Source organism: Phaethon aethereus (genome assembly GCF_964289735.1).
Source record: "Phaethon aethereus genome assembly, chromosome: 1".
Lineage (NCBI taxonomy): Eukaryota > Metazoa > Chordata > Aves > Phaethontiformes > Phaethontidae > Phaethon > Phaethon aethereus.
In genome coordinates this window covers 211,309,039-211,381,127 of record NC_138575.1, presented here as the reverse complement: position 1 = coordinate 211,381,127, position 72,089 = coordinate 211,309,039, and the positions used below count along the sequence as shown (strand labels likewise).

The following is a 72,089-nucleotide window of genomic DNA, read 5'->3' as shown; positions in this document are numbered from 1 at the left end:
GCACATAACAAAAATGCACAGTGAAAAAATTACACATAGTTTGTCTGTATTCTTCTTTACTTCCTTCATTTATCTTGGGTTCAGAAAGACAGTAGAAAAATCATGAAATACACAGCAAGCCTATTATCACTGCAATCTCTTTTTTTCCCTCCTTTGTCTGGTCTTCATCTTCCTCTTCATCTAGTTGAAGATGTCCCTGCTTATGCAGGGGGGTTGGACTAGATGACCTTAAAACGTCCCTTCGAACCCAAACTATTCTATGATCCTACGATCCTATGACCCTATGATTCTACGATTCCATGATTCTATGATTCGTCTTCTTAAATTATATGGGAGAATTCTATGATTCGTCTTCTTGAACTTTCTATGGGAGGAATCTCCTACCAGAAGCTTCCTTAAATGAGGGCTAAACCAGCTTAAATTACTTCCCATTTTTGCATATGAAGAACAGAAAAATGTTAAGTTACTATGAAACAGCTGCTATGCTATGAACCAGCTGCTAGACAGTAACTTGTTAAAATGTCTAGAACACAACTTGGCACTCAGAACCTACTGCTATATAAAAGATATTTAATGAAATAAAAATAATGCAACTGAACCTGACTTGACTGAAATAAAAAATGCTCACACAGTTGGCTCCAAAGACCTACAAAATATTTTTAAAATATATGCTTGGCCTTCTGTAACTGAAACACCTACAAAATTATTTTTTATGTATCTCATTGCAAGGTATTATTGAGGTACAAAGGATGATAAGGCCTGGGAAATATCCTTAGCAGCAACAGGCAGTCTGTCTTTACTGAAGCTAATAGTACAGGGGTTATATGTGCAAAATGTAAGATAACAAAAGGGAGTTGTAACAGGGAACCACTGTAATGTAAGGAAATAATGTATTATCAATTGACCAGTGATTCCTTTAGGCATTTTTTCAAATACTGTTGAGTAAAATCCTCTCCTTGATTCAAAGATTTCACCTCAGGCCACTTCACTCTGCATTACTCCACCTATGCACACTATACCTCACACAAACCATGCGCGTGCCAAACATATACCAACGATAACTGGCTTTCCAGGCAGTGAGAAGGATGCAGAACTATAAGTCTAAGTACACATGAAAACTGATAGAAGGTATCTCCAATACCACTTGTACATCAATACATGTCAAGTTTTATAACTATGAAAAATAACCTACTAGACCCTGAAAAGATGCAGGAGGCAGAAACAGAAATGTTCGCAGATTTGGCTCCATGTGGCAGTAACAGATGAGTAGCCATGTGGCTTGGGAGTGCTCTTTAAAAAAAGGGTAACATTCACTTCCCAAAGCTTAAGGAGAGCAATGTTGTGAATCTTTTCAGAAAACACACTGTAAATTTGCAAATATGGTTGCTCTCTATGCACTGATAAAGAATCCAACACCTCAAAAGAAGGCAAACTTTTTTTCCCAAGGTTTGAAAAAATGCAAGGAGAACATAAAAAAATCTTTATCAGCGTGTCAGTTGATGCTTTGACCTGTGGGATTTTTCCAGCAGAAAACTCTGTGGGAAAAACCCTTTCCACTCTATAAAAAAAAATAAAAATCAAAGCAGCTTAACCTTAAATGGTCGAAACTGGCTGCTTTTTAACACAAAGATGCAAAACTGCAACAAAGACCTAAATACAATGTTTCTACACAAATAAACTATTACTTAAATAAAGAAATTAAAAGGCGTATTAAAAACCTAATTTCCATATGTGGTAATGCCTAAAGGCCATATAAAAATTTCCAATATCCCACTGATTCTGATAATCTGAATGCAATCCCTCTGATTTCAATACACCTCTAACAGTCATTTTGTAAAATGATCAATGAAATATGTTGAACCACACTGGAAAACAGGATGAGAATGCAGAATGCCTTTTCATTACAGCGTATTAACAGAAACATTAGTTTGGCTTAGATTTATCTTTCTCTACCAGGCAAGATGAAATTTCATTAAACTACTTTTGCTGAAGTGAGTAAGAAGAACAACCTGTGAATGAAGAATGTATATGAATAATTAATGTCATGGCCACCGAGTTATTGAATCCCAGACAAGAGAATTCTTGGATGCAATGGGAAAATGAACCTGCTAACCAAGCCAGCACTCTGTTTCCTAAATATTGCATGTACAATAAATAGAAAATGGTCATTGCTGCAACAGCCAAAGATAAAGGATAGATAAAAAAATGAGAATATAATTAACATTATATCAATTTTACATATCTGGAAATTAATCCAAATGGTTTGGTGAAAAGCATATGAAGCCTATGACAAAGTTCAGAGTTGAGTCCAGAACTCATGAGTTCACAGAACCACTCTCCTCTATTTGTGAAAGGTTATCATTGTATAAATTTGACCTTCATAGTTTCTTTTCTTGTAGTAACCATATATAAGAAGTCCTAAAATCCACACAGACTGACTGCTTTCAAGCATCCTCTGATACTTCAGGTGTTCAGTTATCTTACTGAATAGTTCCATTGACATAAGTGCCCGGTTTTGGCATGAAGCATGAAATGCTTCAGGAAAATTTCTGAAATGTAGGTGTGGCTGACCCCATCTCACTAGTCTATACATCAGGTAGGAAGAGGATTTTTTTGGGTGGGAGAAGTAAAACTAAGTAAAAGAAAAGAAAATCTTGGACAAAGACTCAAAAAATGCACCAGCGAGCTCTATCTGCCTGTTGAAGAAAATCTCCAGAACAGTGCCACTGTTTCAGTCAATAAAATCTAGCCTGGATATAAAGATCATTAGAATTGGCCTTTAAAGATCATTATGGCCTTGAGAGAAGTAGGTAATGCAGGGGGTTCTTTATAATACTATGAATCGAGGGGGAAAAGCTATTTTTAGTCAGCAATTTCATATCTGGTTTTTCATTTTAAACTACTGGGAATGTGGAGAGCTGAAAATATTGCTTTAATATCTCCCCAGCTGTGGACTTTTTCTAATAAGATGGAATATACTAATATCACCTTATATGTATGCAGCTGCCTTTGTCCCAGAGGATCCTAGGACATCGACAAGCTATTCATAAAGAAAAGTATATTCACTCAATCATAGATTGCAGCAATCGGATATTAGCCAGGAATACAAAATCAGTTAGCACAAGAGACTAACCAAGGACATTTTGGGCACTGATCTCATATGCAAACCCCTGTGCTTACAGCATATGATTAGACAACTCTTAAAGGCAGTAACTTAATTATTCTACAGTTGGATTTGAAAAGTAAGTGGCCCTAGAAAGGAAACAAAAGTAGTAGAGGATGCAGAACAACAGCATATCTAGTCAAAGGTAATTTTTTATCTGAACATTCCTAATTAAGAATGTGCAAGATAGCTGTGAAGGATTGATATGGAAGATTTTAAAGAGATGGAACTGGAATTGTTTTAAGGCAGAGGAAGAATATTCAAGATTGTGGAAGGATCACTGTAGAACAATTCCATGGTGGCTCTCATGTAACTAAATAACCATGTTATTTAGTTATTTAGAAAATGATTATATTCTTACTGAACCAAGATCTCTGCCAGACCTATGTCCACAGTACATCTGGTTTTAGTGGAACATTATGAGAGTAGCTAATGAAGTTGCAGAAATAAAACTATATTCACCATTCAAACTTTCTCCTTCATACCTGTTGCAAAAGTTTGAAAGGAGAATTGATTTTCCATTTTGTATTTGTTAAGTAAGTCTCATATTTCAGCTGACCTGTAATCCTTTCCTGCTCCAGCAGCAATGGAGCTATGAAAGGCAGTGTGCTTGCACACACGCATGCACTATGGACTTGACAATTACCTAACACAGGTCCATCATAAAATTGGACCAAAAAGCATAAATGTTGTATTATGGATACAATTTGTCTTTTGAATGCTCCTTTGCCCAGCATCAGTGTGTATATAGCTAGCAACTAGCATTCCAAACAGCCCAAAATACACAAATGTAATTTTGGTCTGTATTGGAAGAATCTCATTCCCCTTACTTTACAGCAAACTACTGTTCCTCCAACTCCCTTCGCACATGTGCTCTGTATCTACCCTGTCTGCACCAGCGCTGCTCCCATTCCCCTTATTCTTTCATCTTCCTAGTCCCTCCTCAGCCTTTCTCAGCTCTTCCCTTAATCCTGGTGTTTTCACATACCACACTGATGTCTGTAAGGGCTGCTACAGGACCTTTCTTTCTTAAGTCTTGTGTTTCAGATAGGAAGAAGGAAGCAGAAAATAAATCCCTTTGCTCAAAGGCCAGAGACAGAAATAAAACCAAAGCCGATTTCTTTCCTACTTTATTGTCACCACTTTACAATAACAGTATCAGCTTCTAAAGTGTGCGTGCAAGAGAAAAACAGATCTAATTGCTGATTCCTAGGAAGGAGAATGGAAAAGGCATCTGAGGTTGAAGTTCTTGAAATTCAACAGTGATGCTTCTTCTCATGCTGATGATAAACTGGCTGAAACCCTAGCCAGTTATTCATGAGGAAAACCTAAAATTTTATAATGTCCAGGTAAAATCAGCCTTTGATACCAGTAGCATCAGAAATTCATTCCCTGGATATATACTGTCATTGCTCTTGGTATCTTCATTGTTTTGCCTTGAGACCTGGTCAAGCCCAGGTTGGAATCAGCAAGAGGCAGAAGGCAGCAGGTCTGAATGTACCAGTGAGGAAAAACACAGCCCTCAGGCCGAGAGAGCTCAGCCAAGTTCAGCCAGAGGGGTCAGCAAGAGCAGATGCTTTGAGAAGAACTCTTAACGCTCCAGAAACATCCAGCAGCAACTTGGCCAAGCAACCCCAAAGCTATGAAAGGGCAGAGGCCAGAGTCAGCTGTAGTATTTGTCTTGCCATACCTACTGAGTTGGGAGATCAGATGCTTCAAGTGCCATACCTCTTCAAGAATCTTTTGCCCTTGCCAGTCAATCACAGTACCAGTGTAAGATTCAGACTGTGCATTTGTGTTTGTGTGTTTGCATACGTTTGTGTGTGTTTCCCCATGGGTTCTGCACATTTTTCCCCTCTAATTTGATCAACTACTCTCAATAAAAACTAAATTGACTGTGGCTTATATCTGACCAGTTACTCTTTTAGATAACAACATAAAGCTTATAATATACTAATTAGTGATGTCTGAGCTTACAATATACTCGTTAGTGATGCCTGAGATAAAGCTGTAATGTGGTCTTATGAGGTGGTGGTGTCCAGGTTGGGAGGGAAGGTCAAGGATTAAGGATCCACCCTTAGAAGACATCTCATTCCTCTGCTGAAGAGTGGGAGAGAACTCCAACCCTCATTTTCAGCTTTTAGAAAATGTGGAGTATTTCTGCTAGCTCAAATTCTGTAGGAAAGCCTTGTTTGCTTTTGCTTTTTCCAGCAAGCTGGAAGCTTCCACTGGTGCTGTTCATGTTATAGATCTGAATGCAGTTGGCCCTGTAAGGAGCACTCATACTAACCAAAGTGTCATCACTGTGAACTGCCAACTGTTAAACACAACTTGGTATTCAAGTAGGTGCAGTATTTGCTCAGCTCAAACTGAGCCTTGAGCATGTAAACTATCAAAAGCCTGCAGAAGGTAAAAGAAGTAAGCAAATGTTGTGTTACTGTTATTTGCACTCTACATAGAATGATGACTCTCAAGGTCAGAAAGTTAAGTTTAGATGTTAGATTGTTAAAAAGCAGTTTTCTGCTTCTAGAGAAAAGGAAGACAGTGACATAGTCAGGATCGTATCTGCCTGCCTCTGAGTCCCTAACCTGACTGACCAAATACCTCTTTACAGTCAAGTCAAATGGGGGCTTAACTTTGCCAGACAAGACAAATAGCTCAGGCCTCATAATGAACTTCTGTAGAAGGCAACATAGCGATATCTTTTAATTGCTCTACCTCTGTAGCCTAATACTAATTCTAAAAGTAATGACATTCAGATAATTAGAAAACTAAACAGTTCAAACAAAGATAAAATAAATAAAATTAGTTAGGGCAGAGTATATGATCATCCAAGCATAACTTGAAAATACCATCATAATATAATCAATGTAGCGTTGCACTCTATACAAATACATTCTTATGCAAGTGCGTAATGTGAACTCCCATGTCATCTCAATTGTTAACTCTGAAACCCTGAATGACAACTTAAATGTCAGCATCATTAATTATTTCTCTACAAGTTATTTCAACAGACTATTCACTTAACATGCTTGAGTCAAAATAGTAGACTTGCTCTTAAATCTATGCAGGGTTACAAAAGTTCCAATTATCCACCCTTCAGTTGTCAAACTTAAACGTGACCAGAAGCAGCTTCTACAATCCTTACCACATTTCATGCCATTGAAAACTATAATTGTAGAGATATCATAAAATAATACAAATTTAAGATGAAACAAAATGTACAATTTGTTTCCTGTAATCCCTTCAGACAGCACAAATTCAAATTTATGCTTTGGAGAGCTTATATTTTTCTATAACTTGCCTATATTAACTAGAATATTTTTTAATAAATCCTTATGTCAGTGTGGCACAATATAGCAACTGAAGCAACTGTGGCACAATATATAGCAACAGATGGACAGTTGGACATGATATGAAGTTTAACAGACTCTTTTAATTGCAGACAAGATCACAGACAAGACTATTCCATTTTATATTTGTAAGTAAAAACAAGTTAACCAAGAAATATTCTTGTCCATAGAGCACTAGAAACCATCCCCATGCTGCTAAACCATAAAGTATTATTTTTATGCTGCAGTAGCAATAGCTACAAAGGAAAGACTATGCCATACTAAAAGATGCCGCAGTAACGCTAAACATTATGAATTTCCACAAAAACATAAGCAGAAAGCTTTAAAAAAGATATTTTTCTTTTGTGCATTCATTATCTAGCATTAGATAGGTAAGATTCAACAAGGCCAAGTGCCGGGTCCTGCACTTGGGTCACAACAACCCCAGGCAACACTCCAGGCTTGGGGAGGAGTGGCTGGAGAGCTGCCCGGCAGAAAGGGACCTGGGGGTGCTGGTCGACAGCCGACTGAACACGAGCCAGCAGTGTGCCCAGGTGGCCAAGAAGGCCAACAGCATCCTGGCCTGTATCAGCAATAGTGTGGCCAGCAGGAGTAGGGAAGTGATTGTGCCCCTGTACTCGGCACTGGTGAGGCCGCACCCTGAATCCTGTGTTCAGTTTTGGGCCCCTCACTACAAGAAGGATGTTGAGGTGCTGGAGCGTGTCCAGAGAAGGGCAACGAAGCTGGTGAGGGTTCTGGAGCACAAGTCTTATGAGGAGCGGCTGAGGGATCTGGGGTTGTTTAGTCTGGAGAGGAGGAGGCTGAGGGGAGACCTTATCGCTCTCTACAGCTACCTGAAAGGGGGTTGTGGTGAGGTGGGTGTTGGTCTCTTCTCCCAAGTAACTAGTGACAGGACGAGAGGAAATGGCCTCAAGTTGTGCCAGGAGAGGTTTAGGTTGGATATTAGGAAAAATTTCTTCACCAAAAGGGTTATCAAGCACTGGAATAGGCTGCCCAGCGAAGTGGCTGAGTCACCATCCCTGGAGGTATTTAAAAGACATATAGACAGGGCACTTAGGGACATGGTTTTGTGGTGGACTTGGTAGTGTTAGGTTAATGGTTGGATTCAATATCTTAAGGGTCTTTTCCAACCTAAATGATTCTATGATTATTTTTTGTCATCATTAAAGAATGACGCAGAAAGATTAACTTGTAATTGTCACAGCAACAGGCCTGATGGCACCTTTATCCCCTTTCTGCATTCTCTCAGAGCGACACCCTTAATTTTCAGGCTTACTATTACAGGATAAATTCCTGCAATTCTCCACTTTTAGACTAGGTCGCAGCCTACAGTGTGACTTATCAGTTGGTTTACTTGGAAAATCCAACTAAATCCAAGCTCTTTTTGTTCTTCCCTTCAGTGATCTCATAAGCTGCTTAAGAAAAGAGTAGTTTTCAGCTTAAACTAGAAACAAAATATTTAGAAACAGCACTCTGCCTTTATGTCTGTATTATGTCAGGATTTATCACCTTCTGCCAGTAAATTAGTTAGGCACCTTCAGAATCCTCAGGCAGATTTTATGCCTATCTAATTTTCACAAATGAAAATCCCTCTTGCAAAGGTTCTTTTTAAAATGTCATTCTTCTCTTCTTGCTTATGTCTTAGGGATTTTTTCACAGCTTTTATTGTCTCTCAGAGACTTCTGTGTATTTGTTGATGGATAGCTTATACTGAGCTAAGCCTTTCCCCTTCCGTCCATCTCTTCTAACAGAGCTTCTGTAAATTAAGTTGCTATGGTCATAAACATACAAACTAACATACAAGATGCAATTATTAAACTATTATAGAGCTGCTATGAATCTATCGCATAAATATCACTAAACCCATGTGATTTCTACACTAAAGAAATTAGTATGTTTCTTATGAGAGCTATGCTGAGCCTACTGCAACAAAATGTTCAATCAAATTTGTCATCTGAGATTTCAAGGTGAAGTGTGAATATATCCTGTAAATAAAAACTGTATTTAAAGTTAAATATACAAATGCACTTAGCTTTTACCTACCATTACATATTATACTACAAAAATAACAAATCTTGAAGAATTCAAGTGACAAATACCTAGGAAGGATAACCAGTAGGTACATAATCACTTATCACTTAAATTACATCTCAATCACGCTACTCCCTTAACACTACCTCTTTTATTCTGCTCTGGAAATATGCTATATTGAATTGTATATTATTGATTTATTATTAGAATTGTACCAAACTCTCAGAATTATTATTAGACTAAAAGCATTTTGCTTTACATAGGACTTCTTTAAAATCTCATATTACCCTTTGGTGGTAGAATGAATTTGTTAATGGAATTAATGTTTCCTCTCTTTCAGCAAAGTCTGTTAAAATAGCTCTGCTATTTTATAGCACATATAAAATATATGTGCTTCACAAATATTATCGACAAAGAGCTCAACAACTTCATGTAAAGCCCAGCCCAGTGACAAAAGTCATCTTGTATGACAAGACTCACTTTCCATGGTTCTCTCCAAAACAGGAACGTCTGTGGCATATACTCTCTTCATGACAGAATACTTGTCAATAATGTGTTGCAAAGGGACATAAAAGAAAAAGTTGAAAATAAATTCAGAGTTGCAGATATTGAAATATCAACATTTCTCTTTACACCACTTCTTCCAGTTTTTCTGCTGGAGCTGTTAATCTCACCTTGGTGCATGCACCCCAGGACGAGGCTGAGCAAGGGGCATGCTATTGAGGGTGTAGATTATACCCCCTGGATCATTACTTGGCTTTCCCTATGTTCTCTTGTTACCAGCCAGTTGTGACAGTGGGTATTTTCCAAGCTAATTCCTAGCTTGTTTTCATACAAGTATCAATGTTGTACCTTGTCTTGTTTGACGTTTGGTCGTATCTTGTTGTGTCCCTGCCCTGCCCTACCTCCTTTGTTTCTGCAGAAATGTGCTTATAGCTTTCCGTTAGTTATAACCTATAAGCTGATTTGAAAGTAGTTTCCTTTTTTTTTTTTTTGCTGGCTATCATAATTTGTAAAGCATGTTCTTTAAAGTCAACAAGTTTTGGGTCTTGTAAGACAAGCTCTAGTCAAGAGATAATGTGGATGAGCAAAAGCAAATACAAAATGTCAACAATTTGATATGGGATTTTTTTAATATAGTGAATGAGATATTTAAAGGCTCATCAGAGAGTTAGAAACACAACTCTGGCTAATGGCAATGGGAATTGTCCTTCTAAAAAGCTTTGAAAATGTTGATATGTAATTTTTAAATCATTTTTCTCTATTTTTTTAAGTTGCTCCCCCCAATTCTATTTGGGCATGACAGATGGAAGTTAAATTGTTGAATAACTGATTACCACTGAGAGACGATGAGACAGGGAGGAAATTAAAATATAAGCACTGGGAATATGGGTGAAAAGTTCACTTCAGTTTCTCCAGATGAACAAATAGAAACTTACTGGCAGTCACATTAAAAATTACTTCTAGTACATAGTACTTTAAAACATCCTAAATTTAAGTATTTAAAATAAATCATCCTAAATGTCACTTTTTTTTAAATTTTAAAACAGTATCTGAATTAGAAGAAATTATATTTTAAACATTTCAGGTATCAAAAATCAAATGTTTCAGTGTGATTTCGTCTTCACACTAATTCTATTACAGTAAGTAAATAATGAAGAAAAGTGTAATTACAGAAGTGTAATGAAGAAAATGTTTTTGGGGCTCTGAGTGCAGCGACAGGTCCTGCAACTTCCCCAGGGGTTTGGCTGCCTGTCCTCAAGGCCAGCTCTGACATGGTGCAGACATAACCTGGGGTCAAGGCTGTTGCACGACAGAGCCGTGGGGTGCTGTGTTGGGGGCCTGCGCCCTCAGCTCAGGAGCAGCATTTCAGCTCTGGGCCGTGCCGCTGGGCCCTGTCTGAGCAATGCCGTAGCTGTGCCTGTGCTCAGCACCGTGCTGCACTGCTTCCAATTTTGCTGACTTACCTTCTGGAGTCACCTCAGATCAGCCCATTGCTGCAGGCTGGTCTGGCCAGCCCTTAGCTGTGGCGGCCCCGTCACCGTCCCTGTCCCGCTCTGCTCTTCTGGCTGGGTGCTGCGGGATTGCCCTGGGCTGGGGAGAGCACTGCCCCGCACCTTACCGTCACCCCTGGCTCTGGGCTCACTGGCCCTCACCCAGCAGCTGCTCCTGCATAAAGATCTAAAGTCTCCCTGGATATTCCTGGAATTAAATACAGCCACGAAAAACATGTAAGGCAAAAATAAAAAATAAAATAAAATCTTCCCCCTGTACCAGGGAAGATTATGGAGCGGTTGGTCTTGAGAGTGCTCACAGGGCATCTACAGGACAACCAAGGGATCAGGCCCAGCCAGCATGAGTTCAGGAAAGGCAGGTCCTGCTTGACCAACCTGATCTCCTTCTATGACCAGGTGACCCGCCTAGTGGATGAGGGAAAGGCTGTGGATATTGTCTACCTGGACTTTAGTAAAGCCTTTGACAGCGTCTCCCACAGCATTCTCCTGGAGAAGCTGGCAGCTCATGGCTTGGACGAGTTTACTCTTCGCTGGGTGAGGAACTGGCTGGATGGCCGAGCCCAGAGAGTTGTGGTGAACGATGTTAAATCCGGCTGGCGGCCGGTCACAAGCGGTGTTCCCCAGGGCTCGGTTCTGGGGCCGGTCTTGTTCAATATCTTTATAGATGATCTTGATGAGGGGATCAAGTGCTCCCTCAGGAAGTTTGCAGATGACACCAAGTTGGGTGGGAGTGTTGATGTGCTGGAGGGTAGGAGGGCTCTGCAGAGGGATCTGGACAGGCTGGATCGATGGGCAGAGGTCAACTGCATGAGGTTTAATAAGGCCAAGTGCAGGGTCCCACACTTGGGTCACAACAACCCCATGCAACGCTACAGGCTTGGGGAGGAGTGGCTGGAGAGCTGCCCGGCAGAAAGGGACCTGGGGGTGCTGGTTGACAGCCGGCTGAACATGAGCCGGCAGTGTGCCCAGGTGGCCAAGAAGGCCAACAGCGTCCTGGCCTGTATCAGCAATAGTGTGGCCAGCAGGAGCAGGGAAGTGATCGTGCCCCTGTACTCGGCACTGGTGAGGCCGCACCTCGAATCCTGTGTTCAGTTTTGGGCCCCTCACTACAAGAAGGATGTTGAGGTGCTGGAGCGTGTCCAGAGAAGGGCAACGAAGCTGGTGAGGGGTCTGGAGCACAAGTCTTATGAGGAGCGTCTGAGGGAACTGGGGTTGTTTAGTCTGGAGAAGAGGAGGCTGAGAGGAGACCTTATTGCTCTCTACAGCTACCTGAGAGGGGGTTGTGGCGACGAGCGTGTTGGCCTCTTCTCCCAAGTAGCTAGTGATAGGACAAGAGGAAATGGCCTCAAGTTGTGCCAGGGAAGGTTTAGATTGTGTATTAGGAAAAATTTCTTCACTGAGAGGGTGGTCAGGCATTGGAACAGGCTGCCCAGGGAGGTGGTGGAGTCACCATCACTGAAAGTGTTCAAAAAACATGTGGACATGGTGCTTCGTGACATGGTTTAGGGGGTATGGTGGTGTTGGGTTAATGGTTGGACTTGATGATCTTGAAGGTCCTTTCCAACCTAGTGATTCTGTGATTCTGTGAAAAACATTTTTAGTAATCTTTAAGAAAAATACAATGGAAAATTGGCAGTTATTTTCTAGAGCGAGTAAGCAAACTTTATCAGGACTTTTCCTGAAACTCTGCATATAATTTTATTTTAATATTTCATTTTAAAAAATATTTTTCATAATTCATAGCTTGCAACAACATTTCTGCTGACATGAAAGACATCTGCCTTAGCACAGTAGGTAGGAAACAAATGAAATAGATTATTCCTTAAAGCTGATACTAAAAAGGCAGTTCACTCGGCTAATTTAAGTAAACAAACCAAAAGCTCAAAATACAGTGTACGTAAATAGATGAGCAGCTCCCGAAAATGCTCCATGCAATTTCAGGACAATAAATACAACGTGAATTGTACTGTCCTGGTGGAAAAAACTCCCTGATATTCGAAGAGATCTAGAAACCCTAAGTTTGGAAGCACAAATTATTACTGTAAAAAGCTGAAATAACTGTGGTTCTTAAAGTGTTTTGTTGCTGAGCAAGACAGACAGAAGTCCACAAAAATACATAGAGAAGTGTCATCCAAACCTAGGTCGCTTGCACAATAATCTGAAAATCATTTGAAACCATTTTACCAAAGAAGAGCCAGTCATTCAGAAAGAAAAGGTAATGTTCAGCCTTTTCATTATCTAGCAATGGCGTTTTAAAGGAAAAAAAAGGAAGGGAAAAAAATCCACCATCCTGCCTACTGATTTCTTACATTATGTTAAACCAAAAGTAAACGTCCTTTATCCCGGGTGATCTTTCCTGAGGTGAAAGTCACTCCCGCTTCCTTCAAATCGACGGGCGGCAGCTGGAGGGCCCCGCGAAAGACACGAGTGACGCCGGGACGCCCGCGCCGCTCCCCCGGCGCCACGGCAGCTCCGTGGCGGCCCCGCCGAGCCCCCGCGCACCGTCCCTCCCTTCGCGGAAAGCGGCGGCAGCCCTGTCACGCCCGAGCCCCTCGGGTGCTACCCCAGCCCCGCCGCCCTCCCCTCAGCCTTCCGGCAGCTCCCCGCCGCCCCCTCCAGCACCCGGCCGCAGCCGCTGTCCGCCCCTCAGGCCTCCGCCCCGGCCTCGCTCCCCGCCCCACCGCCTGCCTTGCCCAGCCGCCCGCCCGCCTTCCCGCCTCGCCCTGCCGCCCTTCGCGTTACCGCGGCGACGGGGGCAGCCGCCCGGCGCCGTCCGCAACGGCCGCTGGGAGCGGCGGGCCGGGGCGGCGACGGGCGGGAGCTGGGGCGGGATGGGGGAGCGGGGGTGAGCGGGCTGCGGAGCTCATGCCGCCACCGCAGCGACATCGGGTGCGAAAGGAGCGACGGGGGCAGCGCGGCAGGTAACGGTCGGGGAGGGGGCGGCCGCGGCACCGCCGCTCTCGCCGCTTGCCCCGCCGCGGGGTCCGGGGAGCGCCGTGGGTGCCCCGGTCTCCTCAGGTGCCCGGCACAGCCGCGGCTGCCCCGGTGCCTGCATCACTTCAGGTGCCGGTCCCCTGTGGAGCCAAAGCTGGTGCCTCTGCGGCAGTGTCACCTCAGGTGCCGGTCCCCTGTGGAGCCAAGGGTGGTGGTCCTGTGGCAGTGTCACCTTCAGGTGCCTGTCCCCTGTGGAGCCAAGGCTGGTGCCTCTGCGGCAGTGTCACCTCAGGTGCCTGTCCACTGTGGAGCCAAGGGTGGTGGTCCTGTGGCAGTGTCACCTCAGGTGTGCCGGTCCCCTGGGGAGCCAGTGCCCCTGTGGCAGTGTCACCTCAGCTGCTGGTCCCCTGTGGAGCCAAGGCTGCAGTGCCATGTGGTGGTGTCCATACATCCATACCTACTGGTACCCATGCCCTTGAGAGCCCCACTGCTCACCCCCACAAGGAATTAGGGCTGTTTTGCGCCACTCTGTCACCCGTGATGTGGCTGGTTCCTGTTCATGCACGCAGCCAGGTTTGCCCCACGTCCTCGTGTCCTGCTGGACCCACAGAACCGGGCTGTTCCCAGCAGCAGTCTTGTTCTGGTCTTTCTGCTGAGGTACTTGAGAGCAGTGTGTCGCAGTGCTGCATCTGCTAAGCGAGGGAGCGAATAGTCAATGGGAGCCCAAAACTCTGTTTGAGAGCAATTACAGCCTGGCCATAGGTTAATTAGGGTGTCTGAAGGTATGAGAAATGGTTACTGAATGCAGCCATGGTTCTATGACAAATTTTTTCAAGTGTCTTGGCAAATCATTGACATCACATGACAGGAAATGATCTGAAATAAACTTTTTCATGGAAATCCAGGGCTATCCTCAAGTTAGCACCACCTCTGGTAATCTCAGTGCTGCATGAAGTGCGAGAGCTGCTGAGTTAACTCCAGAAGTTTTCATCTTGCCTGTTCCAGCCTGTAATTAGAGCCATATTCCCCTGCCCCTGTGTTTGCAAAGGGAGAGTTACAGAAATTGAAAGGAAAGCATAGAACTACCCAGAATGAATACTTGGCTGTGTAAATGCACGCATTTAAGAATCTGAATTATTTGATTTTTGTTGGTTCAACAGGTTAAAACGACGATCAGTAGTATGGAGCAGGACTTAGAAGTGTTTCAGGAACAAGCTGTTGCTAAGTAAGTAATGACTTACTGTGTGGGGGTTGAATATATAATGAAATATTATTATGTGGGTTTACTAAAAATGCAAAACACAAAATATTAATGATTTTAGAAGCAAACGTGATTCTCAATTTCTTCTGCTGCTTTCTATGCGAACTGGAGAGGTCACTGATAATTAAGACAACACATCTTACTGCTTTAGCTAATAATCTACTGACTGTTTCTGTTAGTTACTTAAATTTTTAAAATCTTCATCCCTGAACAAAAGGGAGGAAAATGAAAGCTATGTGGGGTTTTATTAAAATGTTAAGAAATATTACTTTAAACTGTTTTAAAACATAGTTGAAGTTGCTAGTCTACAGCAGTATAAACTTACATATCACAGCTCTTGAAACATTCAAAATCTTAAAAACAAGGCTACTAATTGCTAAAGCCTTAGGCTTATTTTGCACAGATAATAACCACAATTATTCTTACCAAGTATTAAGTGCACTTTTCATCACAACACAATCATCTTTTTTTGACATAATCCAAGTTTAGTTCTTCTAGTGTTAATCTAAAAAATACTAGTAGGGCACAAAATCTTTCTAAAGAAGTGTAAACATGGGTGAGATTTGATGTAGGACCTCATCCCACCCAGCCTTTTCAAGGAACACTGCAATATAAAAAGTACTTCCCCATATAATGAGCTAAATAGAGTAATCTACTATAATTTGTAAATAAACTTATTCCCTATTTTTCATATAAACCAGTTTCTTTTATCATTATTACCAAGAAGCAGTTCAAGGTAATATGATGCATAAAAGTATTTCTTAAAGTAACAGAAACATGCATACTCTATCACACCTTATTGTGGCCCAATAAAGTTTTAATAGGATTTGAAAGTGTGCTCTGTGGTACTGAAGAATAATGTGTGCACTTTTCATGATAGAAAAAAATTGCTGCATTAAAATATTATATTCTGAGCAATGTGGCCCTTTTTTTTGGCTTTGAGGGGCATTCTTTTTGTTATTGATATTCCTGGTAAATATAGTCATATAAAAACTTGAATTAAAAAAAAAAATCAAAATACTGCTATTTTTGGGACACATTTTTAACAAATCAGAAGCTTATTTCAAGAGTTCAGATCTTGCCTGGCCTTCGTTGTGATTGATATATGTGAAATTTCAGGCCATTGCAGATGAATCTAGAGAGTGATTTGTCCCATCATAAACCACGTATTCTAGGTAGCTATTTATTGCCATTAACTATACAAAGAATCTGGAAGAGTAGTTTAGAATACACATTCAATGATAAGAGACATTTGTTTCAGTCTATGCTGACAGTATTCCAGAAATAATGCAGATACCTTTAAAACTGGGAAAAGGGCTGGATAATGGTAGTAGAAATCATGACTAGTACACGCCAGCTGCAAGAACTCATAGATCATAAATTATCCATCCACAGATGTGTATGATTCTGTATGGCTAAAAATTGTGAAATAAATCAGTTGTCGTTTATATAACGGAACTTTGGGGTAGAAGATTCTAATGGGCTATTGTATCACAACTGTTTTATATATTTCCTATTTTTAAAGCAAGTTTTAAGAACAGAAAAGGAGTTAATATTGGCTCTTGATAAGGATCAAAAAGTAATTAATGTACTATGTAAGATGTAAATCTTTGTGAACATTGTTCTGCATAGATTTTGCTTGTGTTTGCATAAATACAGTCATACATATTTTCCTATTTGTCAGAAAACCTGAGTAGTAAGGGAAGAAGGCATGAAGTGGAGACTGACAGCGTGAACCAAATGTCAGTCTCTAAATTACAACTTTAGTATGAAGTGTATGGACAATAATATTCTTTCTATGTCTGTTAGGAAACAACCAGAAAAATACAGATCTGTGCAGAAGTCTAAAGCAAAAGGCAGATAAATAGAGCTAGAAAGGTCTAACTAAGGCAAAAATAATTTGTGATAATGTCTTGAAGTTGGTAAAACTTCTTATCTGGATTTTGGCTTGTCTAAATTTGGAAACATCTAGAGTCACATGAAGATCAATAGTTACTAATGACAGCAGAATATTAATATTTTCACCAATATGGAAGTGGAGTTAAAGAAGACTAAGAGCTTGCCTACATCACTTTAAAAATCACATACCTTTAGGTGTTTTGAGCTGTTTCAAAGTAAATGCAACAACAATAAAAAAGCAGCTACTTGCTTAAATACAAGTCGTTACTTCCATGTATGAAGAATCCATTTGATGTATGCATTCAGCAAAGTGGGAATGCTGAATTCATGGGTAAAAACCCCTTACTTCCTTGTTTTATGGGAAAACTTATTTTTTGTCTGTTTACCTGATGGCGTATTAAACAAAAAATACCAGAGTTTTCCACATTCCACATCCAGTGATCAAAATAAATTCTCATGATTGTGATACCACATGATTGGCCATATTCTGAGGGAGATAGTTAGCACTCCTTTCAAAACACTGAAGGGACTAAAATAATAGTTGCGGAAGCTAGTAGTACCTCTGTGCTAGTAGGTGGGGGATAATTGCGGTGTGCAGATCTGTTTGTAATGCCACAGCCATGATAGAGAGTAGTTCTCGCAGTGGAACAGCAGTCGTAATCTGCAGCTTCAGGTACAGCTCTCCTTTTTCAGCTGCCGGTGTACCTAGAGCATCTCAGTAAGGAAGTAGACAGAGAAGGTGGAGACAGACTGAGAAGATGTTTCAGAAGGGATTTTTCCTTCAACAGCCCCCTTTTTTATATTGGTGGTTCTAGGTTCAAGAAACGTGCAAGAACTACTCAGAGAAAATTTTCTAGCAACAGCTGCGGAACTTGCCTTGTGTGGGATGATCTGAAAAGGATAGGTGAAATCTAAGAGAGAAGGATGTCAGCCACGGTGGGTCTGAAACAGTAACCTCACGACCCAGGCTAGAGGTTGCATCTGCACTTGTATAACAGTGTTTAGATGATCCATGTGCTACACAATAAAGAAAGTACCTATTTCTGAAGGCTAAAATCAGATAGCTGAGTCATTGCTGGTGGGTCACCGAAGTGTTGCCACTTGACAATACATGAGGCTGGAAGGGCACGGGTCCTTATAGAACTACCAAAGAAAAGGTAGTCCTGATGCAGTATCGCTTCATCTTCTGTTTTCAAAATCCCATTTTATATTCCACCCAGAAGCAATCCAAGTTCGCTGCATCATTAATGCCGTTTTGAGATTAGTTTCAGGCACTTGAGGAGGGGGCATTTTTGTTTTGTGATATCTACATCACAGTGTATTACTTGCTTGCACTTTGGTTATTATCATTCTATGACTCACATTAAATTTTAAAATGGCATTGCTAACAGTTTTAACTTTAAAAAGGCATTAAGATTTATGTGTGTATTTAAAGAGCCTTTTCAAGCCTAAGATTAATAATGTTAAAGTTTCAAGCATTTGTTGATATAAGAATTTTAAAGAGCTTTACTTTTAAAAAATCATGTTGTTTTAATTGTGATATTGCAAATCTAACAAATTTGCTCCCGTTTCATGTAATAATTATCCAAACAAGGGATAGGCACCATTTAAGCACTAAAAAAATATATTGAATAAACATACCCATCCATTTACTAGATGACTTTTGAAGTCCCTTCCAACCCAAACTATTCTATGATTCTATGTTAAGGAACTCCTTTTTTTTTCGAGTAGTGCAATCAGAAGTTGAGCATGCAGGGTATGAAACGCAGAACATGCAGGACCAGCACTTGACCCAGAGCACAAGCTACAGACAGGAGACTTCAGGGCACTAGGAGGGCAGATGTTTGGAGAGTTGGCTGAACAGCTGGGATGTGAAAGATTATCAGAGAAGAAAGGAAGCATTTTCATGCTAGCATTCACACAAGATGGTGGTGTTCACTACCAGAAGTAAAAGCATCTGCTTATATTAAGGCTGAGTTTGCACAGTTATTTACAGTAGAGGAGCGTGTTAGTTAGCTTACTGTTCTTCGGCGATGTGCTGACAGCACGCTCAGCGGTTGGAGGCTCGCTGGCCGTAGGGATATTACCTCTGAGTTCATGGATCAATTTGTGTTTGGTTAAGTGTGGCTCTGCTAAAGTAGAGTTCCTAATTGCTTGGCACATTCTCGGTTGCAATGTCCCCCAAAAACATATGCCAGATTGTAGCGTTCGTGACACAAAATGGCATTCTGTGCTAATTTGAGGTATTGAAATCCTCTCCAACCCTTCCTAGGATGGTGCAGTTACAGGCATACTGCTGTGCTTTTTATCATTAACCATTTTGTAGATTGCTGCTACGTTATTCAAATGCTGTACTATCTTTTGTCTCTGTGTGACTGTCTCTATGGCAATTATTTCATAAAATAATAGCTCTGCTCATTTTAAGGAAATAGCTATGCTCATTTTAACAAACCCTCATGCCACAGAGATGTTAGAATGCCTGCAAAATGATTAGCGATCATAAAGGCACTTCATGTGCACACAGAGATGTGTACCATCAGCAATCGAGAGAATACATAGCTTTTAGATTTTTATAAATTAAAGAACCAATTAAATTATAAGCAGTGGCTATCACTTTTACTTTTGGGGAAAATGTCAGTGAGATAATTAGTATTACTAAAAGGAAAAGAGAACATGTCATAACTCAAAACAATGTCACAGCATTCAGATTATAAAGTGACGGAACTTGTTTATCATAAGGTTAAGTTTATATCATGAAAAGTAACAGGTTACAATACATCTTTTGCATCAGTTTAGGTGTCAGGAGGGTTAGTTAACAAATTTATGAAATAATACAATTGCTGGTTTTATCAACAGGAAATTCAATATAGGCTTCTAATCAAAACAAAAAAAAGAAAGAAGAGACAAAAATTATGCAAGTGTGAGGAAATGGAAATTAAATTAAGATTAAACTTTGTTTGTACAATGGATAGTCACTATGACAGATGAAAAAAATGAAGAGAATGCAGGTGTACCACTACCAGTATATCTGTTTGAGACAAGGGAGAGAGGGTTGACAGTAGAGAAACAACATTGGTTTTATTTGTACCTTCATTTAGATATGGCAGTAACTGGATACACTGATCTCTAAATCATTGCAGAGAGAAAAATGCAGAAATTTTCACAATTATCAGATCATACCATTGAAAAGAGTAATTTGAAGGTTTTAAATGAGAATATTTTTTTTCATGGCCAAGAAAAGGTTGCAACGACTAACAATGACACATTTCAATATATTCCAATATGTTATAAAGATAAGATAAAAATATGTCTTCTAAAGAAAGTAATGAAGCTGTATATTAGGCTGATTTATAAATAGAATCTCTTATTTAGAAAAAAAAATGTAAAGCAATTAAAACAAGAACAGGAAACAAGAAAGGTATAAAAAAAGCTCTAAAACCAGATGCCACTAAAAAATTTGTGTGGAAATGAAATGTTTACAGAATGTGAAATGAAAGAGATGCTACTCCTCAAAAGTTTAAGAACTCAACACATTATTCCACTGGCTAAAAACAGTCAGTGAAAGGTTTGCCTTTACTTCAGTGGTATATATGCCCCTTTTGGTACTTAGTATAAAAATACCTACAGCCAACATTCTGTGAGCTGTGAACATACTTAAAAATGCTTGATAGTTTTGGTATTTAAAAAAAAAAGTTGATAAAAATAATTTTATTTCAATAAATGAGACGAAGTGAGCATTACAGTGGTGAGTAAGTCTGCTAAAGGCTTTTATCCAAAATACTGTCTTAACTAATTCTGATCTCATATCTCAATTGAAGTAAACTGAGATCAAATTGAAGTCTTTAATGATTGACAAGTAACAGATTTCTTTTTGGTGATGTGTAATTAATCATAGTGATAGGAAACAGTCTGATTTTTTCCTCCATATGACTTGATGAAAATTAAATTTTATAGAAAATTTATGGGCTCATGTACCTAGTTAAGCAATTTGTTCAACAGCTAATTCTTCTTTTTAACAGTCCAAAAGCAGCTCGAAGTGTTAATAGAATAAAATTCCCCTTCTTTATTTTATGGGAAGGAATTAGACAGGAGTGTACATTGTCTCCTTTATCTTTTTCCCAAACCCTAGAATCCTAAAGTGGATAGGAAGCAGTAAGTCAGAAAAATAAAATGTTCAGGAACATTTCAATAAACAGTTTTTATTTTTTTTCTAGCTGGAATGTTTCACTGAAAGTTGAATAGATCCATGAGTTCTAGAAAGATTCTGACTTTTAAATAAATTATTGCAAATCTGAAATGTCAGCTGTAAATTTACAGATTAAGAGAAGCTCTCAGTTAACAAAACAATTGAAGTGAACTGGGCAATAAACTCTCAAAAATATTTCAGGAAAAAATCTCATACAACCTAGAAGGACAGTATAATCTTGATGTGAAATAGTAATTTCTACAAATTAAAAGTTTTAGAGTGTAGAAAGAATTATGCAATTTCTTGCATACAAAAGTATGCGGAGCCAAATTTTCTATAATCAATATCTTTCTTATTTCAAATTTTTCTTATATTCATCATCACATACAAAGTTGGAATGGATATGGAATAAACAAATCTCCATACTAAATTCAGGTACTTTGTATATATCTGCTAAGTGACATATACCAACTGATCTAAACATTGTTTGATACTGTCCAGACAAAGTTTAATTTTTTATAACTAATATACTGCTTCTATATAAGGGTAACTAAGAGGGCAACTTTGACTGTTTTCAGTTTTCTAACATACCATAAATTAACCATATATCATTATCTTGTTACTTAGGACACGTCATATTCCTAAAGCAACGATATAAAATATTGTCTATTACTGACAATGAAGTCGTAGTGTAAGGGAAGTATTCTGAGTTTAATCTCAGAAGTTTGGGAAAAAAATAATGTTTATGTTGCAGATGTTGCACAAATCTCTATGAAATCCAGCACATGGTCCCTCAAAGACAAGTTCTTTTTGAAAATGCACTCACTTCTGTGCTTCCTACTAGAATTAAAACTGACTTGCTTTCAAGCCAGCTGTTGAATAACTTCCTCCAACAAACTCTGTTTCCATCATTATGTACCTTTAGTGGGAAGTCCTATATTAAGTTAAGCAACTTAATATTCAGCTTCTCCTACTCTTGTCCATTGAGGCTTGGGCCTGGATACTTTCAACTCAGTTTATGCTCATTTGACAGTTCATCCTTGAAAGAGTGAGAAGGCATCAAACAGCATTTAAGCTAGGCAAATAGTCCAGAATATGCTAAATACTCTGATTTTCAGGCAAATTTAAGATAGATGCAATAAGATTCCACCTCCATTCCAGGCATCATTTATCTTTCCCATTTCTTTCTGATGTTGAAAAGTGGTTATTTCCATCAGAATTAAAATAAAATCTTAGCAATGTGTCCTGGTTTCAGCCAGGATAGAGCTGGTTTTCCTCACAGAAGCTAGTGTGAGACTGTGTTTTGGATTTGGGATGAGGAACTGTTGATAATGTGCTGATGTTTTGGGTTGTTGCTGAGCCGTCAAGGACAGTCCAGCTTCTTGTGCTGGCCTGCCAGCGAGCAGGCTGGGGGTGCACGGGGAGCTGGGAGGGGACACAGCCGGGACAGCTGACCCAGACTGGCCAAAGAGATATTCCCTACCATCCGACGTCATGCCCAGTACATAAACTGGAGTTGGCTGGGGGGGCGGAAATCGCTGCTCGGGGACGGGCTGTCGATCACGGGGTGGTGAGCAATTTCTGTATTGGGCATCACTTGTTCTTATACATTCCTTTGTTGGTATTATCATTGTTGTTCCCTTCTTTCTTTCTGTCCTATTAAACCGTGTTTATCTCAACCCACGAGGTTTTTCCTAATTCTCTCCCCCGTCCCGCTGTGGGAGGGAGAGTGAGCGAGCGGCTGCGTGGTGCTTAGTTGCCGGCTGGGGCTAAACCACGATAGTCCTTTTTGGCGCCCAACGTGGGGCCCGAGGCTTGAGATAATAACAGTTGCAGGTCACAGTATCAGTTTGATTTGCATCATGCTCTCGTCTTTGCTGTACATGTTAAGGATCGGTGTTGGTTTCTGCGGGCTGCTGTACTCTGCAATGATTAGTAATGTCTCGCCTGTGAATTTTGTTTTTAGAGCACTGACCTTGAGCTTAATGTGGTATCATCTGAGCTCTGTACTAAAGCCGTTACTGTATTTTGGCTACAGTCTTGTGGAGACGATTAGCAATTATACTTCTGCCTCTGAAAGGTTTTTTATGGAGGAAATGCAGAATGGTACCTTTGATACCCTCTATCATAACATTTCCTCCTTCATCACAATAATTTTTCAGTATTTTGAACACCCTTGGCTGGTTAAAATACCTCTATTGCTACTTCTGGGGAACATGGTTTCAGTTTTGTCTAAGGTTGGCAAGCAATTTAAGAATATCACCCGGAGATCTGCCCCAAGGCTGGATAGTTATGAATGGCAGGGTGTGTGGAACAGCATGGGCAAATGCCTGGGGCGGTGGGCACCTCCGGTGTTTTGGAGCTTCACTCCCGAACAAGTGCAGAATCCTGATAAACTAGCAGAATATCTGGAAGAAGTATGCTGTCAGCCTGGCAGCTCCAAGGAGACACAGATCATTGCCATGTGCTGGGGCCTGGCCCATGCCTACTGAACCCTATTTAACACTATGCAAAGGGGAGAGGGGCTCTCTGGGTCTGATGGCAATGTGGCAGGCACTGTGACTACTCCAACGTCTGTAGCAGGCACTGTCACTACTCCAACCCCCACGGCGGGCACTGCCACTACTCCAACCCCCACGGCGGGCACTGTAGCTACTCAGACTGTTGCAGCTGAACCAGAGGACCAGCCCATCCCGGTATCAGTTGCCCCTGTACAAAAGAAGAAATCTTGGAAGCGGAAGTCAGCTCGTTTAGTAAGGGAGGAGGAAGATCCTGCTAAGAAGGAGCCAGAGGAAGAGAGTGAGGAGGCAGAGTGCTCTGAAGCAGGGCCATCACAAGCACGGAAGAGGGAAGAGAGCGAGTCATCGCTTGAAGAGGAGGAAGAGGAAGAACTTATAAAAGAGACGGTAACTACCCGATCTCTATCCCTGAGTGAATTGCAAGATATGCGAAAGGATTTCAGCCGTCGTCCAGGTGAGCACATTGTCACCTGGCTGCTCCGATGCTGGGATAATGGGGCCAGTAGCCTGGAATTAGAGGGTAGGGAAGCCAAGCAGCTGGGATCCCTTTCTAGGGAAGGGGGCATTGACAAAGCAATTGGAAAAGGTGCACAAGTCCTCAGCCTCTGGAGACGACTCCTGTCGGGTGTGAAGGAAAGGTATCCCTTCAAGGAAGATGTTCTATGTCACCCAGGCAAGTGGACCACCATGGAGAAAGGTATCCAGTACCTGAGGGAGCTAGCGGTGCTGGAAGTGATTTATGGTGACTTGGACAATGGACAATCATCCAAAGATCCAGAAGAAGTTTTCGAGAAAGGGAAGAAAATAATTCAAGTCCTTCTGAAAGCTGGTTTTGCTATAAAGCAAAGTAAAGTCAAGGGACCTGCACAAGAGATCCAGTTTTTAGGAATAAAATGGCAAGATGGACGTCGACAGATCCCAACGGATGTGATCAACAAAATAACAGCTATGTCTCCACCAACTAGCAAAAAAGAAACACAAGCATTTCTGGGTGTTGTGGGTTTCTGGAGAATGCATATTCCAAATTACAGTCTGATTGTAAGCCCTCTTTATCAAGTGACCCGGAAGAAGAACGATTTTAAATGGGGCCCTGAGCAACGACAAGCCTTCGAACAAATCAAACAGGAGATAGTTCATGCCGTAGCCCTCGGGCCAGTACGGGCAGGACAAGATGTTAAAAATGTGCTCTACACGGCAGCCGGGGAGAATGGCCCTACCTGGAGTCTCTGGCAGAAGGCACCAGGAGAGACTCGAGGTCGACCTCTAGGGTTTTGGAGTCGAGGATATAGGGGATCTGAGTCCCGCTATACTCCAACTGAAAAGGAGATATTGGCGGCATATGAAGGAGTTCGAGCTGCCTCAGAAGTGGTTGGTACTGAAGCACAGCTCCTCCTGGCACCCCGACTGCCGGTGCTGGGCTGGATGTTCAAAGGGAGGGTCCCCTCTACGCATCATGCGACTGATGCTACGTGGAGTAAGTGGGTCGCGCTTATTACACAGCGGGCTCGAATAGGAAATCTTAATCGCCCGGGAATCTTGGAAGTGATCATGGACTGGCCAGAAGGCAAAGATTTTGGAATATCACCGGAAGAGGAGGTGGCGCGTACTAAGAGGCTCCACCATATAATGAACTGCCAGAGAACGAAAGGCAATATGCCCTGTTTACTGATGGGTCCTGTCGTATTGTAGGCAAACATCGAAGGTGGAAAGCTGCTGTATGGAGCCCTATACGACGAGTTGCAGAAGTGGCTGAAGGACAAGGTGAATCAAGTCAGTTTGCGGAGGTGAAAGCCATCCAGCTGGCTTTAGATATTGCTGAACGAGAAAAATGGCCAGTACTCTCTCTTTATACTGACTCATGGATGGTAGCAAATGCTCTATGGGGGTGGCTGCAGCAATGGAAGCAGAGCAACTGGCAACGCAGAGGCAAGCCCATCTGGGCTGCTGAATTGTGGCAAGATATTGCTGCCCGACTAGAGAATCTCGTCATAAAAGTACGTCACGTAGATGCTCACGTACCCAAGAGTCGGGCCACCGAAGAACATCAAAACAACCATCAGGTGGATCAGGCTGCTAAGATTGAAGTGGCTCAGGTGGATCTGGACTGGCAACATAAGGGTGAATTATTTATAGCTCAGTGGGCCCATGACACCTCAGGCCATCAGGGAAGAGATGCAACATATAGATGGGCTCGGGATCGAGGGGTGGACCTGACCATGGATGCTATTGCACAGGTTATCCATGAATGTGAAACGTGTGCTGCGATCAAACAAGCCAAGCGGTTAAAGCCTCTCTGGTATGAAGGACGATGGTTGAAATATAAATATGGCGAGGCCTGGCAGATTGACTATATCACACTTCCACAAACTCGCCAAGGCAAGCGCTATGTGCTTACCATGGTGGAAGCAACCACCGGATGGCTGGAAACATACCCTGTGCCCCATGCCACCGCCCGGAACACTATCCTGGGCCTTGAAAAGCAAGTCTTATGGCGACATGGCACCCCCGAAAGAATTGAGTCAGACAATGGGACTCATTTCCGAAACAACCTCATAGACACCTGGGCCAAAGAGCACGGCATTGAGTGGGTGTATCATATCCCCTATCATGCACCAGCTTCCGGAAAAATTGAACGATACAACGGACTGTTAAAGACTACACTGAGAGCAATGGGTGATGGGACATTCAAAAATTGGGATAAACATTTAGCCAAAGCCACCTGGTTAGTCAACACTAGGGGATCTACTAATAGAGCCGGCCCTGCCCAATCAAAACTTCTACGTACTGTAGAAGGGGATAAAGTCCCTGTGGTGCATGTGAGAAACATGCTGGGGAAGACAGCCTGGGTTACTCCTGCATTAGGAAAAGGCAAACCCATTCGTGGGATTGCCTTTGCCCAGGGACCTGGGTGCACTTGGTGGGTAATGCGGAAGGATGGGGAAGTCCGATGTGTACCTCAAGGAGACTTGATTTTGGGTGAAAACAGTCAATGATTTGAATTGTATTATGTTAATTGTTCAGAATGACATTACTACTATGGCTGCTATCTACCATATCAATGGTATTATAGTAAGAATCACCCAGACTGATGAAGAATGAGCTTCACTGAAACCAAGCAACGTGCAGCAGTGATGAAACCAGAACTGGCTTCAGCAGCTTGCACTCAACAAATCCCTCGAGATCGACATCTTCGACCTGCAGATCATGGACATGGACCGTGCCAGATGACAATCCAACACCACATACCATCTCCCCTGCCCTGAGAGACTGCTATGATGGATGAAGCCCAGAGTCATGGACTGACTGAACTCCATAGACATTTTAAGTGATGGCCCATGGACTAAGAGAGTGATATCTGTGTGTATATATTAAAGGACAGGAAGAGTAATAATGAATAATTGGAATGTATTGAAAAGTATAGGACCTGGGCATGACGTAAATGGTATGGAATAAGGGGTGGATACTGTCCTGGTTTCAGCCAGGATAGAGCTGGTTTTCCTCACAGAAGCTAGTGTGAGACTGTGTTTTGGATTTGGGATGAGGAACTGTTGATAAGGTGCTGATGTTTTGGGTTGTTGCTGAGCCGTCAAGGACAGTCCAGCTTCTTGTGCTGGCCTGCCAGCGAGCAGGCTGGGGGTGCACGGGGAGCTGGGAGGGGACACAGCCGGGACAGCTGACCCAGACTGGCCAAAGAGATATTCCCTACCATCCGACGTCATGCCCAGTACATAAACTGGAGTTGGCCGGGGGGGCGGAAATCGCTGCTCGGGGACGGGCTGTCGATCACGGGGTGGTGAGCAATTTCTGTATTGGGCATCACTTGTTCTTATACATTCCTTTGTTGGTATTATCATTATTGTTCCCTTCTTTCTTTCTGTCCTATTAAACCGTGTTTATCTCAACCCACGAGGTTTTTCCTAATTCTCTCCCCCGTCCCACTGTGGGAGGGAGAGTGAGCGAGCGGCTGCGTGGTGCTTAGTTGCCGGCTGGGGCTAAACCACGACACAATGTAAATAAAAAATTGTTTTCTCCCTTATTCTTTATTTGAAAAAAAGAATTTTTTTTTTAATATTATTAGAACTTCTCCATGTGAAACTGAACTTCAGGAGTTAGTGCATCAAATTGACATCATGGTGAACAGCAAGAAACTGGAATGGGAAAGGAAGATGAAAGCTTTAGAAGCAAAGATGGATATCCGGGATCAAGAATTAGCAAATGCCCAAAACAAACTGGATCAAAAAGGTCAAGAGGTATTTAAGAAAATCATATTCTATAAAGAAAGTATTTATTCTGGGAGTTCGTTAATGGTATGCTCTAAATGCTCTATAAGGAGACCTGGTTATTCTATTATGTAAAAAATACCAAACATCCTTTAAAGGTCACTAATTATCCTTAGTGTTTTGTTTTAAAGTGTGCTTCTGTTCTGAAAAGTGATTGTAAAAATGTAACTGAAAGTCTCATATTTCTTCTATTTCCCTAAAGTCTAAATCAAATATTCTTAGTTCAGCTGTAAAAAGATAATTTGATTTTTTTTCTAAATGCCAACACTTCTAGTTTCATTAGAAATTTTAAATGGAAAGGTACAGTTTGAAAAGTTTCACAAAATTATGTCTTTGTAATTTCTGTTTATACCTGATTTTTATCATTTTATGTTATATGCTGTCTTTGTATGATAATTTTATTAATAGTGAAGATTCAAATTATATTACCACTTAGACTTGCTTACCAAACTGAAAGCCCCAGTGTACTTGATGTTGTCTGTAATTCACAGTCTTGTCTGCTGAATATTCATTCAGAGCATCAGTAAATCCTAGCAGAGCATTCAGTTCTAGAGTTGCGTGTTTACACATGGGCATCTTTGTGTGAGTTAGGTGTCTAAACTGCCAGTGGGAGTTTTGAAAATGAAATAACTCTACCTAATGAGCAATTAGGAATTTCCCCTTAGTCATTGGAGTTAGAGGAGCCAAGAGAATAACTCACCCAGCCAGTCCTTAAAGCATCAATTTATTTGCCTGTACAGAGATGTTATCCGAACTATTTTAGCATATTCCACCTAGTTTCCAGCTGCCCCTCCCGGAAAACATAGATGTCGTATATGCTCTTTGTCATATTTCTCAGATCTCTGTGAAATTGTCAGATAATTCAAGATATCTCAAATGGCACTGTACTTAGGGACTGAAATGAGTCCACAGTATCTCCTGATAATTTGTGCATAAGTTGAAGGTAATTTATATGATTATATAAGACATTCAAGCAAAATTTTCACAACAGGGTACAGCAGTTCATTCATATAGCTAGGTCAGAAATGTTTTCATTAAATGGTCTTTCATGGCAGAATCATACAGTATTATCATTAAATCATAACAGAAGCATACAATGAGATTTTTCACTATAAAATCCCTAACTTGATGTTGATACATACATTGTGGTATCCAGTTTTATTATTAAGTTTCTGAATTAATATATATTTTTAATACCTATCCTTTAAGCAGCAGTCTTCTTTCAAAGTTTCAAATGACTATTCCAAAATGGCATATTTTGGAACACTTCTGAAAAGGTAAATTTGAGTGCTTATTTTAACTGTAGGTAGGTTTACTTCAGCAGAAACTGGAAGACTTACAGAAAACTAAATATGAAATGGCTCAGAATTATGAAACTCAGCTTCAAGCACTGAAATATCAGGTAAGAAGAATGGCAGTTTCATTCTTTTATGATTGCAGTGTAAAGAGCTTATATGTGCCTAACGGTATAGATGTACCTTTATGGATTTGGGAAAGATTAATTGTGTCATACAAATGGTGATGACTACAGCTTCCTACCAGGCTCCTTTATCATTTCTATACTGACATGTCCAAACTCTTTGGATGGATTTTGATGTGATTGTGACATCTGTTATGAAGACAGATACTCAGTTTCCTGACTTTGGACTAATAACTAAAAACCTTGGTGAATGAAGAAAATAGATAATTAGATTCATGCTAATAAGATTCTGATGCATGTTAGGAATTTTAAGACTGAAACTGTTCTCGTCATGTCTTTTCTACAATTTTTTCTGGCTTTAGTTTGCCTCATTTAGAGGGATTATTAAAGTGATGTGATAGCTTCCATAAAGGAAAAACTAGAGTAACCTGGATTATTGACATTGGGAATTTGTTTTGGCTTTATTCATTTCAGTGTGTGACTGCAGCCCAGAAAGCCAGTCGTATCCTGGGCTGCTTAAAAAGAAACATGGCCAGCAGGTCGAGGGAGGTGATTCTGCCCCTCTCCTCCGCTCTGGGGAGACCCCCCTGCAGTGCTGCGTCCGGCTCTGGAGCCCTCAGCACAGGAGAGACAGGGACCTGCTGGAGCGGGTCCAGAGGAGGCCACAAAAATGATCCAAGGGATGGAACAGCTCTGCTGTGAGGACAGACTGAGAGAATTGGGGTTGTTCAGTCTGGAGAAGAGAAGGCTCCGGGGAGACCTTCCAGATTGCAGCCTGCCAGTACTTAAAGGGTACTTATAAGACAGATGGAGAGAGACTTTTTACCAGGGCCTATAAGTGATAGGACAAAAGGTACCAGTTTTAAGCCGATAGAGGGTAGATTTTGATTGGACATAAGAAAGAAATTATTTATGATCAGTGTCGTGAGACAGTGGAACAGGTTGCCCAGAGCAGTTGTGGATGCCCCATCATTGGAAGTGTTCAAGGTCAGGTTGGACGGGGCTCTGAGCACCCTGATCTAGTTGGAGATGTCCCTGCCCATGGCAGGGGTGTTAGAATAGATGATCGTTAAAGGTCTTTTCCAACCCAAACCATTCTGTGGTTCTATGATTCTAGGATTCTATGATTCAATTTAGCTGTGTTTGCTCTGTGCCTGTATTTTTGTTTCTTCTTTGTTTTCCACTTCAGTCATTCATCTAATTTCTTAGCAAACTGCAGTCAGTTCTGTTCTCAGATTTTAGCAAGTTAACATACACAATTCTACATTGTTTTTCCTGCTATTGTTTCCTTCACTGGAGTCTCCCACCAGAGATTTAGTGTTATAATTAAAAATTTCCAATCATCTCTCATATCATAGAATCATCTTGGATTGCATAAATTTGGTATCATTATTTTCATCTAGAATTGATAACACTTACCACCCAAATCCATCAAACCAATAAATGTATGATTGATTTTTAATGTTATGTTGTCTTTAATTTCTTTTTTCTTTTATATATGGAAATTGATTTGGCAAACAGTTCTATGATTAAGCAGAGAATATTTTGGTTGTTACATAATTAACACCTCTAATCATTTGGGAAAGTAGATAGAAACAAAAGCTGTTTTATAATTTACACGAATTACAGAAAAAAAACCAACATCTTAGCATGATTATTGAGAAGATAAACATTAAACAATGAAAGATGGTGTGACTTTTTGCGTATAAGTTGTAAGGTACCTTTGGCAATGCAGAGCTATCCCCCAAAATACAGCAGATTTCTTTTTTCTCACCCTTTTGCACATTTCCTGCAATGTTTTTCGCTTAAAATTTTTATCACATGCTAAAAATGACTGTGTTTATGTTACATGTTGTTGCTAAGATCTTCAGTGAAGTTGAACTTTCTGAAGTTGAAACTCCATGTCATTTCTCATAAAGCTTTTGCTTCTGAAGTTATTTACCCTATAAGCCTTTTCCATGGGCAAATATTATCTGTTTTCTCTTTGTGTTTTTTTAAAGATCTTAAACTTCCTAACCTACAAGCTTCTGTCTGTAAACCTGGTTATACTTCTTGCCAAGACTCTCCTTTTTAGTTACCTCTCAGATCACCTAACCTTCTTTGAGTTTCCTGATTGCTTCTCCTTTTATCTTTATGGAAGAAGTTTGGATTTCTAGCTCTTAAGAATATACATCACTTTCCCAATCTATGCCTCCAAACATTTCCTTCTCTCTCAGTCATCCTATTTATTTTACCGAAGGTTCCATCACTGATGCCATTTGCATTTTATTTTCCGATTCCCACTCCTCCTCTTTCACCAAACTGTATTCCTTCATGGAATATCCATCCAGAACACATTGACTGAAGAAGAAAACTGTTAAGTGCCTAGAGTCAGGAGGCCTGCCTAGATTCTGTGTGCCATAAACAGAAAGTTTGCCTGTCAGAACAATTCCGAGCACCTATGCTAGACAGCAGGCCTATCCCACTCTGCTCCTCTCACTTTTGCCACGTCTCCTTAGTTCCTTTCTTTAATTACAGTGCTGCAGTGTCTACCATAGAATAACTTTAATGTCCCTGATTCTCAGCTGCACAAACGCATATTTAAAATACAGAGCTTTCCTGACAATATTAATCTTTGCCTTATCTCCTTTGTCTCCTTTCTTTTGGTTATCCTCACTTGAAAGTTATACCTCTTTCTACACTGTACAATCTTAAGAGCTACAGTTCAGTTTTGCACAAATGGTGTGACTGTTACTATTTACTAGTAGCATTGTATCTTTCTCTGCAGATGTATTCTTAAAATCCCTCACAACTTTTGTTCCTAATCTTGGTAGAAGTAGAAAGGATCACTTTTTCTAGCTCTAAGAATCCTAGGCTGTTCAAATTTCTCCCTGATATACTGCTTCTATGGTCCTCAGTGCTTTTTACCCTTGCTACTGATAAAAGCAGCTATTTAAAGAGCAACATTCCCACTGAATTGATTGTGTGCCTGACGAATGCAGTAAAACCTGTATTTTTCTTCTATTAGGGAAATAATTCTTGATATGTAACCTGAAACTCTTAGGCCACACTGCTGCACTCATTCAAATGTACATTTTTAATGTATTAAATTAAATAGCAAAAAATTTAGGGGTTCATCTTCATTACTTTCTTCCTTCATTTTTTTATATATTAATGTTTAGTAGTTATTCTCATTTTGAAAATGACAGAAATTTCTCAGCAAAAGAATAAGAAGCCATTCTTGCTTTAAGCACTTTAGCAACTAATTGCCTCACTTAGACATTTAAAAGCTAGATGGCTATGTCTGAGCTACCTCAGGCTCCCAATAGGATCAATGAGGGGAAATGGACACCCCTAGAATATAATTAATCTCAGTGTATGATGAGAATTTAAGACAGCTGAAATGACTTAAGCATTCGGAGGCAGCTTTTTCTAATGCAGAATAGCTCAGGCTCGGATGTCTAACTTTCAGAAGCCTAAACATAGATAAATCCCATCCCAGAACTCAGTACCATGCCTCAGATTTTTTTTACTTGTACAATATGTCAGTAGAGCAACTTGGACCTTATTTTTAAAGCAAATATCTAGTGTTAAATGGAAAGATTTTTGGCTTTTAGTTAGTTTCCTGTCGTGATAACATCCAGACTATAATCTCTCTGAAATACCCTACTTTCATTAACTGAATCTAACAGTCAAACTAAATTTTCTCATTTTGGCCATTCTGTTCTATTTTAGACTGATTTGCTGAAGTGTTGGATCCTGTATTTCCTAGCCTTTTTAGCATTAACAGTCTAATAATTGTCTTCATCTGGGTTTGCTCTTCCCAGGCAGTTCACACATTCTGTAGTACAATCAAGAACAAAATTGCTGTTATTTGAAAAAGCATCTCTTTCTTCCAAAGGCAGTAAGTTCCATGTTGTTTGAGTTTGGATAATGTGACTCATTTTAAATATTTTATCTTAACTGTGTTCTCCAGCAAGGTAATTCTTAAATACAGGCAGCTTCTCTGCAAGACTTTTGATTTCATTTTGAAGGTGATATCTCAGCTCTGTAAGTCCATGTTACAGGATTTCTACTCAGAAATTCCAAGTTGGGGACATCAGTCCTTAGATCTCCTCATTTCATGAAACTTTCTACTCTAGGACGATCTATCTGCTGGTCTGTTCAATTCTTTTTGCTGTTCCGAATTATGAGTTTCCAAAATCTTGTCAAAAGTCTGTAGGGAGTTTACAGATCATTTTTTTAAGTCCACTTTCTGTTCTGTATCTTTTCTGGACCTTTTTGGCCATCGTTGTTATCTGCACAGACCTCAGTTGCTCATTCCAGGTTGGTTCAATAGAATTACATTCCACTTCCAATTATGTCCTTGGAAGTAATTTCCAGACAGTAGTTCACTTGAGAAGTTGACGAAAATATCAGGCTTTATGGATTTTGTTTGATTAGGCAAAGAATTTTATGTTAGAATTGGAAAATTTTAAGTGAAGCCCTAATTATTACAGAGAATGTAAACCATCATATATAACTGAATTTAAAGGAACAAAACAACAAGAGACATGATCAGTATTCATAGTTGGAAGCTTCTTTTCTACTCAACATTCTTTAAAAAGTTCTTTCATTCAGCTTCCCTCAAGACCATATTTTTAGTGTTTCTTTTGTCAATATCCTTGGGTTTTGTTTTTTTTTTCCTAATCCAGATGTACATATCTCTACCAGTGAATGTCAGTTTGCTATATCAAACCTGGAAATGGCCACTAGCCCCTTTGCTTGTGTAGTATAGCTAACAGTTGATCAGACTGGCCGTTTTGCTAAAGAGGCTGGTACTTCTACTGGTATCTTCCCTTCTCTGCCTCTGACTCCTTTGCCTCTGTTCCTAAGCCATGTTTTCGTGATAAGATCAATAGGCAGAACAATATTTAGTGTCTAATTCTCATAGACACTCTTTGGTACTTAATGATTCCAGAAGAATGCAATCATCACATAGATCACATTTCAACAATTTTCCTGTTGTAAAAGAAACATGCAAGTTTAAAATACATTAATGATAATCCTTCATTCTTTGGTTAGTGAAGCACCCGTTAAAAATTCAACACAAGATGGCAGTAAACAAGTGTAGAACTTTTTGTATAAACATCATAGAGGAAGTGACACTATGGGTAACAGTGCCATAAAGAACTTGAGCAGAATTAAGTAGCTGTCAGATCAACTCGTTTGAACAGTTAACATTTATATGAGAGCTTAGTCTTGTTCATTTCTAAGAAATTAATTTTATTAATTGATTCTTTGTTACATTGATTAAATATTTAAAATGCTGAAGCTGCAGTTGGCGATTCTAGTTTAAGGAAAACTTTGGCCACATGGTCATCTTTGCTAGATTCTGAATGTTCAACTCTGCTTTCATTTTTAGTTTTCGAAGTTGACACATAATTATGAAAAGCTACAGTTACATCAATTAAAACAAAAAAAGGTTCAAAGTAGAGAAAAATGGGAGAAAAGCCTAGAGATACCATCTGAACTAAGCAGTTTATACAAGAAAATGGAGGTAAGAATACTTTGTTACTATAATTTTAGTATGCCTTTAGAACTAATTTGTGGTTTCCAGTTGTAAACTTTAATTTCCTGATAATTCTATAAAAATTTTATAATTTTCTTGCTCTGTCAAGAGAAGGTGTATAGTTCACTCTTCAGGTTTTGCTCTTTTATCCATGTTTTATTAGTGGTTTTAGTAGTTCTATGAGTTAATATAAATAATTTTCTTCATAGGTGTAACTATAAATAAATTTTACTTTTTTCCTGGTTAACACATGCGTACTAGATAATATAACCATTAATACAAGTTTTATAGAACTCAGGGCACCCTTGACCATGTAGAGCTAGATAGAAAAAGAATTTAGGATTTGAAAACTGTTACATACTTATCTTGTCAGTACCCATGTGCCTGAAGCAATTTGCAACCTTGACCTCGGTGCCTAGTTTCCCTAGGTAACACATGAGGAAGGATTAGGCACTTAAAAATACTTCCCAGAGAATCCAACGTACTGAATGGTGGCTAGATACTATGAGATGCTGAGCACAGGATTCAGTCATATTCCCTATACCTCTGGACACAGAATGGATTTTAACTGACTTACTCTTGGATACAGGAAGATACTGATTTCTGATCATAATTCCTGGCCTTGACTTCTGAGAGTCAGAAGTTACTTTATGATCTGTGGAATAATCAAATATTTATTGGGCCACCACAGGAGAGTTAGCCAACACAGAAAACTAGCAAATACAGACTGTGCCTCCAAGTGGTGGCTTCTCCCCAAATACTCTTCTGGCTACATTCACCGGTGCAGAAACTGATATCCAGTCTCATTTCTTATAACTGTAATCTCTAGCTGTACTAATTTTTGCATCTTTTTTTTTTACTTATCCAATAAATTTGCTGGTATCCTGTGCAAAGTGAAACAACTTCAACGGGAAGAATTCCAGAGCCTGTTGAAAAGTAACATTTGTTTGTTAGGTGGAAAATTAACATGGGAAGATTCTGGTTCAGATTCTGTCTGGAGAGAAGATTACTAAACTGAGTCTTCCACATATGGAGAGAACAGTCTAACCACTAGTCTGATGAAGCATGGCAGGATCACAAAAAAATTTACATTTTCTCTGGCCATCCTTTGTAAAGAGCATAATAAAGTAGTGTGTGCTTCAAGCAATTACTGAACTGGGTCCTGTAGGAAAAGTAAGCAGAGGAATACCAGTTGAAAGTGTGAGCTAGTTGCCTCGCTGCTAAGCATTGTGAGGACTTACAAGCTTATGATGTAGATTTATGTAGATTTATGAGGTAGATTATTTAGACACTTTGAGAACTTTAAAATAAAAAAATTAAGATCTAATAGCTTTTAAGTACTTTCATATTTAAGCTGCAATTAAGAAGTGTTTTAGGATCTTTATTTTGGACTTACCTATCTTATGTGTTATTCTATAAGATATAGGACCAACTTCTGCAACCTTCATGTGACTGTTCCTCCGTGACAGGAGACATCCTAGGCACATCCTATCTCTACATAATGTTGCTGTGTCTTCCACATGGAAGAGTCCTTACTATCAGAAAAGCTACTACGCTTTGGCCTGCAACATAGCTGCCAACATCTGCAACTACAAGAATAATAAATGGGTTATACATCTATCGTTGCCTAAATATATCACTACTGTGAAACTGTCTGATCCAGCTAATTTGAGAATGACCTTTTTCAAAATTAAAATGTGAAAATAATATAACACAATGCTACAATTTGATTAATTATGCAGTATGAAAAATGAATGCTTGGAATATATTCAGCAAATTCTAGTATTCAGGAAATAATTACTGTGTTGAAAATCTACTAAGCTCAGCAGTGCTTTAGTAAGGCCTTGAACCTGCAGTTCTCATTAAGTAATCTGAAACTCCATTTGTATCACATTTTGGAAAATGGGAAGATGTTATTGGTTTTAAATGCCAAAGTAGGTATTAGGAAAGCTGTAAGAGAAGATTTGTATTAATCTATATTGGAAAGCATTCAGTCTTGTTTCAGTAGCAATTAAAATCTTATTTTTTAAAAGTTGGGGAATACACCAGTTTAGGGTAATTATAAAAAATCATCTTTCTTTTTGGAACCAACAATTCCATTGTGAAAAAGGAAGTTCTTGTAACAGCTTATAAATATTATAGTTTTTGCTATATAAAGGAGTATGCTGTTATTTTGCTAATTCTTCAAACTAAAAGAGCAACAGCGCTAGTAACTGGAGTTCTTTGAAGAAATTTAAAGTCTAGTTGTGAACATGTAAGATCTGGTACCATTTAAGAGCAAATTCAAATACATTATGAATAGGAATGTAAGTGCAAATACAAAAACAGTATACAGATAAATCTGATATGATAGAATTTGTTAAACAAGTTGTTTGTTTAAACTAGATGAACTCAGAACCAGAAGCAACAATTTTAAAGAGAGCAAGCAGTCAAATTTATTCACAGTAGCTGCTACCCAATTTGTTAAAAAAAAAAAAAAAAAAAGCAAAAATACACACCCAAAACATTTGTCTGAATATTAACGGTTTGTCCCTCCAGGGTCCATCTTGGGACCAGTACTCTTTAATATCTTCATCAATGACATAGACAGTGGGATCGAGTGCGCCCTCAGCAAGTTTGCAGATGACACCAAGCTGAGTGGTGCAGTTGACACACCTGAAGGACAGGATGCCATCCAGAGGGACCTGGACAAGCTTGAGGAACGAGTCTTTGTGAACCTCATGAGGTTCAACAAGGCCAAGGGCAGGGTCCTGCACCTGGGTCAGGGCAACCTCCGGTATCAGTACAGGCTGGGGGATTAAGGGATGGAGAGCAGCCCTGCCAAGAAGGACTTGGGGGCACTGGTGGAGGAAAAGCTGGACAGAAGCCGGCAATGTGCGCTCACAGCCCAGAAGGCCAACCATCTCCTGAGCTGCATCCAAAGCAGCGTGGCCAGCAGGTCGAGGGAGGGGATTCTGCCCCTCTGCTCCGCTCTGGGGAGATCCTATCTGCAGTGCTGCATCCAGCTCTGGAGCCCTCAGCACAGGAAAGACATGGACCTGTTGGAACAGGTCCAGAGGAGGCCACAAAAATGATCAGAGGGGTGGAACACACCTCCTCCTGTCCCGGAGGCTGAGAGACAGGCTGAGAGAGTTGGGGTTGTTCAGCCTGGAAAAGAGAAGGCTCCAGGGAGACCTTATTTCAGCCTTCCAGTACTTCAAGGGGGCGTACAAGAAAGACGGGGCAGACTTTTTAGCAGGGCCTGTAGCAATAGGACAAGGGGTAATGGTTTTAAACTAAAAGAGGACAGATTTACGCTAGATCTAAGGAAGAAATTTTTGAAAATGAGGGTGGTGAACCAGTGTCCCAGGTTGCCCAGAGAGGTGGTAGATGCCCCATCCCTGGAAACGTTCCAGGTCAGGTTGAGTGGGGCTCTGCTAGTTGAATATATCCCTGCCCATGGCAGGGGTTTTGGAACTAGATGATCTTTAAGGACCCTTCCAACCCAAAGATTCTATGATTCTATGGTTTAGTGATTCCCTGCTGATTACTCTACTTGACATTGATGTAGCTTTAAAGTCACAGGAACTACCTTCCAATGAAATGGGTATATTATAGTCATAACTCTAAAATCCACAGCAATGGAAGTGTTTTAAATTTTTTTTTTTTTAATTCAATTACTATGTTTAACCCCCAATTTTTTCAGATTAACAGCCATTAAGTCTGGATTTTTTCTGGTGGGGATGGCTGGTTTATATAACTGTTCTTTTTTGATTCTTTCCAAAATTATGGAAAGATTATGTATTAATTAAAAAACTAGATTTTTCTTAGAACTATACAAATTACAATGTTATTTAGATTAATGAAAGAAGTTATTGTCCCTGTGTTTACTAGCGTTGTTTTGCTGTCTTTCAGGAATTTAAGGCAAAATCAAGAGAATGGGATAAGAAGGGGACAATCTGCCAAAATTATCTCATCTATTTAGATGTACAACAAAAATTATTGGCTGAGAAATGTAATTTATTTCAGGTAAAATTCCTTCCTTCCTGCTTTAGGAAGAAAATGAGAATTAAATGAGCTGTTAGCTCAGCAAGAGTTATCTTAATTTAATTTTAAAAATCAGAACACGACTAAGCTTATAGTGAATCTGACAGTATATAGATGTATTGGTAGTGAATAAATTGCTTTAGGTAAGGCAGACCCATGCTGGAAGATCTAATGATACGTACAGTTATTTTAATTTTATTTTTCTCATAGAAATGAGAAAAAGAATAAGTATCATGATGAAAATTACAATATTTCTGATTTAAAAAAACTGCAAAAGCAGTACATGTTCCTTTTTACTTTTTTAAGTATACTGTGGAGATAGATACTTTTATCTTCTATGCTATTTACTAATACACAATTAATTGTCATGACAAGTTATTGAAAAGTATCTTACCAAGTAAGTAGTAGATGCCATTACTATGCTGACTCAAATATAAAGTTCCCTCAAATCCTAGATAGCCCTCATTTTTTTGAAGATCATAAATATACATTAATATAATTTATGCAGAAAAATGAATTTCTATATGCTACTCCCAAATCACACTTGGAGTTGTTTGCTGGATGACTTACACCTTTTTTATCATATTTTTCAGCTTTCAAGTTACCATTCATTCCTTGGTTGACTTTGTGATTCTTTCTTACTTGCCAATTGGCTTATTACTTTTTTATATAGCCTACCAATCTAGCATATCTTTATTTTTTTAATTCCTTCCAGTCCAGAACAAAATGTTGATTTAATGATGTCTTGATGACCTATCCTGCTCTAAAAAAAAATTAGAAAATAGCTTACAAATTATCTGGGCCACAAGACAGCTCAAAAATTAAGTAAAGGGAAGCCAATTATGTTGCTGACTGGTAATCCCCTTTTCCACGGTTACTAAACTCATTGGATCTTAACCTAGTGAAACACTTTCTTACCAATTCCTGTGAAGCTTTTTACCCATATCCAGAGTTTCCAAGGATGACAGACAAGTTTTGTTTATAGATGCTGAAAGCATTGTATTGCAACTATGGAACTTCCATACAAATGTGTTAAAAAAGTAAGGCTTTGACTAGACAAAACTCCTGTGTGATGCATGTAGTTAGACAAGTCAAAATACAGTACTCACAGTGATAATCCACATTTTTCTGTTGAGGCTTACATCACTGCCATCAGTGAACTTTCTTTGAGGACAATTTTTTCACAACTGTAACATAACCCAAACTAGTTTATTAAATACACAACTGATTGATTGTTACCTCCTAACTGTTTCAAAAGCGTTAATTGGTCCTGTGTCTTTGTCTCAAATTCCTCTTTTGTGAGGATTTCCAGCTGGAGTCTTGTACTATATTTTTCACAGGATGCTTTGACATTATGGTGTATCAGACTCCATAACTTAGGTGTCAGGGTGACCTTAATTTATTACCTATAAAAATTAAACTTACCTGCAAATTTCTTCTGGCTTTTTATTTGATATGCAGCCAGTGGTCAGTTCTACTTAGGTGTTCAGCCAGCAGAAATTACAGGAACACAGTCAATGACATCAAAAGCTGTGTAAAGCATGCCTTTTTGCAGTTCTTATAAACAAAATATAGTATTTGTAACTCTCTTTTTATTATACATTTTCTTGCTCAACTTGATCTCTGCACATGATATGTGATTCCCAGGTTATATTTTGTTGTCATTTTTCAGCTAATTCTCAATCTTCTGAAGATTACTGCTGCTTGTTAATCTCCCAGTAAAGGGATCCATGTGGATAATTTTTTGATCAGCAAAAACAGTTACCATAGTAATTACGCTTCTTCACGATGCCTGTGAATTCACAAATACCAGCAATACCAATTTTTCTGAAGTTCTGGTTTTAGTATTTTAATTAGTACAAGAAACTGAATGGAGTCTGGGGCTCTGCAGAATGTGCAAAGGATTATTGCCCAAGTTTAAGGATAATAATATCAAAATAGTACAGTTACTGGAGTAACTGAGCTGTGTATACTTGAACTATGTATTGCTAGCCCTCTAGTCAAAGGTTAATATCTATCCTGAGGCTCATACACACATAAGTCCTACTGAGTTCAATGAATCAAAGAACAACATGTCTCTCAAATTATTTTCTATAGGTAACTGTTTTGAGTAGGTCGTCATAATCACCTTTTTCACATTTGAGGCTAATTAACATTAAGTGCTAGGGAAATACACAGCAGAGGAGAAAAACCCTTGAAAAAATTCTGTGCCCTTGAAAGTTTCTGAAACTTTTTTTTTACTGAGTGCAAGGAACATGAGAGTAAAAAAAGGAAGTATCCTTGAGGGAAGCAGTGCAAACTATTCCAGTTGTGCCATCTTTTCTAAGCAAAACCTGGTGAAGAAGGAAATAGAATCATAGAATCATAGAACACTTTGAGTTGGAAGGGACCTCTTAAGGTCATCTAGTCCAACTGCTCTCCAATGAGCAGGGACATCTTCAACTAGATCAGGTTGCTCAGAGTCCCATCCAACCTGACCTGGAATGTTTCCAGGGATGGGGCATCTACCACGTCTCTTTTAGAGCTTTATGGTTTTAGTAGTAATGGTTTGGTCTTAGCAATTTACATATAATTATTGGATTTCATTTAAAATATTTTCTTGTTTTATAGAAGCAGACCCAGAATTATCAATTCCAAATAAACAGTAAGAAACCAAACCAAGAAGAGGTAATTACCTATGGCCAGCCCGAAAGTGAAAAGGATGAGTTGATTATTGAAAAGCTGAAGGCAACTGTGAATGAAATAGCAATAAACAAGAATAAACTAGAAGAGGAAAATCTGAAACTCCGGGAGGATCTAAAAATGTACCAAAACCAGTGCCAGGTAGTAATGTTTTTTCTTTTTCATGATGACTGTGGAACTAATGCTGGAGAATTAATTACTTAGGAGTATACTTTAAAAAGTTGTAGTGAGAAGCCTATATGAAAGATACGTACATTAGGTATATTCTTTGCAGGAACACAGAATGAGCTGTGAGTACAATTTTTTTGAGTAACACTTAAAGAGAAAACAGAAATATGTTTGATATGTAGTAGTATATTTTATTCTTGTCTGGTTTTGTAGGGTTATATAACTTTCCTATATCCACAGCATCTACAGGAACTTAGCCTAGTTTACTTGGTTCCTTGTATATGAATGACTTGTATGAAATCTCTTTATCTGATTTACACCTTGTTGTAGACTCTGCCATATAGCTATAATATAATAGAGAATAATAAGTATATAGGAAAGTGTATGGTATACTTTATTATTGAGAGAAGATTTTTCAGTCAATTAATTTTTAAGTTGCCAGCCATGTGAAGAACCATCGGTTTTTATCTTATCCCTAGTTTACCCTTTTTCAACATAGCACTGATCTATGAAGACAGCTATTTGGGCCTCTTCTTTTGATCGTGATGTATAAGTTCTGGCAATATTGACATAATACAAGATCTTTACAGCCTTTTTTCATTAGCTATGTTTGAAACAGATCAGGAATGAGATTCTCCTTGCTATTTTTTGTGGTAACATACATAAATTATGCTTTTGCTTATTTATTTAAGCACTTCAAGATTCAGTAATATATTGAGTGGCCTACAGTAACTTTGACTCTTTATGGAGAAAGATAATCTATTTCTGTTTATAGACAACCTTGCAGTGTTTTAACTTCATATACAATATACTTTCTAGGAATTAACATATATGTGTTGGAGGTTAAGTTCAGGTGTTGTCAGAACAGCCAAGTGTAGCACATATGATGTTTATACATTTAATTTACACATTAGTTCACCGAGTCATTTGCCTGTATACAAGTTACCGATATGCAGGCAAAAACTTCTGTTTTGGGGCCTGTTAAAAAGGCTGCCATCAAAAATAGTGGGACTAGAATATGGAGTGGAACAAATCATGGCAATTGGAGCAGGTGGACAGATGCCGTACAACGGAGAGAGTAGATGCTGTTGTGCTGTACCCTTTAAGAAAATCTTTCAACCGGATTTTTGGAATCGTGTGAATAGAATGCAGGAGCTGTAGGAAGCACTGAAGACATTTTCAGTAGAAGTGAAGCTAGATGTACATAACATTATCAGCTAAAGGGCAGAAAGTTGCAGAATCACTGTGCTGGTAGTGTGGAATACTGCTGAGTTAGAAGAGCCACATTTGCAAATAGCTGCAGAATGGAAACACTGATGTAAAGTCAATGTATGGTGAAAACACGTAGCTCAAAGAAAATATTTTTTTAGGAATGTCTGTATGAGAAAGAGGGAAGTGCAAGGCCTGTTGTCAGACAGAAGTAAGCAGATGTCCATGAAGGAGTGCTTGGTGGAGGATGGGAATAGTTGGACCTGATGTGGGTAAAGGAGGGAGGAGTAGCTGAGAACCTTGGTGGGGAGAAGGCTGATGGCAATGGCAGCGAGCTTAGTATTGTGCTTCATGTATCTTCTATGCCTATCACCATTTCATGTCTGCTTCTAAATGTTTTTCTCATACTATTAATTAGCAAGGAAACAACGATAGAGTGAAATGCATAGGAGACCAATTTGTTGGCTATACAGAAAATACAAACTTTAGAAGATCCAAACGAGACTGCAGACTATTTCTCTACCTTATGAATGGTCTGACAAACTTAATTGCAGCCGTACATGAGAAGCAACCTGAAAACATCACACAGGAGGCTTGGTTCTTAGAAAGTCTGCATTCAGTCAGCTGCTGGACACTGATTTATATAGAAGTACAACATATAATTGTATTGAAAAGGTTGAACAACTTTGAATATAATTAGTACAGGAGCTGATCAGGATATTTTTGAGACTTCCTTCTGGTATCAAACATGGCAAGCTAGTTGAAGGAACAGTTTTCACAGAATCAAAGACAGGATTTGGTAAATTTTTCAACTTGAAACAGACTCTTAAAAAGTTATATTTCATTACGTATTTTCTAAACAAAACCTAAAGTTTTCTGGTTCAAAGTTAATTTTCATTTTGGTGTTTTAACTAGGTGTCATAGATATTTCCTAAAATAATAAGTGGTACATCTCTAAATGATTTTTTGAAGTGATATGTGAAACTCTTGACCTGAAGTTCTGTTTCAGTTATTGTTGCTGCTGCTGCTGCTGTGGCTTCTGCTGTTCCTGCTATTATTATAATTCACAGAAGAAAATACAGTTTATGTAAATATGTATGATGACTGCAGTCTGCCACGGATGATATGACTTCCACCACACAGTTGTGCAGCATTCATTCCCCTTATCAACCCCAAAATGAAATCAGAGGGCCAACCCTCTCCCAAATTCATGTATTATAAAATAATTGCAGCTATTTCTTGAATGTTGAAGTCATGAAGATGATCATAAGCAAGTCTTGCAGACAATTTTAACAATTCATTAAGCTTTATTTCACTTGTATATGCCCAGACTTGCATTTCAGAGTTTTAAAAAGCTCTCTCAGCCTTAATTTAACAAAGGGTAAGATGAATGAATATGTATATGCAGCCCGTATAAAAAACGCAAAAGCGCTTCATATCTGTTTTCAACAGCCCTTTCAGCCAGAGGAAAACCACAGGCTTCTTGGAAGGAAGGTCATTCTAATATGAGGCTCTAAGGGAAATAAACCTTTGAAGTTCCTTGCTTGCAGTGTCATTTCTGGATTCCAGTTGTCTTTTGACAGTTTAAAGGCTTTATTTTTGCTTTTAAACACAGAAACTATATTAAAATGAAATGAAGAAATTATGAAAAATGCTAGTGGTTTTAGTGTAATATTTTTAAAGGCAAAGGAACAACACCCTTGGAAAGTCTTTTTATTTTAAACTGGAACATGCTTTTGGATCTTGGGTGAGAACAAATAAGTATTCTCTGGCTATTATTACTGCAAAATCTAATTATTATTGTTACTTTTGTTACTTGTGGGTTACATTTCAAAGTTTTTATCCTTAGTATGTTTTCATTATATTTTGGGGGAATTCTGATTTTGTTTGGAATTCAGATTTTCTGATGCCAAATGTAACATGTATCTTCAGGTTATCTATCACATTATCAATCAGAAATTAGAGGTAAAGTAGAGATAAGATTTGTGTACTTCCTAAGAAAAGTCTTTGTGTGATTTTGTGATTGTTTGAAAATTTTGTGATGTTCATTTAAATAAACAATTAACTCCATGCAGATAGAACTAGTTTTGGACATGACTGAGCACACACATTATCTAAGTACATAAGTCTGGATGTATCTGCTCCAAGCTTCCAGACAATGTTTAGTGAAGACATGCACCTAGTCCTGTCTTTCTATGGCCTTGTAGTTTTCAAGCTTATAAATTTGGAAATGCTGTTAGGAAAATAGAAAAAGGAAGTTACTTATGGCACTAATTCTTGCATGTGAAGCATGTTCTAGGGTGCAGAACCTGCTGAAACAACCGAACTACACATTCTAGATGCATTTAGTACAATAAAGTACTTCTGAATGATGTTTCCCATGATAGTTTCAGAGACAGATGCATTGGAACATTGCAAGAACTAAAGAATATTCAGCATCAGATTTTTAGATTACATTTCTGGAGAAAGGAACTGACAGAAAGGAATGCCTTTTTCAGAAATGAAACTCAAAAGCATGTATGTCCTTTCATACAATTTATAATGGTATCGAAAATGTGTTAAAATACAGCGTTTTGAGCTGTCTAGTTTTACTTAACTATTTATGTATTTTCTTGTTTCTTTAGAACATGGAGGCAGACTTTTCAGAAATGAGAAATGAGCTGCAGTCACGGGATGCTCTCTGGGGAAGGATACAGTTGGAATGCCAACAGTTGCATACAGAATTATTGAAAACCAGACAGTATAAAGATATGCAGGAAATTCAAATAAAGTATGTATGTTGAAGACGACATTTAACTTACGTACTTCTGAGCTAATAACTCTTTTTCTTACATTTGATTTAAATTAAGTCTGTTTACAAAGATACTCTGGATTCGAATGTCAGATTCTAAACAATTTTACAATAAACTTTTTCATTGGCAATTATATATAACAAGATTGCAGGCAATAGATGCAGGCTCTGTAAAAGGCTTTAATGCTGCTTACATCTTTACAAATCAATGCATTTCATATATTTCTATTTATATGTTTACAGTTTCTTTCATTTTCTTGGCATTGCAACACTTTGGAAGTAGTGTGATTAAGATTCTCCCTAACCTCCTTTGAATAATATGTTCATCTTTTCATGGTTTTTCTAATCTACTGTAGCTATTTGAGATTATATGAAATACCAATCTACAGGAGATTTCAGGATTCTTTCTGCACACACTTGCATTGTCCCTAATCTCTAGAAATATCCCAAGATCCAGCCTGGTTTCGGCCAAATCTTTGGTTGTTTTATTTCTTTTCATCAGCAAGCAGGTCTTCTACAGTTTTACACTGTGGAGAGGATACTGTAGGGTAAAGGTTATTGAACATTCTGCTTGTCTCATGTTTTGTTTATTTCTTATTTAAAGGCATCAGTCATCTCATGTACAACTTACTGAGCAACTAGAAAATAAAAACTCTGAGTTATTACTGTTGGCACAAAGTCAAGAACACCAACGAGAAGAGCTAAACAAGGTATTTCATATTATTAAGTATTTCCAGATCTTAACTGCAATTTAGGATTTTCAGAACAAAGCCAAGTACTGACCTTGGGTATGTGCATGTGCAGCACAGAGCAGAAAGATAGGAGATATGTGGATTTAGGAGACCATGAAGTTTTCATATATGAAAAATATTTCATAGATGGTTGCATTTCTGGACATGGTTGTATAGCTGTCAAATTGACATTCTGATTCTGTGCGCTAACAACAGATCTAGCTACTTCATTGAAATAATGGAAGAGATCATGCCTACGCATCACTGTGATTCAGATCATACCACGCAAGTAATAAACCCTGCAAGGCTATGAGTAAATAGGCTATAGGAGGTAAGTTGTAGTTTGTAGGCGGTCTCAGGTGTAAGATATGCTAAAAGATCTACTGATACAAGTACCCACACAAGGCTAAGCTTAATCAGTCATCTGCTGCACAGTCCAGTTAGTTTGAACTGTGCATCACATTGCATTGCACATTTCAGAAGTGCAGTGTGCAAGCAGCAGTGCCATGACACTGTGGAATGGCATATGGCTTGGCAGACCAAAACACTTTGGGAGGGGAGGATGCTGAGAACGCCTCTTACAGGCATGTTGTGGTTTTGCTGAGTGGCAATGTAAGCAGGAATATCTCTAATTGGATGCAGCTGACTTGGATGCAGCAATTTTGGCACGGTTGTCATGATCTAGCTCTTCGGTTTTTTGCATCTACATCTATTTGTTTACAATTCTAGTATTTCTATGTAGTTTGCATAAATAAAAATGAAACGCCATCTGTTACTGATCTTGTACAGTACTGCGAGGAATTGTTAAAATGGGTTCAAAGGTTGTTTGCTGGTTTCTGTAGTTTTGTTTCTTATATAATAAAGAAATCTATTAGTACTAAATTGTTGTTCATAGTAGAAAGATTATGAAAACAGTCTTTGTGTTGATTCTTTGGAGAACTCTGCATAGGAGATAGTGCAGAAAGTTTGACCTTAAACTGTATATATAATGGCAGGAAAATTTCTCATAAAGTGGTTTACCATATATACTCTTTATTTCTAACATAGTTTCTCATTAAAGAATCTCTAGATTAATTTATTTATATTGCTTCTAAGTTAATTTAGGCTGCATTAAACTTATTTTAAACCTAGAATAACTTTGAGGCAATTGAAATAAATCATACTTAAGTTTATTGAATGGACATTTCCTTGGATATTCTTTGCCATAAATCCCAATTCTTATAATTAACATTATTTTTATTACATTCTTCTTAAATGTTAACTTAAATGCCTTGTATTTTGCTCATTTCTTGTGCTTTCATTTGCCTATTTAATATAAGGGTTGAAAAGAGATGTAAAAATAAGTAAACCTATGTGCACTGACTCATGAAGACATTTTTTATACAATCGCAAAAATCTCTTATTCAGTTGGAAAAGTTAGTGTCTTGGAAGCAACAGCAAAAAAAAGTCACTGATAGGTAGCAAGTGATGCAGTCATATTTACTGCACAACATTTTTTCTTTTTGAAACATATTTGCTACAGATAAGAAACCATGTTTATCGAGAGGAGCATTCCCATTGCTCTGAGCAGGAAAGAATGAAGACAGAAATCTCTGACCTGACAGAAGAGCTTCATCAGAAGGAGATCACTATAGCAACTATCATGGAGAAAGCTAGTCTTCTGGAAAGACAGTTAAAAATGGAGTTAGAGATAAAAGACAAATTGTTAGCAAAACAACAGGTATGCAAGCAGGCAAAACCAGCCTAGACCATTTTAGTCCACACTATTGATAATGACATGTATTATCTGTGAAAAAAGACATGTTTCTTGCTGTAGTTTTCATCAGCATTGCTGTAATATCTGTGAGGTATTACTAAAAGAGCCAAATTGATACTGGAACAAGAAAGAACCAGTAAATGTCAACTGTACATCTAAATTGCAATTCATTCTGACCATCAAATATAGTTACCATTTTAACATGCAAAAGGTCTTGGAAACTTCCAGATTGTTGTTATTATATGTGGTTTATCACTAGAAACATTTATTAGATTATCTAGAGCATCTCCTAATTTTTCAGGATTTTTAAAGCTTTTTGAAGAATGTTACAAATCTGCTTAGAAAATTCTGGTAATTTTAAAGCTGAATACTGCAAGATACCAGTGTTTTAATGGAAAATTTAAGTTTTTAAAATGTTATCTTCATTACTTAGTTTTGTATATCAAAAAGACCTTATATTTAGAGGTTTCTGGATATCTCTGTGTTTTCTGAGAGCATCACTGCATATTGAAAATTGTCATTAATGTAATACTTCTCTTTTGACAATAAGAAAGTTAGTGTTTAGGAAAATGAGAGATGTCTCCTTCTGTGTGGCACTCTTTACCAGGCCATATTCACACAATCACAGAATCATTAAGGTTGGAAAAGACCGTCAAGATCATCAAGTCCAACCATTGACCCAACACCACCATACCCTCTAAACCATGTCACGAAGCACCATGTCCACATGTTTTTTGAACACTTTCAGTGATGGTGACTCCACCACCTCCCTGGGCAGCCTGTTCCAATGCTTGACCACTCTCTCCATAAAGAAATTTTTCCTAATATCCAATCTAAACCTCCCCTGGTGCAACTTGAGGCCATTTCCTCTCGTCCTATTGCTGGTTACTTGGGAGAAGAGACCAACACCCACCTCACCACAACCCCCTTTCAGGTAGTTGTAGAGAGTGATAAGGTCCCCCTCAGCCTCCTCTTCTCCAGACTGAACAAATCTAGTTCCCTCAGCTGCTCCTCATAAGACTTGTGCTCCAGACCCCTCACCAGCTTCGTTGCCCATCTCTGGACACGCTCCAGCACCTCAGCATCTTTCTTGTAGTGAGGGGCCCAAAACTGAACACAGGATTCAAGGTGCGGCCTCACCAGTGCCGAGTACAGGGGCACAATCACTTCCCTATTCCTGCTGACCACAGTATTTCTGATACAGGCCAGGATGCTGTTGGCCTTCTTGGCCACCTGGGCACACTGCCAGCTCATGTTCAGCCGGCTGTCAACCAGCACCCCCAGGTCCCTTTCCGCCGGGCAGCTCTCCAGCCACTCCTCCCCAAGCCTGTAGCGTTGCACGGGGTTGTTGTGACCCAAGTGCAGGACCCAGCACTTGGCCTTATTAAACCTCATACAGCTGACCTCGGCCCATCAATCCAGCCTGTCCAGATCCCTCTGCAGAGCCCTCCTACCCTCCAGCAGATCAACACTCCCACCCAGCTTGGTGTCATCTGCAAACTTCCTGAGGGAACACTTGATCCCCTCATCCAGACCATCAATAAAGATATTGAGCAAGACCGGCCCCAGAACCAAGCCCTGGGGAACACCGCTTGTAACTGGCCACCAGCCAGATTTAACCCCATTCACTACGACTCTCTGGGCTCGTCCATCCAGCCAGTTCTTTACCCAGCGAAGGGTAAACCTGTCTAAGCCACGAGCCGCCAGTTTCTCCAGGAGAATGTTGTGGGAGACGCTGTCAAAGGCTTTACTAAAGTCCAGGTAGACAACATCCATAGCATTTCTCTCATCCACTAGGCGGCTCACCTGGTCATAGAAGGAGATCAGGTTGGTCAAGCAGGACCTTTCCTGAACCCATGCTGGCTGGGCCTGATCCCTTGGTTGTCCTGCACGTGCCCTGTGAGCACCGTCAAGATGAACCTCTCCATAATCTTCCCTGGTACAGAGGTCAGGCTGATAGGCCTGTAGTTCCCAGGATCCTCCTTCCGGCCTTTCTTGTAGACGGGTGTCACATTGGCAAGCCTCCAGTCTTCTGGGACCTCCCCTGTTAACCAGGACTGCTGATAAATGATGGAGAGGGGCTTGGCAAGCTCCTCCACCAGCTCTCTCAGTACTCTTGGGTGGATCCCATCAGGGCCCATAGACTTGTGGGTATCCAGGTGGCACAGCAGGTCCTTAACTGCTTCCTCCTGGATTATGGGGAATTTATTGTGCTCTCCATCCCCGTCTTCCAGCTCAGGGGGCTGAATACCCTGCAGATGCCTGGACTGGCTATTAAAGATTGAGGCAAAGAAGGCATTAAGTACCTCAGCCTTGTCCTCATCCTTGGTGACAATGTTCCCTGCCATATCCAGTAAGGGATGGAGATTCTCCTTGGCTGTCTTCTTGTTGCTAATATATTTTTAAAAGCATTTTTTGTTATCCTTTACGACTGTGGCCAGATTGAGTTCTAGCTGGGATTTTGCCTTTCTGATTTTGTTTCTGCTTGACCTCACAAGATCCTTGTACTCTTTGTGAGTTGCTTGCCCCTTCTTCCAGAGGTGATAAACTCTCCTCTTTTCCCTGAGTCCCAGCAAAATCTCCCTGTTCAGCCAGGCCGGTCGCCTTCCCCGCCAGCTCTTCTTAGGGCACATGGGGACCGCCTGCTCCTGCGCCTTTAAGATTTCCTTCTTGAAGACTGTCCAGCCTTCCTGGACCCCTTTGTCCTTCAGGACTGTCTCCCAAGGGACTCTCTCAACCAGTGACCTGAACAGGCCAAAGTCTGCCCTCCAGAAGTCCATGATAGCAGTTTTGCTGAGTCCTCTCCTTACTTCACTCACAACTGAGAATTCTATCATGTCGTGGTCGCTAAGCCCAAGACGGCCTCCGACCACCACATCTCTCACCAGTCCTTCTCTGTTTGTAAACAGCAGGTCCAGCAAGGCACCTCCCCTGGTGGGCTCACTTGCCAGCTGTGTCAGGAATTTATCCTCCACACACTCCCGGAACTTCCTAGACCGTTTTCTCTCTGCCGTGTTATACTTCCAGCAGACGTCCAGTAGATTGAAGTGCCCTATAAGAACATTTTCCTACAATCTTTCCTACAAGAACTATTCCCTATCATATCACTAAGATACTGGATGTCGTTTCTAGGCTTCATGACTAGGATTTCATCCAGTTCCAGTGGCCTGCAAAATCTGTCCCTTTTTGTATCTCGTAACTGCATGTGAACTCTCTTATTTTCCTAAGTGATTACTTCTTCAAAAAGGTAAATAGAGGCATTGCATTTGTGTATCTTTTATAAATGGTTTAAGACTTCTTCCTGCTTTAGTATTGCTGTATTTACAAATATATATATAGTTATTTTCATAATTCTTTATGTATATTTTGTAAAATTCAACTTATATCTATCTATACTGTTATTTCAACTTAACAGTAATATTCTTGTATATAACTAAAAATCGAATCTTTTCCTAGTTGTTGGATTTCCAATACAAAGTTATCAAATCTGAAAACAGACATCTAAAAGAGATTGTGGAAAACCAGGAGTGTAAAAGTTGCATGGTAAATTTTTTTTTTTAATCTATGCAATATGCAGAACAGTTACTTCTATTTATTGTAAATGTATATTGAGACCATGGCAAATTTAGAGATTTCTGGCTTGTGTAAAATAAATAAATAAAAATAAGGTGTGTGACATAATCAAAAGCAAGTGGTATTCACACAGAACCTGAAGATGGGTATAGCTAGGAATAATTTTGACCTTAATTGCAGTAAACTAGAAGTAAGCCAAATTTTTCAGTAACTGTCTAAACACTAAACAGTTTCTGGGAGCCTATTTTTTGTAAGTGTCATCACTTATTTCAGAAAATATGTATTTTTAAACAGTCATCATTCTCACAGATACAAAAATATGTTCCTTTTTTACTGTTTTACCCCTTTGTTCATATGATATTCAAATAACAGTGTAAAAAAAAAAGACACATTTTGCCCCCACCCAGCTTATTTTCAGAGTTTATTACTTATTTCTCTCCAAACAAGAGATATTTAAAGTTTAATTCATAAGAAGTGTGCCATAATATCATGTAGTACTATAGTTTATATGAATATAATAAATATTATATACGCTGCCTTCCACAAAAAGCTTCAAAACGTGTCCTGCTTACAGAACATCTGCAGTTACTGTATCTATCACTAGCAAAAACACTGGAATGTTGCTTGTAAATACTGCTGTAAATACATCTTTGGAGGACTTGTCGCCTGCCAGTCATCTTCCTGCAGACTGACAAATGCATGAAAGAATGTCACATTTTTCCACACCCTTAAAATAGCGTATATGTCTATCAGTGATGTATTACCTCTACATACTATGCACTGTTATGGATATATATATGTGTATATATGATATATTTTTGTGGAAGCATAGATGGATGGATGGATGCATGTCTCACTCTTCTCTACAGTGATATTCTTCATGAAGATTGAGAAGAGCTGTCTGACAAGAATCCTTGTAGATACGACGTTTGTTAAATTTAACAGTAAAATCCAGTTACTAGATATACCAAGGTCACTACACATATTTGTGGACTTAATAATTCTTTCCTACTTCACTAGTATATTGTGAGGACTTAAACATTAAAGATTGTGAGGTATTTGATATTAAGATTGCAGGGACAGGAGAGATTTTTACGGACGTGTTTATGTGCTACAGTAGAACACTGCACAGACCCCTGAAACCAGTGCCAGCATAAGTCAGTACAGTGTAATGCATCATCAGGCAGGGTTACTTGTTTAGATTTCAAAAGCAGTGTAGTTTTGGGGTTCATGCCATTATAGCTGTACTGCTGATTCTACAGCTATTAGTGGTAAGGTGACTTGGCACTCTCCTCCTTTCTCTGTTCTGCTGCTCCCCTCCAATTGGGAGACATTGCTGAGTCCCTGCCCCCCATCCTTGCACAAAATATTAAATTTTCTTATAATTTCTGGCACTGTCATGCCAGCTTGGCTCATAAATTTCCCCTAAAACTAGCTAAGCAAGGCAAGGTTTATAGGACGAGATGACATCAGACCAGTTAGTGCAAGGAATAGATAAGCTTTCAGGTGCAGGAGCCCAGTTGTGCTAGCAGTACACTAAGAACCAAATCCTCAATACTCGTGAGTTACTGGGTTCCAAAATAATAAGGTAAATCTAGAAATACATGAAAGCACAACTTAATAAAATGTACAGGTTTTTAATCTTCTAGGTGTAGTCTGATAAATCTTTTGAGAATTTTCTGTTGATGACAGTATACTATTATTGCAAATATATTTACACAACGCAGTGCAGTATTCTGCAGAGAGGTAGTTGCAAATCAGCTAGCTCAGGTGTGCAGCGTAGACTTCATGGAATAAGTGATAGGACAAAAAAAGGAGTGGGGTATCCTGGCTAGTCAACTTCCAGAGCTAATCTCCACCTTCCCCTCTTGATATCCTAGAGGATGGGCCTCTTTAGCCCCCGGTCGCAGCGCACATGTTGCTTGCACTTGCAGTATTGTGACTCGTATACCGTGTGGTTTATTAACACAGATGGAGAGCACTGCGCTAACGTGGCTTTACTTTACTGCTGCTGAAACGGAAGGTGACCCTATCTCAACACATATTAAATTGTGCCTGTAGACATACCCTGTATCTAGTGTAGTAATGAACTTCTAAAATTTTTCTTGATATTTTTGGTGGAATTGTTACTGGAGGGAGCAATACAGTCTGCAGCTATAGCTGTTACGGTTGCTTTTATGAGCTAAGTTTTACGAAGGAAGCGATGAATTTACAACAATAATATTTTGAATGCATGTTTATTGAGAAATTTTAATTTGTTTTATTGTGTTATAGAGGCAGTTATCCCTTCTTTTCCACTTATCTACAGTGGGTTTTTTCTGGAGGCAATTCTCTTGGTTTGTTAGAAGTGCTGCATGATTATATATGGTAGCTAGGTCTTTCTTTAGCATATAACATTGTTTTGTGTTTGCTTGTTAAAAATACTAACATCCATTTATTGCGGAAAAAAATAACTATTTAATGATGGTTTTATCTCCTTTCGCAGAGTATAGATTTATCTAACAAAGAACATGGAAATTTCACCACTTCCGTTCACAAACTGGAACATGAGAATGTAAGATTACAAAATAGGTTTGTTAAACTAGAAAGTGACACAGAAACATCAGTATTGGGTCACATGGATACATATGGAGAAACAGAGCACAGCTACCAAACCCATCCAAAGACACAAGAAATGGAAGAGAGGTAATATTTAGATTGTGTATATATATGAAACTTCCTGTCATTTTTTCGGAAGCATCCAACTGGGCCGAACTGTTAAGCTTTTTTTCTGTTTCTGTTCATTCATAACTCCCAGCAACATAAATATCAGACCTAGTCAGTATATTTGTAAGAATTTCCTACAGTTTTCTGGGTGGCTAACTGAATTTGGCAATAAATGAACTGCCAGAAATGTTTGATCATTATTTTCATATTTGTCAACTGAAACACCTTCAAAAATTTTTTATGTGCTGCTTAAGTTATTCTTAGTTCCAGGTTTTGCAAAACAGGACAGAATGTATTTTTACTGCCAAATGAAAACAAGACAAGGAAAGGATATAAAAATCAACATGAGAGGTAAACTGCTCCACAGGAGGTTATCTTAATAAGCAGCTTGAACTACAAGTCCTGCTGAAAAGCTTTGTGTCCCACCAGTTTCGTTTGTTGGAAGTTTCATTAAACGTATTTTAATGCCTTGTCTAGTTTTGGTGTTCTTGGGTGACCTGATTTTTAAAAGAAACATAATTTCAGATGCCCTGAATAAATCATTACTACAATAAACTCCTTGTTAGGGAAAAATAATGAGATTTCAGAATACTCAGATTCATAGAAAACATATTGTAGTGATGACTTCCTTCTTAATTCCCTGTATTCAGTGAAGCACTGAATTACCTTCAAATATGTTAGAATCATGGCAATGCAGTAATAAAAAGAAAATTAAACTCCCTGCTAAACAATATTTCATAGTACAGGAGAGTAAAAATTAAGAGGAGGCTAAATATTTTGATCATTTGTAATAAAGAACCTACATTAGAGCGCTGATGTAAAACAGTTCTGTGAAGCAAAGTTTAAATAATTGGAGCCAAAACTGTACAGGTTAAGATTTCAAACTCATACATTCTGTCTTTGGCAAAATTTCATTTTCCTTCTGCAAAACAGAAAGACATCCCATTATATGGAGCTACATTCTTACCTAAAATTTCCTTTTAAATATGATGTTTAGCGTTGGAGGTAGTATTCACATGTGTGTAAATATATATGTGTTACATTTCTGTATGCACATATATATGCATCAACATAATACACACACATATATATGGAAGTGGAAGGTATGGCTGTTTTCCTACTAAGTTTCAAATTATGTTGAAGGTTTTGCTGAAACAAATGTTTACAAATCAGATACAGACTATTCTGCACCTGTAGGTCTCAATTTCACCAAAATTGGTCAGCACAATTTGTGCTCATGCTTCCACTCTTCTTAAGTGAGAAGAAGTAAGATTTTTTCCCCATTTTCTCTGGAAAGCACTTGCTGTACATGAGGAACTGTGAAATTTCATTCATGAGAATTTAAGTGTAAGAGACAATAGAACTATGCAGCTAATTTGCAGGATTTTGATTTCATAGCCATTGAAGACCAATGTTAAACCAAAACTGGGAGAAAAAAAACTGGGAGAGCAAACCTTCCTCACAACAGAAATCTCAACCACACTACTGAACACAATTTAAATTCTGACTCTAATTAATCTGACGATACAGATACATTGAGCCTGGTTTTCAGGATCTAAAACATGCATTTGATTTCCTAAACGAGAAGCTATTTAGCTAAATAAATACATACACAAATTTCAAAAAATGTGCAAATTCCATGTGTATTGTATGTACACATCAGCCAGCCAGTCTTTTTAAGATTGGGCCCTTTCTATACTGCCAGTTCTCCATTCCCAAAGAGGGAACCACCTCAATATTTTCTCACAAAAACTAAAATTAAATTTTCAACCATCAGATGTATGCAGATAAACCAGGCAAGTGGTGCTGGTTGAGTTAAACTCCAGGGTATGTTTTATTTCATTGTGAGCATAAACCATGTTATTTCTGTTTTAATTTGCAGTTCTGTTTCCATGGTAATTATGGCAGTGGAGAAAGGGCAAAAAGTCTTTTTTTACATAGTAAAAAAATAGAAAACATGGTGCTTCTGTGGGGGGCCGTGTTTGCAATAGTATTTTTCAGAAGCTGTACTTTTGTTTTTCCTATTTGCATTCAGAAACCTAGAAAGGTTTGCACAATGAAAAAAAAAGTCTTCAACCAAGTATATTCTGTAATATTTTTCAGGCATGTCTCACGACATCTTACTGGTATCCTAGGCATGAGCACAGTCATTAGTTAAATAGGAGACCTCTAGAGAAAATACAGGAAATTGCAGGAAGTTATTTTGGTGATTTAGAAAGAAGCATGATTTCTTCTTGCAGTATACAGTGAATTTCTAGATATTACAAAGTAAGATATGCAGGAGTGGCACCTTTTGCTAAAAAAACTGTGGTCACATCCTACTTATAACCACTTTAATTAATTACTGTTCTCATATATGATGATTGACTTACCTCTAATTACCATTTGCATAAGCTTTCCCCACCCTCAAGATTTCAATCCTTTATTAAGACCTTGGCCACATACAGTTGATTTAAATTTTGGCATGTTTGAAGAGTGCTTTCTCTGATGAAGCTGATGTGTTTAGCCTGTTTCTTCCAAAATTAAAGTATGTATGTGAGTTCCCAAATGAAAGCTACTTATTTGCCACAAAAATATGCACAAAATAGGTAACCAGTCAAGCCAAAGCACACTTTCATCATGTGTCAAAAGTGAAGAGATAAAGGCTATGACTGAATGCCTACTAAGGTAGCTGGGGATCTCTTAATGGATTTGTGCTGACAGTGGTGTATCTGTCTTAAGGAGGTTTTCACCACCCTTTGGAGGTTACGCGCTCTTAGTCATACTTACCACTGTATCAGTTATTGCAATAGATAAACTGGAAGCAGTGAAAACACTCTCTTCAGGAAAATACTTTTTAACCGTTTATAAAATCAAGCTAGCAGTTACACTTGCAAGGTAAAAGCAATAACACAAATTCTGAAGACATTCTGGTCATTAAAGACCTATTATTTTCTTTCTCAAGACTCGGTATGTCAACCAGCACAAGCTGTGTAGGGAATCTGTTTTGCACTACTGAAGTCACTGATCACATAGGGACCAGGCTGATTTTATATATGCATCTGGAAAAATCGATCCCGTCCATATAAACTCCCTTTGCAAGGACATTGCTCTTTCACTCCTTGTCCCATATGTCTCCATGTCAAGAGTGATACTATTTTTGTGAAGTATGTGTATATGTTAAATACTCTATGACAGTAAACCCACTGAAAGTTATTCAGCTGCAGTTACAGGGTATTTGCATTGCCAGTGTTAACAAACGGACAATTTTTTACAAATTTGCAGATGTTTGCCTACCTTTACATTTGTATTCAAAGTAAAACTCTGTTCTTAGATATTATTTTGCACTGAACTGGCAGAAATTTAAACCCCAACTGTGAAATCTGTCTGAAGTGAAGGCACAGTATCCATATCAAAGCACCTAAATGTAGCTGTCATGTTTTTCCAAGGTAGCAAACAGCCACAGTAATCCTATGGATTACAGTAGGAAGTGGAGTTCCTTTAAAAAATCAGTCCCTTTTTTTGGGGCGGGGGGGTGTCTGTTTTTACTATCTAAAAGCTACCAAATCTGAAAATTCTGGTCTTAGGGAAGTAAGCTGTAACATAATAGTAATAACTGTTGTTAAATACATAGAGAAGCAGTTCTTGGCGGGGGGGTGGGGAAGAACACAGATCACATCAACTTTACTGTGAGTTTGCAGAGGAAATTACTTCCAAAAAAGTCAGAACACAAGATGAAAAAAAAATCTATGATTTTCTTATTCATGCCATCTATCTTGAGTTGTGGCAGTTTTCTCACTGTGCCCTTCATCCAAACAATAGATGGAATGGACTTTAAAATGGGGGGGGTTGAAAGAAAAAAGGTATTCTCCTGTACCCAAAGAGCAGGGTGTAATTATTTAATGAAAAGCATGAAAGAAATGAGAAAACTCTACTTCCAAAAAGGTAAACATTTTAGGCAATTTAGACAACTGGAATACTTGGTGAATATTCTCAGAGAGTTTTATGTTAGAATGTATAATAATAATATTATAGTAATAATAATATAGCATCATGCTTATAATTTGCTTCCTGTAGCATTCAGAGTATCTTAATCCCTATTTCTTTTATAATCAGAGAAAAATATGTTCTTCATTAGTTCTCTGAGTTGTTCTGCACAGTCCATTAATGAAGTACTGAGTTTCATGTTTCAAAGCTATGTACAAGCAGGGTCCATTAAGACTGCACAGCCACTCTCTCCTAACACCAAATATTTAAATTAAGATTAGAAAATGATGGTGTGATCTTTCTGCAGAAAACACTGTCCTTCCCCTGTGCTTGGCAAATTCTTTTTTAGTTTAAAAAACCCCACAACTGTTTTCCTTGGATCTGAACAGCACTGCATACTCTTAAATATTTATAATAACTATATTTTAGTGGCAGAGAACTTGATCTTTAAGGGGTTTTCTAGGTGCATTTCAAGTTAGTAAGGTATTTTAGGATATTTGCAATGTTAGGATCTTTTCAAACAACTCTCATGTTTAAGTACTATAGTTACCTCCCGAGTCTAAAATTTCAATTTTATCATAAGCACAGACCTTAGTAGAATGGAAATTTTAACCTCTGTCAGAACTATTGTAACAGAAATGTAATAAAATTTACATTTTTTTGCATATTTTGGTATATAATACAAGATGCAATTGAAAATTAGTCTAATTCATCAGACATCTGAGCAAGCTCATCTCAAAATTCTCTGCTCTTATCAATATGGTTTCAGAATTGTTCAGTTAAGTGTCAAGAAAAGAAGATATTTTGAATGGGAAGAAAACAGCTTTCTTGTTTTTTTTAAGTTGCTGTTAACCATAATAGTTTTTGCTTCACAGAACTACAAATGAATACAAATACATGCTTTCACATCCATTCTGATCACTCTAAGTGGGATACAAGAGCTATGGAACAAGATAATAAAATGCTTAAAAATTCCTTTGTAAGTGTGAAGGTTTCACTTATTGTTACAAAAGCATGTTATTGTACAATTTTTTTTAAAAGTGTATTTTAAACATTTCTTTATTTTTCATATTAATTTCCAATGTGTTATCATTAAATCAGTGGCAAAATTAGTGTTGCAGTAAAAATGCTGGATCAAAGATTCCTGTACTATTTTTTTATTTAACTTATTTCGGCATTTATTCTAAATTCTAGGTATTTGAACATAGTTGTTTAAGGTGATATTAGATCAAAATTGACTCATTATCCAACCACTCATAATAGCTTTTGTTTCTCATCTCATTTATACTTTCATATTTCATTTCCTCTATTTGTGTGTCACGCTAGTTCCCACCATACTGTAAGCTAAGTTACCGAGACATGTTGAAGATGTCCCTGCTCCTTGCAGGGGGGTTGGACTAGATGACCTTTAAAGGTGCCTTCCAACCCAAACTATTCTATGATTTGATGTCTGAAGAGTGCTTACGTAGCTTCTTCCACTGAAAAGCTAAAGGGATGATAACCTTTGGCAAAGGATGGGTAACAAACACTTAAGGCATGTTGTTATCTTCAGTACCTGAGGCAAGTTTGTGTTTTAGCTCTTGTCCTGCCACAATTATATGGCAAGGTTACTCAACTTAAGCTACAGTGAAAGGGTTTAAATTAGTGTGATTTAAGTCACGGCTGAAGCAGACAGAGAATGCACACTCAGACATTACAGTGACTTATGTGGAAAGTTGCTAAATTGCTGCAACTTGGTAATGCTTATCTTATGCCCATGAAGCAGTTTGAACAGCTAAATAATCAGAATTGCACAAACAAATAAAGTTAAAAAAACCTTGGCTTTGCTGTGATAGCTTAGAGTTAATTGGTTTTCATACTTTGACTTTTTTTTTTTCTCTTTTAGAACTTTCCAAAAGAAAGATGCATGGGAAATGGAACATCAACAGACTGCTATGTTCACAGCCAGTGGATACCACAGAAACTGTAGTCCTGCTTTATATGGCCAAGGCAATATCACTGGTTCAAAAAGTGACAGCGCTTTATCTTCTCATACACTTCACAGAGGTCATGAAGAGAAAATACATTATAAATCTCCATCACCACCAACGGGGTATCCGTTGGGCTTTGGTGGGCCGTTTCCTGAAAAGGGCGGAACAGCCAGCTTACTGAGCCCTACTTACAGTGCAGAAAAAATCAAATTATCAGTAAGTAACTCTTTTCCTGTAACATACATTCTCAAAGATCCATCTGTGGACCAAATACAGCCTTGGAGGAGCCAAAAATTACATCACCCCTGTTGTTATTATTTATACAGTGCCAGCCCAGCAAAAATGAACATACCTTATCCTAACATAAATGCAGTTTTTCTGGAGATTAAACATCCCCTATTGGGCCACACCTCTGCACTAATAACGATGGTGATAATTACCTGCCATTATGTGACTGAGAGAGATTTCTACATTTTAGCTCATTGCCTTCTATATTGGGTCACTCTGCTTCGTATTGCCTTCTGTAAGGGCACTCTGCTTTAAGTGTATTTCCGTAATGCCTGCAAACATACTGCCTTAAGTGCTGTTAGAAAAATTTCTACAGCATTCCGTTGGTGGATGAAATTAGAGGAACTGCACCAACTATTTTCTATGTGTTAGCTATTGTATTTGAAAAGGAACAGAAATGATAACTGCTGTAATCCTTATTTTTCTTAAAATGAAAGAGTAATAGTGCAGCATTCTTCCCTTCAGTTTTCATAGGCTGGAGATTACCAACCTCCATGGCAAGTGGGATAAACCCCACTTTGCCTACGGCAACTTCTTAGGAAAAACTTTCCATAATTCTTTGACTTTAGATCTCCCTTTAAATTTGAGCTTTATCCTCTTCCTTAGTATCTTGTATTCTTCCTTAGGCCTCCACTACAGGCCACCATTTTTTTCCACTTAAAAACTCAGCACTTATTTTCCAGACCTCAAATCATGCAACCACACCATCATTAAATAATGGAACTAACAGATTAGTGAGGAACGGGCTGTAGCCATCTCTCTGTCCAGCTGTGATACGTGCATCTTTGTACCCAGGGGACCCTGAACTGCAGGTGTGTGGCTAGGCCTGTAGAGAGAGAAGAGGGAAGGCTGCAGCATTTACTGGGGGGAACCAGTAAGCAACTTTCTTGCCACTCGTCACCTTAAGTAGGAGAGAAGAGGTATCATGACACCAACAATCATCTTCAAGCAGTTTGTGGTGGTCGTACCCCAGTACTGCTGTCCACTTCAGAAATGGGTGCACATCCTTCCCTATCAGAGACGTGGCTGCTGGAAGACTGTCTTCATAGTCCAGAATCTCACTGTTGATAAAGGAGCTCCATAGTGGTGGCCTGCCTGGGAAGCTGGGATTGCAGTGTAGCCCTTCACTGACTGTTGTTCTGGCAGCTGTGCCCCAGTAGTCAGAGAACAGTGAGAACGACATAGTCCAGGGTGTTTGACTTCACTTCCATTTTTATGTCCTTATGCTTCACAGGAATATTAAGTAAATGGCTTTTGGCTTCTCATGGGTTGAGGGTTTTCCTCTGTAAACTGCTAATCATGAAAAGAATTGTTTGGGCTTTTTCAGGAGAGCCTGATAGACACCAATTCTCCTCCTCTCTTCTGTCAGAAGTGTCAGACACAGACACCAGACCGCAAAGCTTCTATTTCCAGGCAGCCCAGGGAAAATGTCCATTCTGAGACGCTTTTGCAAGCTGCGGGGAAACTATTTCCCAGCTGGCACTCAGGACAGGGTCAATGCCAAGACAGTTGACTAGATTATAATGAAAACACATTCCAGCCGGTGTGTGGGCGACATACATAATGAAACTATTAAGCAAGGGATATTTCTCATACAGTGTCTAAGTCCAAATCAGTGGCACTGAAGCAGGTACAAGTTCAGAAGATCACCAAAATTAAATCATCACTCCGACGGACCGACATTAGATACCACAGCTTTAGTGCGGAGATTGTTCAGCAGTCTGTTACTCTGGAGATCTGTGTTCAAATGGAAAGCCATTGCATCAAGAAGAGGGAAAAAACATACAATATGTTGTAAACCAGAGTTCTTGGACAGAGTTTTCAAGAATGATATTTCACCTAAAGTGAAATCTCCAGTATGTTCAGAACTTCTGAAGACGTTATAAGGGACTATTTTACTGAAGAATATTTGTAGGAACAACTGAAAACATCAGAATTGCAGGTGATGTCCTGATACCTACCAAAATTACTCTGTCGGTATTTAGGGAAGAGACAAAATAGTCTGTAGGGTTTCAGACAAAGACATCTCTCCTCCCAGTAGAGACTCTTCAGACAAGTATAGTATATGTTCCACTGAAACCTCCATCCTTTCACGTTCCTACTTAGCAGTCACATGTGTAGAGGAAGTCAGTCCTGCCTTAGAGTAAACTAGAAAGCTCAGCTGGGATTCACTGGAAATTCCCATAACCCCAAAAATTCTTGTTTTAAGGCTTTCCAAATCTAGGGAAGTACTCTTTCTCTGAACAGTACTTTGTGGTGTGCTCTCTTTCTGGAATGAACAACTTCAGAAAATAGTTGCCTGATCCATTCACAATCTCTGAGAAGACTATTCCGTAGAACAGCCCAATGTCCAGCTTCAAGTTTAATCTTTCCCACAGAAAATACATACATACGTACAATAGCCAATAAGATTATTTGCTGCTTCAGAATAGTCCATTTCTACACAATTTCTCCATTTCAGCTGGAGCAAGCAATTATGTGCATTGTGCTTCCTGATCTGGATCTTTAACTCTTTAATGACTGACAGACGTTGTCTGTTCTTGCTTTCAAGAGTTGGAAAGACAAGAAAGACTTAAGCTGTAGCAAGGAAAATTTAAATTAAACATCAGTAAACTTTCTAACATTAAAGATGAGAAATAAACAGACTGCAATGGAAAGTTGTGGAAATTCTACCACTGAGCATTATTAGGAATGATTTTGACAGTCTGGATCCTACCCTGAGGCATGCTGTGGTCCATGCCTCCCACTCTTAGGTATTGCTATTAACTAGCTGGTTAGGTACTTAGGCCCTCCTAAAAACCTTCCTATGTGGCTTGGAAATTTCCTAGGCATCTCAATTTTGATTTTCATATATGAGCAGAAGCATGTTGAAGACAGGCATCTGTACCTGCCGCCCAAGATGTATTGCAGTGTAGGGTTAGAGGACACTACCCCCAAAAGCTCCCAAATTTAATCACAGTGACACTAAAATTAGCCAGGCCAGTTTCTAGTCTTAGTGTTACAAGAACTTTCCTGGAAAGTAGAAGAGGCTAAACATGAGCAGACTTTAACACTCTGGGATTTGACCACTCATTATTTGACTACTAAATGTTAGAATATCCCAAGTGTTAAAGCTTCCTTGCTGCCCTGCTGAAGGTGCATCCAAGAATGCTGGGACAATTCATGGGGCAAGAGAGAGATTAACTCTAGGCAAGTTAATTAGGCACTCTGTGAGAGAGGAGAGACCTAGCTTCCTGGAGTGCTTCTCCCCAGCAATCCTGAGTTAATTCACAAGCACCTTGGGTAATTCTTGCCTAATGAGAAGACATACTTTCATATGTGAAAATATGCATCTCTATCAGCTGCACTTATCATGTACAGCAAACGATGAGACAAAAAGGTGATTCTCATTACTGGTCTACAGCCAAAAAATAGGGCATCAGCTGAGACTGTAGAAATTAGAAAGTCCAGTCCTTGTTGCCTAACTACCCAAATAAGTTAGGTTAAAAGCTTATCAGTGAATCCATTTCTGTCCAGCTCCAGTTAGAAAAACTGAAAGACATAAAAGAAGTGTTATCTGAAGAAAAGAAATTCAAAACTAGGGACCGTGAATCCCATCTGAGACATGGATTAAAGCATTTTCTTTATGTTTTTTCTTTCGCAGGCACTGAAAGTAAAGACAATAAAGAACACAGTGAAAGAACAGACCAGAGGCTTAGAAAGCAAAGCTTAGTTGCTAACAAGAAATGTTGCCTTTCAGACCTGTTTAGATACAACCTTCTCTCAAAGTGTGTAAAAACCAGTGCATTAGGGACCTATCTAAAATGATAGTCAGTGATGTCTGACCCTTAAGTAAGGAGCTGTAGGGAACCACGACCTGCTTATTCTGAGTGATAAATATGCTTCTTTCAACTCTGAGGAAATTCAGAAATGTCTCATTTGGAGTTTACAGTGTATTTCAAGAACAAACATCAATGTAAGTACCAATTGAAGCAAAGGACAGTAGCATTTTAGGAAGAAGGCATAATGGTTTTAAACTACAAGAGAGTAGATTTAGACTAGACCTAAGGAAGAAATTTTTCACAATGAGGGTGGTGAAACACTGGCACAGGCTGCCCAGAGCAGTGGTAGATGCCCCATCCCTGGAAACATTCAATGTCAGATTGGATGAGGCTCTGAGCAACCTGCTCGAGTTGAAGATGTCGCTGCTCACTGTAGGGGGGTTGGACTAGATGACCTTAAAAGGTCCCTTCCAACAAAAACTATTCCATGATTCTATGCTCATGAGGCCAATATGTTTCTAATGACAAGTCAGCAACTGTAAACATTGTTATAATGAATCTCTGAGAATCTCTCATAACCTGATATAACATTTCTGAAGACTAGCACTCATGTAAATCTGCTGCCTGTATGGAAAAGTCTAACATGACTTTTTTTCTCTAGGTGATGACACCCATTAAATTAATGTTTCAGATTCACGGTTGCATAGTTTCTTATGCTTCTCACTGGAAGTATTCTATTTGCTCAGTATCAACTCAGTGATTTCAGAGCTGGTATTCAGTAAGGAAAACGCATCGTGATTCTTTAAGTAAAGCCTCCAAATCCAATATCTTCTTCATAATACAAAAGCCTTCTTCAAATACTTCAAAATAGTACTGCCATTTCAATCCAAATGTCACAAGGAGATATATTTGTGACCTTGCCCATGAAGGAATAAAAGTACATGTAGCCATGGCATTCAAAATCTCAAGAACAACCCTTCAAATAAAAACAATGACGATTGCTTATGGATGGGAAATCATGCATGTGTTTATGAGGAAACCCAGAAGGCAGGTGATCTCCTTCCAGAGTTTCTCAAACATCAGAAGATTAACATTCTTTCTTGTCTCTGCTAGTGCAGGGATTGATAGAAGTGTGTTGTGGCACAAAGTGATTCAATACCTTTGGGTTCCTTATTCCTATGCAGCAAATTAAGTCACTTTTTCTTCCCTGCTCTGTTAAAACGCTAATTTGGAGGGACTGAGAAAAGGAAGATTCTGCTTTATCTGTGAATTTCATTTTAGGAGCCCTATACATCAGAAAGTCTGTCTAACTCTAGAAGGATGGTATTACATTCATAATTTATTTCCAGCTATCACTTACTTGCTGTACTTTGAAAAGAAAAGGAGTTTCCTATAGGAAATCTCTAAATTTCATCCCAAGGTTTGCTGCAAAGAGTTTGAATAGAATAGTGCTTTAAAGCATTTCTCTAGGCAGTATCTTTCGGCCTGAAAAGCTTCTAAGGGGCAGTTTTAAACCAGGCTGAAAGCAAAGACTGTTTCTAGTTGCCATGGAAATAGGGAATACCCCATTCTGATACCCTAGAATAAAAATTGACAGGTGTAATAGAATTGACCTGTTCCACAAAACATTTGAATATTTAAATCATTTGAAGCCATTCCTATTTGATGTGCTGACAGATAAACTCTCCTTTTTACATTCTAGGAAAACCAAAACCAAAGATTCTAAACTAATAACTCAATCAGTTATTAAAAGTATTTAATATGTGATATAATTAAGATAATAAATGTCAATCATCTTGCTTGATATATGATCATATAAAGACAGACAATTATCTTTCTCTTACTCAGTATTACAGCTCCTATACTCAGTTTTTTCCCAGTCAACTGTTAAAAATTCATGTCATAAAATTGTATTTATCTATACAAATAAACATTGAATTTATTTAAACAAGCGTAGTATCTTTAGGGAAAGAAAACTTATTTCATATTTCTTTTGATAAAGACATTGCAATGAATGCATCTTAAGTACTAGCAAAAAGAATTAACAAAAATTGCTGCTTAAAAATTTAGAACTTGTTCCAGCAAAGATTCACTTATGTCCTTTGCTTTATACAACTCTGCACCCCATTACAACCATTTTAAGACTGATTTTGGTATGGTTTGTGTTTCAGTCTACTAAATGTTCATTAAATGGAAAAAAGATTTTTCAGTGCACTACTTGCAGGGAGTAAAATTTAATACATTCTCCAGAGCATCAGGACTTGAAGTTGATAGTACTGAAATCAGCATAGGTTTTCTTCCTTTCCTCAGAAAGCATCACATCACAGAAGCAGAGAGCTAAAATTACAGGAGGCAATCAGCAGTACCCAATACTAGTTATAGTCTCTAATTCCAAAAATCAGACTATTGTCCTCTGTCCTGGTCGAATTTATACAGGTGACGAGCATAACCTTTAGTTAATCCAAAGATTTTGGAGGTTCTGAAGCAGCTTAATTCTGTCTAATGGGATATTTAAAATTTTAATGGCAAATCTACATGCTAATGCTGTGAATATCACAGGTATTCAAATACCATGTTCACATTATGTCATTTAGGCACCTTGTCCTGGTTTGACCTTCCTGATAGCTGGTGTAGTGCTGTGGTTTGGATTTAGCATGAGAATAATGTGATAACACACTGAAATATTTGTTGTTGCTGAGCAGTGCTTACACTCAGTCAAGGACTTTTCAGCTCCCCAGGCTCTGCCAGCTGGTGGGTGTACAAGAAGCTGGGAGGGGGCACAGCCAGGACAGCTGACCCAGACTTGCCAAAGGGATATTCCCTACGAGATAACATCACGCTCGGTACATGAACTGGAGTTGGCTGGAGGGCGGGAATCACTGCTCAGGTTTGGGCTATCGATCACTGGGTGGTGAGCAATTTTGTGTTGTGCATCACTTGTTTTTGTATATTTCTTCATTATTATTGTTATTTCCTCTTTCTTTTCTGCCCTATTAAACTGTTTTTATCTCAAACCACAAATGTTTTTTTTCCAATTCGCTCCCCCATCCCACCTTGGGGGCCGGGGAGAGCAAGCGGCTGCCTGGTGCCTAGTTGCCGGGTGGGGCTAAACCACAACACAGCTGAATGCCTTTAAAAATGTATGCCCAAATTCATGTTTTCTTGGAGAGATATAAAGCATTACATTATTAGCTGCTGTAGGTTAAGATGTTTTTCAAATCTAAAATTTGATAATGTAAACATGTTGTAGTACTTGCTGTTTTTTACTAACCATGATTTTCTATTCATTGCTCAGTCTTCCCCTGAGATGTCCTTCCTTGCAACAGCAGAAAAGTTCCTTCAAGAGGAAGAGAAACACACAAGAGAGTTTGAAGAACGTTTAAATTCGCACCTTGAAGAACTGCAAAGACATTCGGAAAATACCCTAAAAAAATATGCCAGGATACAGCAAAGCAGGCACACTTAAGCCAGTTACACAATTAAGAAAATAAAACCAAGTAATCACTCATGAGTTTCTTAGAACTAAAATCTGCAACTAGCTGCTTAATGTATTTAGGCATAGTGCCAATAGCATTTATTTTTAACACCAAGGTTTCAATGAGATAATCATTATCCTATGGTATATTGTAACTTGACTATACTACAAAATATCATACTCAAAATGTATTCTAACATATACAGGTTGGTTTTGCATAGATAAATTGTGTGCAGCAGAGACCTTGTTGCAGAACTGTAAATTAAGTAGGATACTTTCAGTTCTGTGATGTACAGAGGGCTAATAAGTGGAATTATTCTCTTGAAAATATAATCAGCCAAGAGATATTCTCTAGATTGCAGAGAACAAGAATAATAGGGGCCTTTAGTCATGTCATAGCTCCTAGCGTAAAGAGCTTATCTATGCTCTGGTTATTCTTGGCTATAGAAAATAGCCTTTGGGACTCTTGAAATGAGAAGGTTGAGCTCGCTCTTTCTTACGCTCTAAGCCATGCAGATCTGTGAGGGGAACATGGATAGACACAGCACGTATTTTGAAGCCACCCATATTGCCCCTTTTACCAGACCTGTAAACTCCACCTGGGGCAGAGCCTGATCTCAGGTGCTTTACATTAATACTTTACAACTTTTAAATCCTGTCTTCAAAAGTACCTGTTTTGCTATTGATGTTTTGATACTATGCTGGCTCATTGTTTAACTACATTGGAATAGGGAAAAAAGCCTTTAACTTCAGACAACTTGCGATCAGTCTTAGGTAAGGGCCGAAGTTCTTTATTTTTTTCTACAGCATAGGAAAACATTATAAAACTGAGCAGAGTTAATTCAACTTCATGGGCCAAAAACTGCATAATGTTGAGATTCCTTTTATTTGCAATTCATACTGAATTCTATTGCTGTGCAAGCGAAACAGAAATTACAGACAGTGTTGATGAACCACCAATTTCAGTGAAAGATACTGAAGAACTGCTTTCCAGCATATACTGTTGCCAACTTCCTGGAAAAATCTGGATAAAAATAATACCAGACTGTCAAACAGCTCCAGTTTGTGAGTGAAAGAAGTCTCATTAATATTCAAGACCACAGCAAAAATGTAAATTGTTTTTGGGTTGTATTTCCACTAAGACAAAATACACTACATCACACTTACACAAAGTACCAAAATTTTAAATACCAGTTTGGCTCGGTTTGCAATAAAATGAGTAATGAAAATGAGGACATCAAAGAACCTTTTACAGGAAAATTCAGGAAAATTACTAGATTCAGCTGGAGGAACGAGGACCGAATAAAAAGATGATGGAAGGACATCTGAACAAACTAAATATATATGCTCCTCAACTTAAGCGGAGATGCATCTGGGAGTTTTAAAAGAACTAATGAGAAAACTTAGGACCCTCTGGAATTGAAGGTGATTTTTAAGCTGGGGGAAGATCTGTAGAAGCAGAGAGATGGCAAAATGTTGTCTTTCAGAAGGGCAAGAGGAAAAAAAAAAGGGATATTCACCAGTTAGCTGGGTTCTTTTGCCACTGCAAGATTTAGACATACAACAAGACGGCGTGCTCCTGTTCTTCAAAGAGATGTTACGTGCCTGAGTCCAGTCCAGGTCTGAGGATCCCTCTCATGATACAGATCTGTGTGATGATATAGAATGAATGAATGAATGAAATTATCAGAAAATTAGTAAGATTTTTTTTCTAAAGCTTTTTAAGATCCAGCCAACTTACTAATAATAACAGTTAGCTTCAGCCTGGCTTTTGTGTAACGCCATATAATAAACTCCCCATGAAAAGCACTGAAAACTGCAAAGTACCCATATCTGAACAGCCTACTTGTTTACTGTTATTTCCTTCTCAGAGCAGATTATGCCACAAATGTGCTGAGACAGTATGGATCAAAGTGTCATTTTATTAACACATAGTTACCTGAAAGGTCACCCTTCTCTTGTTAGCCAAAATCAGCACAAGTTCCTCATCTGACAATCCCCCGATTTAAACAAGAGCCCGTCGCTGCCAGAGCACAGCCAGAGCCACACTGCTCGTTCTGAATACTTTAGTTGTATTAAAAGGTAGAAACTTGATTGAACTGGTGAGAGGTTTCTGAAGAAAAATACATATCCCTGATGTTATCCTGCCAAAAATAGTTTGTACATGTACCACATTTCAAGTGGTTTGGATAACTTTTTAAAGAATGATGGACAGCAGAAGTAGTAAAGACTGAGAAATTGTATACCTTATGAACAGGGATCAGAAATGTATGTGTATTGTCAAAAAATGAATAATCAGAAGGGTCCAAGGCTATAGATGTCTGAAAGCACCAATAAAAATGAAAAAAAAGAATTATTAATCATAAGTTCATTTGACAGGACAAGGTGCAATGTTTGGGAGCTATGGATTACCCAAAACATACAAAAAAGATTCTATTCTACTTTGTGAATAGCTGGGCAATGGAAAATTCTTGTAAGCTGCTGGAATACTTTTATGATTTTTCAAAGCTTTACTAAAAAGCATTTTTTTGGCTCCCAGTTCAAAGACTTGTTTTAAATAAAAAGAACAATGGTTCAGGCTGCCACCAGCTTTTTTCACTGACGGAAAACCAGAGGTCATGTCCTCACAGTTGCCAACGTGTTTCATCGAGATATAATTTTGAAATAGTTGATGGTAAAAAAGCTGCCAGACCATTGCTGTCCAATTCACTTCCCAAAACTTACTCTGATGGGGCTGTCGGTGAAACGACAGTAACTGAACAGAAACGTTTGAAAGTGGTTCACGTAAAAGTTGGGTATTTAGTGCATTTTCTCCCTACCCTTTTTCACTGTCTTTTTTTTTTTCTGTGGGAAGTTTAGGCCGATAAGAACTGTTGGAGAGACAGCAGGTACTCTGAACACCACCAGTGGGGATGAGAAAGAAGTCATCAACAGAGACCATCTAACAAGATGAGCCTCGGGTGACTGTACATCTGTGGTATGTCATACCAGTCATCAAAGTTTTATTTACACAGCCAGCTCAGGTACGTGCTGAGCTCCATTCAGTCCTGCTACTTTCTGCCTGTGTACCTCCCAGAGACCGAAGAGCTGGAAGGAGGCAGAGGGCACTGGGGGAAGGTCCTCACCCTGATTCGTATGGATGATGGGATTACGTTCCCATCTGGCTTTACAACCTACAGCAACCAATTACATCATTCACATTCATTTTTTTTCTCCATTTAATTCTAATCAAAATAACAAACCACTAGATTTTACATCAACTGCCTTGTGCTAGGGAAGATTTTTTTTCTTCTCAGACATAGCAGTCTGCTGAGAAAATGCTACATTACAGATTGCTCATAGCAGAGCTTGTCTGAATTGGCCAAACCAGTGTGGGAACTGTGTTGTTTTTTCCTCACTGTAGGGTTCAGGTATCAAAGTCCACTGTACCTGAGTTACTATTTAATCGCATGGACACTCTCAAATACATAAATAGGCTGTAATTTAATGTACTGCCTCTTAATTTCCACTAGTGGATTGAGCAATGCCCCTAACCACTGATACACTACACTCCACTCTCTTCCTAAACCAACAAACCCATCAGTTTGTTCCTCTAATCTACTCCTGGCCGAACTGCTAGGGGCTTTGAACCAGATTTACCAAGAATGTGTTTACCCAGTTACCTTACAAGAACATGTCTGCGTGCAAAGAACAGTCCTCAATGATCCCATCACTGAATTTCCTGCGGCAGATGTAGGATTTACTTTACTTGACGTGAACCCTTGTACAGCCCCAGATGGAGCAGGAAATCCTACAGAAGTCCTGGTCCTCAGTATCCCACGTAAGCACCACAACAGGAATTTTTTTGGTTGAAGCAGAAGTGCACAGAAGACGTCGGCTAACAGCTCCATCTGTAGTGAAGATGAAGACGCTCGGCTGGAATGTGGATGTCAGGACTTCGCTTTGCTGGGGCACAGTGTGCGAACTGGGACTAGCTGCCCTTGTAAGAAACTTCTCCTGGTAAGAAACATCTCTGTGACTCAGGTCCAAAACAGAGAATCGAAGTGCAAGCTCTAGTTCACATCTTCCAGAGCTCAGGAGTGTTCAAACCTGTACAGGTACCATTCGGGCACTGGGCATAAGTCTGAAAAAAGGACAGTGCGTTTTCCCTGCTGCATGATTTAAATGTGCTGTTTCCTGAACATCAGGATGTGAAGAAGAAAACATTTTCTTGTCGATGGATTGAAACAAAAGACCAAAAGCCACTTTCTCTGAGTTCTGAAAATATGTGTAGTTCTTCCATCAGACCGTGGGCAGTGTCACTGGCTGCTCTCACGTGGTTCTGGGGAGCTGGGGCCACGTGTAACACAGAGGGGCATTTACCCATTGCGAGAACACTTGACATGATGCCTTTATT

At 39.0% G+C, this 72,089-nt stretch overlaps 1 protein-coding gene across 1 annotated transcript; it reads left to right on the top strand.

Annotated features, from left to right (window-relative positions):
- Positions 1-14,677: 14,677 nt before the first annotated feature.
- On the top strand, positions 14,678-67,684 carry DEUP1 (deuterosome assembly protein 1; the record flags this gene model as incomplete). The annotated part of the gene is made up of 13 exons (XM_082007182.1): positions 14,678-14,721; positions 27,440-27,611; positions 28,948-29,043; positions 34,445-34,579; positions 38,486-38,599; positions 41,228-41,440; positions 45,301-45,446; positions 46,072-46,177; positions 47,721-47,918; positions 51,411-51,497; positions 54,013-54,212; positions 60,085-60,385; positions 67,514-67,684. 13 exons carry the CDS (start codon positions 14,678-14,680, stop codon positions 67,682-67,684), a joined length of 1,983 nt encoding a protein of 660 aa, XP_081863308.1.
- Between the last annotated feature and the right edge of the window lie 4,405 nt (positions 67,685-72,089).